Consider the following 51,715-nt stretch of genomic DNA (forward strand, 5'->3'; position numbering starts at 1 on the left):
CCTCTCTCCCCCGTTCCCCCCCCTCTCTCACCCGTCCCCCCCCCTCTCTCCCCCGTTCCCCCCCCCTCTCTCCCACCGTTCCCCCCCCTCTCTCCCCCGTTCCCCCCCCTCTCTCCCCCGTTCCCCCCCCCCTCTCTCACCCGTCCCCCCCCCTCTCTCCCCCGTCCCCCCCTCTCTCCCCCGTTCCCCCCCCTCTCTCACCCGTCCCCCCCCCCTCCTCTCCCCCGTTCCCCCCCCTCTCTCCCCCGTTCCCCCCCCTCTCTCCCCCGTTCCCCCCCCTCTCTCCCCCGTTCCCCCCCCCCTCTCTCCCCCGTCCCCCCCTCTCTCCCCCGTCCCCCCCTCTCTCCCCCGTCCCCCCCCCTCTCTCCCCCGTCCTCCCCTCTCCCCCGTCCCCCCCTCTCTCCCCCGTCCCCCCCCACTCGCCCCCGTCCCCCCCTCTCTCCCCCCCCTCCCCCGTCCCTCCCCCCCCCTCTCCCCCGTCCCTCCCCCCACTCTCCCCCGTCCCTCCCCCCCCCCTCTCCCCCGTCCCCCCCCCTCTCTCCCCCGTCCGCCCCCCCTCTCCCCCGTCTCCCCGCCCCCCCCTCTCTCCCCCGTCCGCCCCCCTCTCTGCCCCGTCCCCCCCCTCTCTCCCCCGTCCCCCCCTCTCTCCCCCGTCCCCCCCTCTCTCCCCCGTCCCCCCCTCTCTCCCCCGTCCCCCCCCTCTCTCCCCCGTCCCCCCCCTCTCTCCCCGTCCCCCCCCTCTCTCCCCCGTCCCCCCCCTCTCTCCCCCGTCCCCCCCTCTCTCCCCCGTCCCCCCCTCTCTCCCCCGTCCCCCCCTCTCTCCCCGTCCCCCCCTCTCTCCCCCGTCCCCCCCTCTCTCCCCCGTCCCCCCCTCTCTCCCCCGTCCCCCCCTCTCTCCCCCGTCCCCCCCTCTCCCCCGTCCCCCCCTCTCTCCCCCCCTCTCCCCGTCCCCCTCTCTCCCGTCCCCCTCTCTCCCCCGTCCCCTCTCTCCCCGTCCCCTCTCTCCCCCGTCCCCCTCTCTCCCCCGTCCCCCCTCTCTCCCCGTCCCCCCTCTCCCCGTCCCCCCTCTCTCCCCCGTCCCCCCCTCTCTCCCCCGTCCCCCTCTCTCCCCCGTCCCCCCTCTCTCCCCGTCCCCCCTCTCTCCCCCGTCCCCCCCTCTCTCCCCCGTCCACCCCCCTCTCTCCCCCGTCCACCCCCTCTCTCCCCCGTCCACCCCCTCTCTCCCCCGTCCACCCCCTCTCTCCCCCGTCCCCCCCCTCTCTCCCCCGTCCCCCCCCTCTCTCCCCCGTCCCCCCCCTCTCTCCCCGTCCGCCCCCCTCTCCCCCGTCCCCCCCCTCTCCCCCGTCCCCCCCCTCTCTCCCCCGTCCGCCCCCTTCTCTCCCCGTCCCCCCCCCTCTCTCCCCCGTCCCCCCTCTCTCCCCGTCCCCCCCCTCTCTCCCCCGTTCCCCCCCTCCCCCCCGTCCGCCCCCTCTCTCCCCCGTTCCCCCCCTCCCCCCGTCCGCCCCCCTCTCTCCCCCGTTCCCCCCTCTCCCCCGTTCCCCCCCTCTCCCCCGTCCCCGCCCTCTCTCCCCCGTCCCCCCCCTTCTCTCCCCCGTCCCCCCCCTCTCTCCCCCGTCCCCCCCCTCTCTCCCCGTCCCCCACTCTCTCCCGTCCCCCCCTCTCCCCCGTCCCCCCCCCTCTCCCCCCCCCCCCTCTCCCCCCCCTCTCCCCCGTCCCCCCCCTCTCCCCCGTCCCCCCCCTCTCCCCCGTCCCCCCCCCTCTCTCCCCCGTCCCCCCCCTCTCTCCCCCGTCCCCCCCCTCTCTCCCCCGTCCCCCCCCTCTCCCCCGTCCCCCCCCTCTCTCCCCCGTCCCCCCCCTCTCTCCCCCGTCCCCCCCCTCTCTCCCCCGTCCCCCCCCTCTCTCCCCCGTCCCCCCCCTCTCTCCCCCGTCCCCCCCTCTCTCCCCCGTCCCCCCCCTCTCTCCCCCCGTCCCCCCCCTCTCTCCCCCGTCCCCCCCCTCTCTCCCCCCGTCCCCCCCCTCTCTCCCCCCGTCCCCCCCCTCTCTCCCCCGTTCCCCCCCCCCTCTCTCACCCGTCCCCCCCCTCTCTCACCCGTCCCCCCCCTCTCTCACCCGTCCCCCCCCTCTCTCACCCGTCCCCCCCCTCTCTCCCCCGTCCCCCCCCTCTCTCCCCCGTTCCCCCCCCTCTCTCCCCCGTTCCCCCCCCTCCCCCGTTCCCCCCCCCTCCCCCGTTCCCCCCCCTCCCCCGTTCCCCCCCTCTCTCCCCCCGTCCCCCCCCTCTCTCCCCCCCGTCCCCCCCCCTCTCTCCCCCGTCCCCCCCCTCTCTCCCCCGTCCCCCCCTCTCTCCCCCGTCCCCCCCCTCTCTTCCCCGTCCCCCCCCTCTCTTCCCCGTCCCCCCCCTCTCTTCCCCGTCCCCCCCCTCTCCCCCGTCCCCCCCCTCTCTCCCCCCGTCCCCCCCTCTCTCCCCCGTTCCCCCCCCTCTCACCCGTCCCCCCCCCTCTCTCCCCCGTTCCCCCCCCCTCTCTCCCCCGTTCCCCCCCCTCTCTCCCCCGTTCCCCCCCCTCTCTCCCCCGTTCCCCCCCCCTCTCTCACCCGTCCCCCCCCTCTCTCCCCCGTCCCCCCCCTCTCTCCCCCGTCCGCCCCCTCTCTCCCCCGTCCCCCCCCCTCTCTCCCCGTCCCCCCCCCTCTCTCCCCGTCCCCCCCCCTCTCTCCCCGTCCCCCCCCTCTCTCCCCCGTCCCCCCCTCTCTCCCCCGTCCCCCCCTCTCTCCCCCGTCCGCCACCCTCTCCCCCGTCCCCCCCCCCTCTCTCCCCCGTCCCCCCCTCTCTCCCCCGTCCCCCCCACCTGTCTCCTCTCCCCCTCCCCGAGACCTCTGCGCTCCTCCAATTCTGCCCTCTTGTCCATCCCCCGATTTCCATCGCTCCACCATTGGTGGCCGTGCCTTCAGCTCCCTGGGCCCCGAGCTCTGGAATTCCCTCCCTAAACCTCTCCGCCTCTCTCTCCTCCTTTAAGACGCTCCTTAAAACCGACCTCTTTGACCAAGCTTTTGGTCACCTGTCCTAATATCTCCTGATGTGGCTCGGGGTCAAATCTTGTTCACTCCTGTGAAGCGCCGCGGGATGTGGGACGTTTTACAGCGTTAAAGGCACTGGATAACTGCAAGTTGTGCTAAGGGTTCTGGAACCGAGGGGGTAAATGGAGTTCCGGCATCATTGAATGGCAGACCTGGCTCGAGGGGCTGAATGGCCTCCTCCTCCTCTTCCTGTTTGCAGCCCCCAGCCCCGGGGGCACCTAAACGCTGACCCGCAGAGAGTCTGTGCGGAGCGGGAACTGAGTCTCAGACCCCCTGTTGGGTGCGTGTGACATCGGGCAGCGAATTACTGGCATGTGTGCAGCACGACTCCGCTGAGAGTCACCTCTACACCAGGAGTTCACACTGTGTCGCTTGTCAAATCAGTGGCGGCTCCAGCACGCCCTCCCCTCCCCTCCCCTCCCCGCCCTGCCCTCCAGAGCCTGGGTTGAATTGCAGTGTAAACGGAAAGAAAGAACTTGGATTTCTCCAGGAGCCTTTCACCACCTCAGGGCGTCCCAAAGCACTTCACAGCCAATGAAGTACTTTTCTTGAAATGTAGTCACTGTTGCAGGAAAATGTGGCAGCCCATTTGCGCACAGCAAGCTCCCACAAACAGCTGTGTGGGAATGAGCAGATATTCTGGGTTTTTTTTGATGTTGGTTGAGGGAGGAATATTGGCCCAGGACAAGGGAGAACTCTCCTGCTCTTCTTCCAATAGTGGCCATGGGCTCTTTTACATCTGCCTTGGAGAGCGGACGGGGCCTCAGTTTAATGTCTCATCCGAAAGACAGTACCTCCAACAGTGCGGCGCTCCAACAGTGCGGCGCTCCCTCAGTACTGCCCCTCCGACAGTGCGCCCTCCCTCAGTACTGCCCCTCCGACAGTGCGGCGCTCCCTCAGTACTGCCCCTCCGACAGTGCGGCGCTCCTTCAGTACTGCCCCTCCGACAGTGCGGCACTCCCTCAGTACTGCCCCTCCGACAGTGCGGCGCTCCCTCAGTACTGCCCCTCCGACAGTGCGGCGCTCCCTCAGTACCGCCCCTCCGACAGTGCGGCGCTCCCTCAGTACTGCCCCTCCGACAGTGCGGCGCTCCCTCAGTACTGCCCCTCGGACGGTGCGGCACTCCCTCAGTACTGCCCCTCGGACGGTGCGGCTCTCCCTCAGTACTGCCCCTCGGACGGTGCGGCTCTCCCTCAGTACTGCCCCTCGGACGGTGCGGCTCTCCCTCAGTACTGCCCCTCGGACGGTGCGGCACTCCCTCAGTACTGCCCCTCCGACAGTGCGGCGCTCCCTCAGTACTGCCCCTCCGACAGTGCCCCTCCGACAGTGCAGCGCTCCCTCAGCACCGCCCCTCGGACGGTGCGGCGCTCCCTCTGTGCTGCACTGAGAGTGTCGGGCTGGATTATAACTGGAACCCACGACTTTCTGACTGAGGCACGGCTGACTCACTTGTCATGTTTTCGAGTCCAGGCTGGCTGTGCGGTGCGGGCCGGGGTTGGGCGGGACCCGCTGCGACCGGCGATTCCATTCACCAGGAGGGCAGAGCCAGTTCCGGAGCTGCTCCTTCCCGGGCACGGTGCCCAGCAGCCTGTACAGGCAGCGTTCCCCTGCAGCCTCCCGGTAATAGAATAACATTCCTGCAGTCGGGAGAGCCAGGCTTCACCAGCACGTTGCTGCGAGCTGACTGACTCCAAAAGGAATTGCATTTCTATAGCGCCTTTCACACCCTCGAGGGCGTCCCGAGGCGCTCTATGAAGTGCGGTCACGGTTGAGGTTCCAGTCACGTGGCCGCACAGCAGTCTGGAGGTCCCACACAGGCCGCTCGCCGGCTGTTAAACGGGAGAAACTGCGCCTGCGCAAAAATTTGAATGGGCCACACGGCAACATAAAGGGATCGCGCACGAGCCCAAAAGTTCGAAGGAACTTTGGTCACTCTTGTAATGCAGGAACCACAGCTGCCACTTTGGGCACAGCGAGATCCCACCAACAGCACTGTGATAATGACCAGGCAATCTTCACTTTTCAAATCTGCACATCGGAAAACAAAATCTATGACTTTTCTAACGAGGATCTGCAATTCAGTTTTTTTTTAATTTGTTCCTGGGATGTGGGCGTCGCTGGCAAGGCCCGGCATTTATTGCCCATCCCTAATTGCCCTCGAGAAGGTGGTGGTGAGCCGCCTTCTTGAACCGCTGCAGTCCGTGTGGTGAAGGTGCTCCCACAGTGCTGTCAGGGAGGGAGTTCCAGGATTTTGACCCAGTGACAATGAAGGATCGGCCGATATATTTCCAAGTTAGGATGGTGTGTGACTTGGAGGGGAACTTGGAGGCGGTGGTGTTCCCATGCGCCTGCTGCCCTCGTCCTTCTAGGTGGAAGAGGTTGCAGGTTTGGGAGGTGCTGCCGAAGAAGCCTTGGCGAGTTGCTGCAGTGCATCTTGTAGATGGTGCACACTGCAGCCACGGTGCGCCGGTGGTGGAGGGAGTGGATGTTTAAGGTGGTGGATGGGGTGCCAATCAAGCAGGCTGCTTTGTCCTGGATGGTGTCGAGCTTCTTGAGTGTTGTTGGAGCTGCATTCATCCAGGCAAGTGGAGAGTATTCCATCACACTCCTGACTTGTAGATGGTGGAAAGACTTTGAACGTTTCATAAGTAAGGAAAGAACTTATCTTTCTCCAGCGCCTTTCACCACCTCAGGACGTCCCGAAGTGCTTTACAGCCAATGAAGTACTTTTTTGAAGTGTGGCCAGTGTTGTAGGGTACGAGCCTCGGACCCTGTCCTGTCCTCCTGGAGTTAAGACCTTGCAGCAAAGGCAGACTCTGCTCCCGGCCCTCCTGTGGTGCAGCGCAGCCTGCAGTGTGTGGTACTGGGCCATACAGACCAGGAGGCCCCAGCTTCTAGCCCTCCGTCCCTGCTGAAAGTTGGCTGTGTTCAGCTGGGATGAACCGGGTTTGGCGGGGAGAGGCGGGCAGTGTGTCGCTCAACCATTGGTGGCCGTGCCTTCTGTTGCCTAGGCCCTAAGCTCTGGAATTCCCTGCCTAAACCTCTCTGCCTCGCTACCTCTCTTTCCTCCTTTAAGACGCTTCTTAAAACCTACCTCTTTGACCAAGCTTTTGGTCACCTGCCCTAATTTCTCCTTGTGTGATTCGGTGTCAAATATTTTGTCTTATAACACTCCTGTGCAGCACCTTGGGACGCTTTACTACGTTAAAGGCGCTATATAAATACAAGTTGTGTGTGCGTGTAGATATTTCACAAGGGCTTCAATCACTGGTCAGGCCCGAGCTGGAGTACTGTGTCCAATTCTGGACACTGCACTTTAGGAAGGGTGTCAAGGCCTTGGAGAGGGTGCGGAGGAGATTTACGAGAATGGTGCCAGGGATGTCGGACTTCAGTTATGTGGAGAGACTGGAGAAGCTTGGATTGTTCTCCTTAGAGTAGAGCAGGTTAAGGGGAGATTGTATAGAGGTGATCAAAATCATGTGGGGTTTGACAGAGCAGATAGAGAGAAACTGTTTCCAGTGGCAGGAGGGTCGGTAACCAGGGGACACCTGCGGCTGATCCGTATCTTAACTCCATCTACCCGCCTTGGTTCCGTAATGCTCTTAATACCCTTGGGGAAAATTCGGTTGCTTTGTGCCTCCTGTTAGCGTGGGCGCTAACGGGTCGCAAAGCCACTAGCACCCGGGCGTGGCGATATTTGCGCCGCTCGCGAAATTGACCAGACATTTTGCGGGTGTGCTAAACACTACCGCCACGATGTCCTGCGCCGGCAGATCGTGACGCCAGTCGAGCGTGCAACGCCCCGGACCGGATATTGAGTGGCGCCCCCTGCCTTACTGCCTGCCGCTAGCAGTGACAGGTTGAGGGGAGCGTATTACAGTCAGGAAGGGACTGGGGGAGCGCTATTTAAAGGTGACCGCTTCCTGCCTTTTTTTGTTGGTGACATTTTTGCACCACGCATTCTGAGAGAGAGAGAGAGACTTCTGGAGAGATTCAACGCTGTGTTGAGGAGTTTTGGGGACTGAGCAGCACTTTGCAGGTTGGTTTTGATTTGACCTTCCTTGTATCGATTTAGAAGAGACTGTGGGGGCTGCACTCTGAGCTCTTTCCCTGGGCCTCTCCATTGTTCTTTCCAGCAGATTTGATGTACAGGTCTCTCCAGGCCGAGACTCAAGGCTGCAATGAGCAGGGTGTGGATGGAGAGCAAGATCGACCCTCCCCTTTAAGAACTGGCCGGCGCCAGTGTGTCTGTGTTCCATTGCTGACTGACATCACATGAGCTTCTCCAGCGCTCTGAGGTAGCGCCTCGCTCCTCAGCGTTAGCGCCTTGAGACAGGTGTGTAGCGCCTGATTTAGCGCTCCAATCACCTCCAGGGGCGAGAGAAGCCAAGTTTGCAGTCGGAGGCGATAATTAGCGCCAGGCGCTAAACTTTGCGCCCGGCCAATAATTGCGCCCCAAACAGGGCGATACAGAATTTCTCCCCCTCATACCCTTACCCAACAAAAATCTCTAGCAACCTCAGTTTTGAAATCTCCAATTGACCCCCAGCCTTAACAGCTTTTTGGGGGAGAGAGTTCCAGATTTCCACCACCCTTTGTGTGAAGAAGTGCTTCCTGACATCACCCCTGAACGGCCTGGCTCTAATTTTAAGGTTCTGCCCCCTTGTTCTGGACCCCACCCCCCACCAGAGGAAATAGTTTCTCTCGATCCACCCGATCAACTCCTTTAATCATCTTCAACACCTCGATCAGATCACCCCTTAATCTTCTAAACTCGAGGGAACACAAGCCCAGTCTGTGCAACCTGTCCTTGGAATTTAACCCTTTTTGCCCCCGGGTATCGTTCTGGTGAATCTACGCTGCCCCCCCTCCAAGGCCGAGATATCCTCCCTGAGGTGCGGGGCCCAGGACTGAACCCGGTCACTCCAGGTGGGGTCTGACCAGTAGCTGTAACATAACTTCCCCCCCTTTGTATCCCAGCCCCTCGAGATAAAGGCCAACGTTCCATTAGCCTTTTAAATTATTTGTTGTCCGCTGGTTTTTAGCGATTTCTGTACGTGGACCCCTAAATCTCCATGCTCCGCCACAGTTCCCAGCTTCTCTCCACTGTGAAAATACTCTGATCTGTCTTTCTTTGGTCCAAAGTGGATGAGCTCCCACTTCCCCACACTTCTGCCACAGTTTCGCTCACTCAATCGATCGATGTCCCGTTGCAACTTTCTGCTCCCGTCGACACTAGTTAGCCAGCACGGGCTCGACGGGCCGAATGGCCTCCTTCTGTGCTGTAACCATGCTATGATTCTATTGACGGTGTCGCCTAACTTCGTGTCGTCAGCAAACTTGGATGTACGGCTCTCTATTCCTTCATCAAAGTCATAAATACAGTGTCAAGCTGAGGCCCCAGTCCAGATCCCAGGTGGACACCACTGGTCACATCCTGCCAATTGGAGTGCATCCATTATCCCTACTCTCTGCCTCCTACCTCCGAACCAATTCCCTACCCACCTCAATAGGTTGCCTCCAATTCCATTCACACTCATTTTTGTTAACAGCCTCTCGTGTGGCACCTTGTCGAATGCCTTCTGGAAGTCCATCTAAATAACATCCATTGACACTCCCTTCTCTACCACGTTAGTGACCTCCTCAAAAAATTCAACTAGGTTCGTTAGACATGACTTGCCCTTTACAAATCCATGCTGGCTCACTCTGATCAGCTCCTATTTGTCAAAGTGCTCAGTCACTCTATCCCTAATAACAGATTCTGGTAACTTCCCCACAATTGGCGCTAGACAAATAGGCCTGTAATTTCCAAACCCGTGACCTCTACCACCTAGAAGGTCAAGGGCAGCAGGCGCGCGGGAACACCGCCACCTCCCAAGTTTCCCTCCAAGTCGCACACACCATCCTGACTTGGAAATATATCGGCCGTTCCTTCATCGTGGCTGGGTCAAAATCCTGCAACTCCCTCCCTAACAGCACTGTGGGAGCACCTTCACCACACGGACTGCAGCGGTTCAAGAAGGCGGCTCACCACCACCTTCAATTCAATTTTATTTGCCATATGTAACCAGTACTAGTACAAGTACAGTGGAATGCTTACTCCCCGTCGGGACACGTCAGCTATTCTTACAGCGCCGCGTTCAGAAAGTCAGTTCAATGGCTTCCAGCGGCAGTGGGAGCACGATGTCCCTCAGCCGCTCCGTCCTCCTCATCTCCGCGGCCTCCTCCTCACTGTTGCCGGCTCCACGTGTGGTGGCCTGCTTCTCCCGCTCACGATCCGACCTCTGGCCGCCATGCCCGGCTCCCCTCCTCCCAGTCGGACTGCGAGCTTCCCGCCATGGAGCTGCCGGCCGACGTGCTGCAGCGGGTTGTCGTTGCTGCTGCTCGCCGCGCTGCGCTGCCTCCGCCCGACTCGCCGAACACATCGTCGGGATGTGAATGCTCCGGTCGCCGCGGCCTCCTCCTCACCGTCGCCGGCTCCACGGTCCGACGGCCCGGGGCCTGCTTCTCCCACTCGCGGTCCGGCCTCTGGCCGCCATACTCGGCTGCCGTCCTCCCAGTCGGAATGCCTTCCCACCGAGGAGCTGCCGGCCGACGTGCTCCAGCTGGTCGTCGTGGCTGCTGCTGCTCGCTGCGCTGCGCTGCCTCCGCCCAACTCGCCGAACACTTCGCTCCGGTTGCGGGAGCGAGCGGCGAGAGCGGGCCGCCCAAAGCAGGGAGAGCGTGCTAGCACTGGACCGTCTCGGCCGCCATCTTGACTCTCTTCTCGAGGGTGATCAGGGATGGGCAATAAATGCCAGCGATGCCCAGATCCCATGCACGAATAAAAAGAAAATTCCTAGGTTTTCTCTCCAACTCTTCTTAAATAACAGAGTGACATTGTTTTCTGATCCAAGGGGACAATTCCTGAATCGAGAGAGTTTAGGAAGATCATAACTAGAGTATCTACAAATTCCACACGTACTTCATTTAATACACTGGGGTGGAATCCATCGGGATTTGTCGCTCTTTCTCTCACCATTTTTTGACTTATATTGAATCTAGTTAGTTCCTCCCCTTGATTTATTTTTACTTTTCCTTGTATCTCCAGTATTTGAGTCATCGAGTTATACAGTACAGAAAGAGGCCCTTCAATTCAATTCAATTTTTCAATTTCAATTTTATTGGTCACATAACTAAATACAAGAAGTGTAATCTAGTCAGTGAAATGCTTTTTTCTTGACGAGCCGAGCGCACCAAGCAGCAAGAACACTTAACTGCCTGGTGCGCACGGAGCTCGCAAGGACGGCAGCCATCTTCATCGGCGCCATCACAAAAAAACACATACCGACATATACACGCATACATACTTTAATTAAATATAAATAAAGCAGACATAAAAAAGACAGCACATAAAATGAACAAGCAATAATGTAAAAAAAAAAGTAATTTCTACAGTAATTACATTGATATTTCTACCCAGGCTTCTAGAATAATGGCCCTGAAATTAGGATCGGGGGCTTGCCGCGCGTGCAAGCCCCCGATCTGCACTCACCCGGCGCGCTGACATCTGAAGCCCGGGCCTGCTTGCATTTCCTGTCACAGGCCCGGTTCAGCTGTCGGCGCGCAGTGCTTACCTGATCCAGCGGCGTCGTCAGTGCGATGTGCCGGCTGGGATCAGGTGAGCACTGTACAACCAATCGGGAGGGGAAGGTTCATTCATGAGTTTGAGAGTAACAACTGTCAAACTCATGAAAACTACGGGGGCCCAAAACACTATTTAAACTTTAAATAAAAATTTAAAAAACATCCCAATAATTAAATTAAGTATAAATAAGTTTAAAAAAATAATTTAAACAATTTTTTTTTTTGAAAAAAATAATTTTTTAATAAAAAGGGTCTAAAACTAAACTTACCTTATTGTAGATTCTTTAAAATAATAAGCCTGTGGGGGAAAAAAATTCTAAATTGCACTAAAACACCACTTACCTGTAAAAATAAATACTTACGTGTGCTTTTTACAAGCGTAAAGACCGGAGGCCTTTAGACATGCGCAAATCCCCCAAAACAGGAAATCCAAGACGCACGCGCTGCCCCCTACAGCGCACGCGCTAGCCTCTTCACCGCTTGGGTTAGAGGAGAGGAAATGCCGGTTTTCAGCGCATGCGCTGTGCATGCTGAAAACCGGCATTTCCTCTGGCCAGACGCGTGAGTACCCCTTCCGTACTCACGCGTTTGGGGAGGAATTACTGCCCCAATCTCTGGCTACAGGGTGGCCGCACCGGGAGAGCATTGTGAGGAACTCACAACTTATAATTAAATAAATTTAATTAATTAATTAATAAAGTTAAATAAATAAAGTGCCCCCTCAGTCTTTCGCGATGTTTCCATCTTGGTCTCTCTCGATGTTTCCCCTCTCTCTCTCTCTCTCTCTCTCTCTCTCTCTCTCTCTCTCTCGATGTTTCCTCTGTCTTTCTCGATGTTTCCTCTCAGTTTTTCTCGATGTTTCCCCTCGGTTTCCTCCACACACCTGGCCTGCACATTACCCCTGGCTGTCCAACTTGGCGTCCTGGTAACCGGGTTCCGCTCCAGCTCTCGTCCTTCAAACTGTCTCTCCAGCTCTCGTCCTTCAAACTGTCTCTCCAGCTCTTGTCCTTCGGCCCATCGTGTCCGCGCCGGCCATCAAGCCCTGTCTATTCTAGTCCCATTTTCCAGCACTTGGTTCATAGACTTGTATGCTATGGCGTTTCAAGTGCTCATCTAAATGCTTCTTGAATGTTGTGAGTGTTCCTGCCTCTACCACCCTTTCAGGCAGTGAGTTCCAGATTCCAACCACCCTCTGGGTGAAAAAGTTTTTCCTCAAATCCCCTCTAAACCTTCCTGCCCCTTACCTTGAAACTATGCCCCCTGGTTATTGACCCCTCTACTAAGGGGAAAAGTTCCTTTCTATCTACCCTATCTATGCCCCTCATAATTTTGAACACCTCAATCAGGTCCCCCCTCAGCCTTCTCTGCTCTAAGGAAAACAACCCCAGCCTGTCCAGTCTCTCTTCATAGCTGAAGCGCTCCAGCCCAGGCAACATCCTGGTGAATCTCCTCTGCACCCTCTCCAATGCAATCACATCCTTCCTATAGTGTGGCGACCAGAACTGCACACAGTATTCCAGCTGTGGCCTAACTAGCATTTTGTACAGCTCCATCATAACCTCCCTGCTCTTATATTCTATGCCTCGGCTAATGAAGGCAAGTATCCCATATGCCTTTTTAACCACCTTATCTACCTGTCCTGCTGCCTTCAGGGATCTAAGTACATGTACACCAAGGTCCCTCTGATCCTCTGTCCTTCGTAGGGTCCTGCTATTCATTGTGTATTCCCTTGCCTTGTTAGTCCTCTCAAAATGCATCACCTCGCACTTTTCAGGGTTTAATTCCATTTGCCACTGTTCTGCCCATCTGACTAACCCGTCTATATCGTCCTGTAGCCTGAGGCTTCCCTCCTCGCTATTTACCACTCCACCAATTTTCGTGTCATCTGCAAACTTACTGATCATACCTCCTACATTCATATCTAAATCATTAATGTACACTACAAACAGCAAGGGACCCAGCACCGATCCCTGCGGTACCCCACTGGACACAGGCTTCCAGTCACAAAAACAGCCTTCGACCATCACCCTCTGCCTCCTGCCACTAAGCCAATTTTCGATCCAATGTGCCAAATTGCCCTGGATCCTGTGGGCTCTTACCTTCTTGACCAGTCTCCCATGCGGGACTTTGTCAGAAGCCTTACTGAAGTCCATGTAGACTACATCAACTGCACTACCCTCAACCACACACCTAGTCACCCCCTCGAAAAATTCAATCAAATTGGTTAGACATGATCTCCCCCTGACAAAGCCATGCTGACTATCCTTGATTAATCCTTGCCTCTCCAAGTGGAGACTAATTCTGTCCCTCAGAATTTGTTCCAATAATCTCCCTACCACTGATGTTAGGCTCACTGGCCTGTAATTCCCTGGTTTATCCCTACTACCCTTCTTGAATAATGGTACTACGTTAGCTGTCCTCCAGTCCTCTGGCACCTCTGCCTCACTCTCTGACAGATAACCGGTTTTAAGCAGCGTCTTCAAGGAGGAGAGAGAAGTAGAGTGGCGGAGAGGTTTAGGGAGGGAATTCCAGAGCTCGAGGCCCCGGCAGCTGAAGGCATGGCCGCCAATGGTGGAGCGATGAAAATCGGGGGATGCACAAACGGCCAGATTTGGAGGAGCGCAGAGATCTCAGATGGTTGCAGAGAAGGGGGAAGGGCAAGGCCGTGGTGGGATTTGAAAACACTGTGCATTTCGCAAGTCTGCCATTCCCTTCGAGAACTGCCTGGACTTGCCCAGCATGAGCGACGGCCTGAGATTAACTCTGGGTGTTCCGCTCCATCTTGTTTGTCTCCTTGTGCCTCCCTCTTCACCAGGCAGCCAGCGTGAGGATAGCCTGGGAAGAGCCGAGGCTTCGACCCCCCGGCTGTGTTATTCACAGGTCAGAGGTCTGGCCGCTGACTGCAGGTTTCCGGTTTATCCTCGTTTGTCTGAAGGGAGTGTTTTCTGAGGAATCTCGTGCACTGGAATTATGGAAATGTGTGTGCTTCAGGTCACACGCGCTCACCTGCCCCACCACTGCAGTTGTCTCTAGGAGTCTGCTTTTCCAACTAATAATTCCAAATCGTCAGTGCTCCCTCTTAAAACCTGGCCGTCCCTGGTGGATAGTTCTACTGTTAACAACAGAACCGCAGTTAATCGACAGCCCTCTGGCCGTATTCGGGACGAGACGTTAAACCGAGGCCCTGTCTTTCCCCTCAGGTGGATGTAAAAGATCCCACGGCCACTATTTCGAAGAGGAGCAGGGGCGTTCTCCCCGGTGTCCTGGGGCCAATAATTATCCCTCAACCAACATCATTGTTTGTGGGAGCTTGCTGTGGGCAAATTGAGTCCTGAGGTCGTGACAGGCACGATAGAAATGCAAGCGTTCTCTTTTTATATGGTGCTTTATTCTGCAGTCAAACTCCCTCAGTACTGTCCCTCCGACAGTGCGGCGCTCCCTCAGTACTGCCCCTCCTACAGTGCGGCGCTCCCTCAGTACTGTCCCTCCGACAGTGCGGCGCTCCCTCAGTACTGCCCCTCCAACAGTGCGGCGCTCCCTCAGTACTGTCCCTCCGACAGTGCGGCGCTCCCTCAGTACTGCCCCTCTGACAGTGCGGCGCTCCCTCAGTACTGCCCCTGTGACAGTGCGGCGCTCCCTCAGTACTGCCCCTCCGACAGTGCGGCGCTCCCTCAGTACTGCCCCTCCGACAGTGCGGCGCTCCCTCAGTACTGCCCCTCTGACAGTGCGGCGCTCCCTCAGTACTGTCCCTCCGACAGTGCGGCGCTCCCTCAGTACCGCCCCTCCGACAGTGCGGCGCTCCCTCAGTGCCGCCCCTCTGACAGTGCGGCGCTCCCTCAGTACTGCCCCTCCGACAGTGCGGCGCTCCCTCAGTACTGCCCCTGCGACAGTGCGGCGCTCCCTCAGTACTGCCCCTGCGACAGTGCGGCGCTCCCTCAGTACTGCCCCTCCGACAGTGCGACGCTCCCTCAGTACTGCCCTTCCGACAGTGTGACGCTCCCTCAGTACTGCCCCTCCGACAGTGCGACGCTCCCTCAGTACTGCCCCTCCGACAGTGCGACGCTCCCTCAGTACTGCCCCTCCGACAGTGCGACGCTCCCTCAGTACTGCCCTTCCGACAGTGCGACGCTCCCTCAGTACTGCCCCTCCGACAGTGCGACGCTCCCTCAGTACTGCCCCTCCGACAGTGCGGCGCTCCCTCAGTACTGCCCCTCCGACAGTGCGGCGCTCCCTCAGTACTGCCCCTCCGACAGTGCGGCGCTCCCTCAGTACTGCCCCTCCGACAGTGCGGCGCTCCCTCAGTACTGCCCCTCCGACAGTGCGGCGCTCCCTCAGTACTGCCCCTCCGACAGTGCGGCACTCCCTCAGTACTGCCCCTGCGACAGTGCGGCGCTCCCTCAGTACTGCCCCTGCGACAGTGCGGCGCTCCCTCAGTACTGCCCCTCCGACAGTGCGACGCTCCCTCAGTACTGCCCTTCCGACAGTGTGACGCTCCCTCAGTACTGCCCCTCCGACAGTGCGACGCTCCCTCAGTACTGCCCCTCCGACAGTGTGACGCTCCCTCAGTACTGCCCTTCCGACAGTGCGGCGCTCCCTCAGTACTGCCCCTCTGACAGTGCGGCGCTCCCTCAGTACTACCCCTCTGACAGTGTGGCGCTCCCTCAGTACTGCCCTTCCGACAGTGCGGCGCTCCCTCAGTACTGCCCTTCCGACAGTGTGACGCTCCCTCAGTACTGCCCCTCCGACAGTGCGACGCTCCCTCAGTACTCCCTCCCGACAGTGCGACGCTCCCTCAGTACTGCCCCTCCGACAGTGCGACGCTCCCTCAGTACTGCCCTTCCGACAGTGCGACGCTCCCTCAGTACTGCCCCTCCGACAGTGCGACGCTCCCTCAGTACTGCCCCTCCGACAGTGCGGCGCTCCCTCAGTACTGCCCCTCCGACAGTGCGGCGCTCCCTCAGTACTGCCCCTCCGACAGTGCGGCGCTCCCTCAGTACTGCCCCTCCGACAGTGCGGCGCTCCCTCAGTACTGCCCCTCCGACAGTGCGGCGCTCCCTCAGTACTGCCCCTCCGACAGTGCGGCGCTCCCTCAGTACTGCCCCTCCGACAGTGCGGCGCTCCCTCAGTACTGCCCCTCCGACAATGCGGCGCTCCCTCAGTACTGCCCCTCCGACAGTGCGGCGCTCCCTCAGTACTGCCCCTCCGACAGTGCGGCGCTCCCTCAGTACTGCCCCTCCGACAGTGCGGCGCTCCCTCAGTACTGCCCCTCCGACAGTGCGGCGCTCCCTCAGTACTGCCCCTCCGACAGTGCGGCGCTCCCTCAGTACTGCCCCTCGCACAGTGCGGCGCTCCCTCAGTACTGCCCCTCCGACAGTGCGGCGCTCCCTCAGTACTGCCCCTCTGACAGTGCGACGCTCCCTCAGTACTGCCTCTCCGACAGTGCGGCGCTCCCTCAGTACTGCCCCTCCGACAGTGCGGCGCTCCCTCAGTACTGCCCCTCCGACAGTGCGGCGCTCCCTCAGTACTGCCCCTCCGACAGTGCGGCGCTCCCTCAGTACTGCCCCTCCGACAGTGCGGCACTCCCTCAGTACTGCCCCTCCGACAGTGCGGCGCTCCCTCAGTACTGCCCCTCCGACAGTGCGGCGCTCCCTCAGTACTGCGCTGGGAGCGTCAGTCTAGATTTTTGTGCTCAACTCTCTGGAGTGGGGCTCAAACCCAAAAGCTACTAACTCAGGCGAGAATGCTACTAACTGAGCTCTGGCAGACACCTGACTGGGATTGTTGCTCTGTTATGTTTGAAGGTGTGCACCGCCGCTCTCCGTACTCTAGCACTTTTGAACAAAATATTCAGTATGTGCTTCGATCGCTGTGCCAGTTTATTTCGGGATTTGCTCTCTCAATCAGTTTCCCCCAGTGACTCAGTCAGTTAAGGCAGGCTGTTACCAAGTGACTCAGACCCAGACTGTCCCATGACTGCTCTGTGCTGAGTTTGCTGATCTCTACCATTTTTAGCTGCTGGATTGTTATTGGCCTCAGCACCCTTCCCCCCCCCCCCCCCCCACCACCGAAGCTATGGAAAGGTAAAATCAGCCAGGATTCTTACCCCAGATTAATAGCCTGCGATCTAGTTGGAAAGCAAGGGTGCGGAGGTCGTGCGGGGACAGAATCGGGTTTGGTTGTGCTGCACCACACGGTTGAATAGGCTGCCGCCGCTGTGTGTCCAGAAATGTGTGTAAAAGCGGCCCCTTGGGTGAGGACTTGCAGGCACCTGTGGAAACTGTGCCCCGGCAGGAGGAAGTGTTGTGCGGGTTGTGTGGCGAGGGAGGCACTTACCCACTCGGGAGAGAGGAGTGCCGCGCAGATTGCCATCGAGGGGGCGTGACCCCCCCCCCCCCCCCACCCCCTTCAAGGGAAGGTCCCACTTCTTGACCTTCACAACCTGCTGTCCAAGTACTTTGTGTGTAAAAAATCTTATTAACCAGTCTTTAGAGGGGATTAGGAGGTCAGCCCCGAGAACCTGCTCAAAATATTCCAGGGCCACCAGGATTAAAGTTTCTATGGAAACTCTTACCCCACCACAGCCTGTGGGGCAGGAATATGCTGGAGTTCTCTACTCCTATCAGCACTGTGTGAAGTGCTCATAATAAGCAATATGGAGCCTGAGCGTGACACAGGTAGATGATTGTAGAGTCTCTCTCTTTCTCTGTCTCCCCCTCCCTCCCTCCTTCTCCCCTCCCTCCCTCTCTGTCTCTCCTTCCTTCTTTCCCCGACCCACCCGCCCCTTCATCTGTCCCCCTCTCTCGCTCTCCCTCTCTTCCCCCTCCTCCCAGCAGCGTTTTGCAGTGTTGTCACAGAGGTGCGGCTGAGGGAGTCGAGGGGCTGGAGCTGGGGGCTCGGCACTGAATGGCCTCCTCCTGTTCCTGTGTAAGGGGCCCGAGGGGCTGAACGGCCTCGTACTGTTCCTGTGTAAGGGGCCCGAGGGGCTGAACGGCCTCCTCCTGTTCCTGTGTAAGGGGCCCGAGGGGCTGAACGGCCTGTTCCTGTGTAACGGGCCCGAGGGGCTGAATGGCCTCCTCCTGTTCCTGTGTAACGGGCCCGAGGGGCTGAATGGCCTCCTCCTGTTCCTGTGTAAGGGGCCCGAGGGGCTGAACAGCCTCCTCCTGTTCCTGTGTAAGGGGCCCGAGGGGCTGAATGGCCTGTTCCTGTGTAACGGGCCCGAGGGGCTGAATGGCCTCCTCCTGTTCCTGTGTAAGGGGCCCGAGGGGCTGAACAGCCTGTTCCTGTGTAACGGGCCCGAGGGGCTGAATGGCCTCCTCCTGTTCCTGTGTAAGGGGCCCGAGGGGCTGAACGGCCTGTTCCTGTGTAACGGGCCCGAGGGGCTGAATGGCCTCCTCCTGTTCCTGTGTAAGGGGCCCGAGGGGCTGAACGGCCTGTTCCTGTGTAACGGGCCCGAGGGGCTGAATGGCCTCCTCCTGTTCCTGTGTAAGGGGCCCGAGGGGCTGAACGGCGTGTTCCTGTGTAACGGGCCCGAGGGGCTGAATGGCCTCCTCCTGTTCCTGTGTAAGGGGCCCGAGGGGCTTAATGGCCTCGTACTGTTCCTGTGTAACGGGCCCGAGGGGCTGAACGGCCTCCTCCTGTTCCTGTGTAAGGGGCCCGAGGGGCTGAACGGCCTCGTACTGTTCCTGTGTAACGGGCCCGAGGGACTTAATGGCCTCTTACTGTTCCTGTGTCACAGGCCCGAGGGGCTGAACGGCCTCGTACTGTTCCTGTGTCACAGGCCCGAGGGGCTGAACGGCCTCGTACTGTTCCTGTGTCACAGGCCCGAGGGGCTGAACGGCCTCCTCCTGTTCCTGTGTAAGGGGCCCGAGGGGCTGAACAGCCTCCTCCTGTTCCTGTGTAAGGGGCCCGAGGGGCTGAATGGCCTGTTCCTGTGTAACGGGCCCGAGGGGCTGAATGGCCTCCTCCTGTTCCTGTGTAAGGGGCCCGAGGGGCTGAACAGCCTGTTCCTGTGTAACGGGCCCGAGGGGCTGAATGGCCTCCTCCTGTTCCTGTGTAAGGGGCCCGAGGGGCTGAACGGCCTGTTCCTGTGTAACGGGCCCGAGGGGCTGAATGGCCTCCTCCTGTTCCTGTGTAAGGGGCCCGAGGGGCTGAACGGCCTGTTCCTGTGTAACGGGCCCGAGGGGCTGAATGGCCTCCTCCTGTTCCTGTGTAAGGGGCCCGAGGGGCTGAACGGCCTCGTACTGTTCCTGTGTAACGGGCCCGAGGGACTTAATGGCCTCTTACTGTTCCTGTGTCACAGGCCCGAGGGGCTGAACGGCCTCGTACTGTTCCTGTGTCACAGGCCCGAGGGGCTGAACGGCCTCGTACTGTTCCTGTGTCACAGGCCCGAGGGGCTGAACGGCCTCGTACTGTTCCTGTGTCACAGGCCCGAGGGGCTGAACGGCCTCGTACTGTTCCTGTGTCACAGGCCCGAGGGGCTGAACGGCCTCGTACTGTTCCTGTGTCACAGGCCCGAGGGGCTGAACGGCCTCGTACTGTTCCTGTGACCCTGTCGCCCTCAGGAACAATTTACAAGTGTGTCCCGTGCGCAAATTTTCCGGTGGAGAAGAGGGAGAGAAAGCGACATTTAAAAAAAAAAGTAGCCCTTATATTCGCAAAGCACACTTCCTTCATTTGACGCCACCTGCATCCTGTTCCTTGAATACAAAACGGCAAAAGAACAAAATAATAAAAGAGCGGAATTGTTTTTCCCAGCGGCTGCGACTCGCTAAGGGCGCAGCGGGACGGACCCGAAGCGCTCCGGGTGGGAGGGATTCCTTTTTTTGGCTTTTGCTGCGGTTTCTTTCCGCCTGTGTTACTCTCAGCACCATATTAGGTAAAATTGTGGATCGCCAGTCTCCAGGGGAATTCTTTTGCACAATTTTTTTCTGTGTGTGTGCAGTCACTTCCAAAGAGGAAGGCGGATCTGGGAGGCCTGTTTGTGTCGGCAACGAGAGAAGATGTTGGTTTAAGTTTCTTGATTCCTTTATCCTGTGTAGATAAAAAGGCGGGGTGGGGGAATAGGAAGGTGAAGAGGGGCTTTCGCTCGCGGGTAATTGACGCCTGCATTCTCAAACTTCCAAATTTGGTTTTGTGCAGGATTCAAACCGACTGTTCCTGGCCTTGAGATTTAACTCAATCTGTTTTCCTCACTCATTTTCTCACTTTCTCTCTCACACTTACGCTGTCTTGTTCATTCATTCTTTCTCCCCTATTCGTGCACTATTTATCTCCTTTTGCTCTTCTTTCACTCTCCCTTCATTTCTCTCTCTCTTTCGCTCCCTCCCACTCTGTCTTGCTGCCCCTATATCTCTCTCTCGCTCTATCTCTCGCTCTCTCTGTCTTGCTTTCCCTCTCTCACATTCTCTCACTTGCTCTCTGTCTCTTGCTTGCTTTCTCGTTCCCTCTCTTCCCTCCCCCTGTCTTTCTGCCCCTCTAATGCTCTCTCTCTCTCTCTCTCTCTCTCCCTCTCTCCCTCCCCCTCTCCCTCCCCCTCTCTCTCCCTCTCCCTCTCTCGCACTCTCTCTGTTACTGGAGTAAAGGAAGGTTGCCGGGAGTTGAATGTTGGTCAGTTCTGCAGTTTGTAAAGCAGAGATTTTGTGCCGTCTCGTCGGGTAAGTTGCACGCGGGAGTTAATGGTGGCTCTTTGTTTTTGTGACCCAGTAGGATTTGCTGTCGTCCGGCCTGACCTGGCTTCCCCCAAAGAGTAGCAGCAGCCGCCTTGCAGAGAGCCTTCCCGCACCAGCGGCAGCCGCCCTCTCCGCCTCCATCTCCGCGCCCGCCAGCCACTGGCACCAGCAGAAATTCGCCCCCCGCCACCGCGCTCCAACCTAAGTACGACTCGTACGAGCAAAATGGCAGCCTGAGCGCGGGAGGGCCACCGCGATACACGGCGTCGCATTAAGGTACCCGGTGTGGCGCGCACCGCGGGCGGCTCCAACCAGCGGGGGGGACCCAGGCAGCGGTGGGGGTCACCATTGGCTTCGCCACCCCCTGGGCTAGGGGAAGGACCAATGTTCGGGGGGACAGAGGGTCGTTGGATGAGGATGGGAGCAGTCTGAGTTTTTTTTAATACTTTCACTCGATGTGGGAGTCGCTGGCAAAGCCGGCATTTATTGCCCATCCCTAATTGCCCTTGAGAAGGTGGTGGTGAGCCTCCTTCTTGAACCGCTGCAGTCCGTGTGGTGAAGGTACTCCCACAGTGCTGTTAGGGAGGGAGTTCCAGGATTTTGACCCAGCGATGATGAAGGATCGGTGATATATTTCCAAGTCAGGATGGTGTGTGACCTGGAGGGGAACTTGGAGGTGGTGGTGTTCCCATGCGCCTGCTGCCCTTGTCCTTCTAGGTGGAAGAGGTCGCGGGTTTGGGAGGTGCTGCCGAAGAAGCCTTGGCGAGTTGCTGCAGTGCATCTTGTAGATGGTACACACTGCAGCCACAGTGCGCCGGTGGTGGAGGGAGTGAATGTTTAAGGTGGTGGATGGGGTGCCGATCAAGCGGGCTGCTTTGTCCTGGATGGTGTCGAGCTTCTTGAGTGCTGTTGGAGCTGCACTCATCCAGACAAGTGGAGAGTATTCCATCACACTCCTGACTTGTGCCTTGTAGACGGTGGAAAGGCTTTGGGGAGTCAGGAGGTGAGACACTCGCCGCAGAATACCCAGCCTCTGACCTGCTCTTGTTGCCACAGTATTTATGTGGCTGGTCCAGTTAAGTTTCTGGTTAATGGTGACCCCCCAGGATGTTGATGGTGGAGGATTCGGCGATGGTAATGCCGTTGAATGTCAAGGGGCGGTGGTTAGAAGCTCGCTTGTTGGAGATAGTCATTGCCTGGCACTTGTGTGGCACAAATGTTACCTGCCACTTATCAGCCCAAGCCTGAACGTCATCCAGGTCTTGCTGCATGCGGGCATGGACTGCTTCATTATCTGAGGAGTTGTGAATGGGGCTGGCACGTGAAGAGTGGGCACATGGGGGAGGTCTTGGAGGGTGGCTGGTGTCCGAGGGACAGTGCAGTTTAACATCGCTAAAACTCGCACCTGCAGCGGGGAGGGGGGGTACCTCGCACCCTAAATGGGAACAGATGGAGCAGTCAACAAGGAACTGGATGGATTCCTGGTTCAGTGAGGAGTAGCAGAAGGGTATCGGGCCCTGTCTTGTGATCTGGATTCTAGTCCTTGCTACCTTTCTTTAACGTGATTTCCACGATAGAAAAGAGAGACTTGCGTCCCAAAGAGCTTTACAGCCAATGAAGTACTTTTCTTTGAAGTGTAGTCACTTGTGGTAATGTAGGAAACGCGGCAGCCAATTTGCGCACAGCAAGCTCCCACAAACAGCAACGAGGTAATGACCAAATACTCTGGTTTTTGTTTTAGTGATGTTAGTTGAGGGATAAATATTGGCCGGGATACCGGGGCGAACTCCCCTGCTCTTCTTCGAAATGGTGGCCGTGGGATCTTTTACGCCCCCCTCAATTGTTGATCGCTGTGTGTGTGACTGAACAACTGTGCTGGCACTAGTCCCAAATTCTCCTCTTTCCCAGTCTTGACCCCCCCCCCCCGTTCCCTTGTCCCGGTTTAGTTTGAAGTGATATTTGGTTTCTCCCCACTGAAAGTTCCTCCCCTATTCCCTCTGCTCTCCTGAAGGCGTCGACTCCTGAGGTACTCGCCTCGCCCGAATGGCCGTTTTTGAGATGGGTCTCGACAGGCCATTGAACTCATTTACCTGTCAGAGTCACTGGATCGTGATCGGGGGCTGACGTATCGATCGATTTTTGGACTCTTCGGGAACCACGGGATAACAGAACGGGAACGGGCGGGGATCTTCTTGACTGGCGGAGCAGGCTCGAGGGGCCGTATGGCCGACTCCTGCTCCTATTTCTTAGGTACTTGCCCCCTCCTGAACCCCGGGAAGCTAAAGGTCAGCGCCCTAACTACTACCCAGGCTGAGGTCAGGCAGGCCAGCAGTGGAACTCGGGACCCTGTGGGCTTCAGTAGCGCGCACTGCCTTTGCACGGTAGTTTCTGGGCTCAGTACTGCGAGGGTTAATCTCCACGGCACGCCTGGAGAATGCCTCTCCTGCTGAAGGAATGTCTTTTCCTTACAAGGACATAGAAACTTTGAAGGAATTATAATGACTGCCACACACTCTGAGGGCCCATAGAACTGGCGATCTGCTCCAGCCCAGCCTCCCTGCTCACCCGTCCCATAAAGAGAGGCTGGTGTCTGAAGATGCGATGAATTCCTGTTGGGACCCGTGTTAAGACCCCAGCTTCCTGCTCCAAAGAGCACCAGGGGAGAGCGTCCTATTCAAACAGAGAGTTGATGCCCTCCAGGTCAGGTGGAATTGGGGTGGTGAATGTTTACAGGTGATTCGAAAATAAGAGTCCATAAATCGACCGCGACCTCAGCCCCCGATCTCGATCCAGTGACTCCCGACAGGTAACTGAGTTATGGAAATAGGGCCGTGGCTCAGTGGGCAGCGCACTCGCCTGGGTCAGCAGGTGGTGGGTTCGAGTCCCCGTCCAGAGACTCGAGCACAGAGTCCAGGCAGACGCTCGCAGTGCAGTACTGAGGGAGCGCCGCACTGTCGGAGGGGCAGTACTGAGCGAGCGCCGCACTGTCGGAGGGGCAGTACTGAGGGAGCGCCGCACTGTCGGAGGGGCAGTACTGAGGGAGCGCCGCACTGTCGGAGGGGCAGTACTGAGGGAGCGCCGCACTGTCGGAGGGGCAGTACTGAGGGAGCGCCGCACTGTCGGAGGGGGCAGTACTGAGCGAGCGCCGCACTGTCGGAGGGGCAGTACTGAGGGAGCGCCGCACTGTCGGAGGGACAGTACTGAGCGAGCGCCGCACTGTCGGAGGGGCAGTACTGAGGGAGCGCCGCACTGTCGGAGGGGCAGTACTGAGGGAGCGCCGCACTGTCGGAGGTGCCGTCTTTGAGATGAGACATTAAGCCGAGGCACCGTCTGCTCTCGGGTGGGCGTAAAAGATCCCGAGGGCACTATTTCGAAGAAGAGCAGGGGAGCAACACCCCCCTGTGCCCTGGCCAATATTTATCCCTCAACCATCATCACTAAAATAGTCCTTACGTGGGAGCTTGCTGTGCGCAAATCGGCTGCCGCGTTTCCTACATTACAACAGTGACTACACTTCAAAAAGTACTTCATTGGCTGTAAAGCGCTTTGGGACGTCCTGAGGTACTAATGTCCTTTGGAAGTTGAGTCGAGCCTGTAAAGTTAAACACGCACGCCACCAATGCTCGCCATAAGGTGCGTGGCCGTGCACAGATCGCGAGGTTCCGCGCAGGCCGCTCAGCAGTGCTGCCGCTGGAAGAGATCCGGAGCATGCGCAGCAAATTTCAAGGGCCCCCGTAGGGGGATTAAAACATTGAGAGGGGACATTGCACACTGCATACACCCCGCAGGTGCTTTTAAAAGAAATTCTTCCATTCCTGGGATGTGGGCGTCGCTGGTAAGGTCCAGCATTTATTGCCCATCCCTAATCGCCCTCGAGAAGGTGGTGGTGAGCCACCTTCTTGAACCGCTGCAGTCCGTGTGGTGAAGGTGCTCCCACAGTGCTGTTAGGGAGGGAGTTCCAGGATTTTGACCCAGCGACGATGAAGGATCGGCCGATATATTTCCAAGTCAGGATGGTGTGTGACTTGGAGGGGAACTTGGAGGTGGTGGTGTTCCCATGCGCCTGCTGCCCTTGTCCTTCTAGGTGGAAGAGGCCGCGGGTTTGGGAGGTGCTGCCGAAGAAGCCTTGGCGAGTTGCTGCAGTGCATCTTGTAGATGGTACACACTGCAGCCATGGTGCGCCGGTGGTGGAGGGAGTGAATGTTTAAGGTGGTGGATGGGGTGCCAATCAAGCGAACTGCTTTGTCCTGGATGGTGTCGAGCTTCTTGAGTGTTGTTGGAGCTGCACTCATCCAGGCAAGTGGAGAGTATTCCATCACACTCCTGACTTGTGCCTTGTAGATGGTGGGGAGTCGGGAGGTGAGTCACTCTCTGCAGAATACCCAGCCTCTGACCTGCTCTTGTAGCCGCAATGCTCTTGTAACAACACTGCTTGTGTTTTCCCAGTGGGACTGATTTCGCAGTGCTGTGCCGAGGATCCCAGAACGCTGCAGCCCCTGTTGGCCATGTCCGGAGAGCATCGCTACCCGCTGGGGCCAGGCGGCAGGGAGGAGAGGACCCCGGTATCCTGGAGCCACGCCCAGCCTCAAGTGGCCCACGAGATGCAGGTGAGGATTCCACGATGTGGTGGGGACGAGTCCAGGCGGTTCGGCGTCTTATCCCCAGGCCGAATCCACAGTGGGGCTGTTGGACTGTGGGGTGCTGTGTAGTGTGTGTAGTTGCTCAGTCGCTGGCTGTGCCAAGTGAAGGTGACAGGGACGGCCATTTCACAATCAAAAATATTCCGTTACTGGATTTCTCAATTTAACGTTAAAAATCACTCGTGTTTATAATTGGCAATAAAAACGGACTTTAAAAAACCTGGTAAATCTCTGCTGGACCCTGTTGCATGTGAACGGATTATTCTGGAAGAGGTTTTTGAACAGGAGGAGGCCATTCAGCCCTTTGAGCCTGTTCCACCATTCAGTTAGAGCATGGCTGATCTGTATCTTAACTCCATCTACCCGCCTCAGTTCCGTAATACCCTTACCCAACAAACATCTATCAATCTCACTTTTGACATTTTCAATTGACCCCTAGCCTCGACAGCTTTTTGGGGGAGAGAGTTCCAGATTTCCACCCCCCTTTGTGTGAAGAAGTGCTTCCTGACATCACCCCTGAACGGCCTGGCTCTAATTTTAAGGTTCTGCCCCCTTGTTCTGGACTCCCCCCACCAGAGGAAATAGTTTCTCTTGATCCACCCGATCAACTCCTTTAATCATCTTAAGGGAATCAAGGAATATGGGGATAGTACGGGCACGTGGAGTTGAGGTAGAAGATCAGCCATGATCTTATTGAATGGCGGAGCAGGCTCGAAGGGGCCGAATGGCCGACTCCTGCTCCTAATTCTTTTCTTATTCAGCACTTCGATTAGATCACCCTCTTAACCTTCGACACTTTTTTTAATAATCTTTTTAAAAGATTTTGATTGAGGAGATTTCTCATAACGGACCCGTGAACCAAACAGTAGGAGGGTGAGGGCAGAGATTACAGACCTCTGCTCGTCCTTTTCCTTCTCTGGTAGTCAGAGCTCAATTGAGTTAGCGCCACACTGTCGGAGGGGCAGTACTGAGGGAGCACCGCACTGTCAGAGGTGCAGTACTGAGGGAGCGCCACACTGCCAGAGGGGCAGTACTGGGGGAGCGCCACATTGTCGGAGGGGCAGTACTGGGGGAGCGCCACACTGCCAGAGGGGCAGTACTGAGGGAGCGCCACACTGTCGGAGGGGCAGTACTGGGGGAGCGCCACACTGCCGGAGGGACAGTACTGAGGGAGCACCGCACTGTCAGAGGTGCAGTACTGAGGGAGCGCCACACTGCCAGAGGGGCAGTACTGGGGGAGCGCCGCACTGCCGGAGGGGCAGTGCTGAGGGAGCGCCACACTGCCAGAGGGGCAGTACTGAGGGAGCACCGCACTGTCAGAGGTGCAGTACTGGGGGAGCGCCACACTGCCGGAGGGGCAGTACTGGGGGAGCGCCGCACTGCCGGAGGGGCAGTACTGAGGGAGCGCCACACTGCCAGAGGGGCAGTACTGAGGGAGCGCCACACTGCCAGAAGGGCAGTACTGAGGGAGCGCCACACTGCCGGAGGGGCAGTACTGAGGGAGCGCCGCACTGTCGGAGGGGCAGTACTGAGGGAGCGCCGCACTGCCGGAGGGGCAGTACTGAGGGAGCGCTGCACTGCCGGAGGGGCAGTACTGAGGGAGCGCCGCACTGTCGGGAGGGGCAGTACTGAGGGAGTGCCGCACTGTCGGAGGGGCAGTACTGAGGGAGCGCCGCACTGTCGGAGGGGCAGTACTGAGGGAGCGCCGCACTGTCGGAGGGGCGGTACTGAGGGAGCGCCGCACTGTCGGAGGGGCGGTACTGAGGGAGCGCCGCACTGTCGGAGGGGCGGTACTGAGGGAGCGCCGCACTGTCGGAGGGGCGGTACTGAGGGAGCGCCGCACTGTCGGAGGGGCGGTACTGAGGGAGTGCTTCTTGTTTTGCAGGCGAGACCACTGGAGAAGCCCATGAATCGTCCCTCGAGCATCGACGCTGAGATCGACTCTCTGACCAGCATGCTGGCCGACATGGAGAATAACTCGCCATTCCATCCCCGGCCCAGACAGGTGAGACGCAGGTGCCGCTAGCACGCACCCGGCCGGTCACAGCGTCGGGTCAGGTCGATGGGGTCCCAGAGTCACACTGTAACATTTTATGATTCTATCATAGGGATGTAATAATTATTTTTTGGCCATTTTTCTCTGGTCTCCAGCTGTATAATGTGTTTTTTTTTCTTTTGCAGAACTATGACAGTGGCATAGTTCCAGGCATGGCCTCCTATCATTCCCAGCCTCTGCCCCAGCCGGCCACCATCGCACCCAAACAATTGCCCGCCTACAAACCGATGGCTCAGCCCTCTGTTACCATGGCGACAAAGGCACCTGGGCAGCCTGAGGCCTTCTCCACCTCGAGGCCAGTTGCCTATGGCAACGCCTCGCACCCTCCGGCCTACAGCAGCGCGACCCATCCTGGGGCCTACTCCACCTCGTCGCCTCAGCCTGGGGCCTACTCCACCTCGTCGCCTCAGCCGGCCTACTCCACCTCGTCGCCTCAGCCTGGGGCCTACTCCACCTCGTCGCCTCAGCCTGGGGCCTACTCCACCTCGTCGCCTCAGCCTGCGGCCTACACCTCTGCCTCCATTCCAAGGCCTTACCCTCAGCCCGTGGCAGCCTCCTACACCACAGCTTCGACGTCCACCGGCCCCGCCTTCAACGTGCAGGTCAAAGTGGCCCAGCCGGTGCCGAATTACACGCAGCCAGGCCGCCAGGCCGAGCAAGCCTACGGGCCTCCGCCTCCGCGACAGGCCTACCTCCACCAGCACCCCGAGCCGGCCTACCGGGCCAACCAAGCCAGGTACCCTGAGCCGTCGTATGCCTCGGCCCCAGAGCCCGCTCAGACGCCTCCGAACTGGTACCCGCCTGCGCACTTCGCGGGAGGTGCCGCTAGCCTCCCGGACCCCCCCTACAGCCCCGAGGGAATGTACGGCGCCCGCAGGCCGGAGCTTGCATTCTACGGTGGCGGGTCCAAGCCGCCGGGCCAGTACCCGCAGTTTGCCGGCAAGAAGGGCGGCTACAGCGAAGAGCTGCCCCCTCCACCACCACCCCCGCCAACTACCACCAGCCACCTCCCAAAGGTAAGAACAACTTGCATTTATATAGCGCCTTTAATGTCATAAAACGCCCCAAGGTGCTTCAAGGCTACCCCTGTCCTAATATCTTCTTACATGGCTCGGTATCAAGTTTTGTTTAATAATCGCTCCTGTGAAGCGCATTGAGACGTTTTACTACGTTAAATATGTTGTATACAAACAAGTTGTGGTTGTTGATATGATGAGAAGGTGGGGTCGAGGGTGGCGGTGGGTCGAGGGTGGCGGTGGGTCGAGGGTGGCGGTGGGGGGGTGGGGTCGAGGGTGGCGGGGGGTCGAGGGTGGCGGTGGGGTCGAGGGTGGCGGTGGGGTCGAGGGTGGTGGTGGGTCAAGGCTGACGGTGGGGTCGAGGGTGGTGGTGAGGTCGAGGGTGGCGGTGGCGTCTGGGGAGGTGGGGTCGAGGGTGGCGGTGGGGAGGTGGGGTCGAGGGTGGGGAGGTGGGGTCGAGGCTGGCGGTGGGGTCGAGGCTGGCGGTGGGGTCGAGGCTGGCGGTGGGGTCGAGGGAGGCGGTGGGGTCGAGGGAGGCGGTGAGGTCGAGGGTGGCGGTGGGGTCGAGGGAGGCGGTGAGGTCGAGGGTGGAGGTGGGTCGAGGGTGGCGGTGGGGAGGTGGGGTCGAGGCTGGCGGTTGGGTCGAGGGTGGCGGTGGGTCAAGGCTGATGGTGGGGTCGAGGGTGGCGGTGGGTCGAGGGTGGCGGTGGGGAGGTGGGGTCGAGGGTGGCGGTGGGTCGAGGGAGGCGGTGGGGTCGAGGCTGGCGGTGGGGTCGAGGGAGGCGGTGGGGTCGAGGGAGGCGGTGAGGTCGAGGGTGGCGGTGGGGTCGAGGGAGGCGGTGAGGTCGAGGGTGGCGGTGGGGAGGTGGGTCGAGGGTGGCGGTGGGGAGGTGGGGTCGAGGCTGGCGGTGGGGTCGAGGGTGGCGGTGGGTCGAGGGTGGCGGTGGGTCAAGGCTGACGGTGGGGTCGAGGGTGGCGGTGGGTCGAGGGTGGCGGTGGGTCGAGGGTGGCGGTGGGTCGAGGGTGGGGTCGAGGGTGGCGGTGGGTCGAGGGAGGCGGTGGGGTCGAGGGTGGCGGTGGGTCGAGGCTGGCGGTGGGGAGGTGGGATCGAGGGTGGCGGTGGGGTCGAGGGTGGCGGTGGGTCGAGGCTGGCGGTGGGTCGAGGCTGGCGGTGGGGAGGTTGGGTCGAGGGTGGCGGTGGGGTCGAGGGTGGCGGTGGGTCGAGGCTGGCGGTGGGGAGGTTGGGTCGAGGGTGGCGGTGGGGTCGAGTGTGGCGGTGGGTCGAGGCTGGCGGTGGGGAGGTGGGGTCGAGGGTGGCGGTGAGGTCGAGGGTGGCGGTGGGGTCGAGGGTGGCGGTGGGAAAGCGGGGTCGAGGGTGGCGGCGGGGCTGAGGGTGGCGGTGGGTAGCTGGGGCAGGTCTGTTAAATTGGGGAGGCTGATCCAAAACTGCCACTTCGTGTTCTTAAAGTTTCTCTTCGTGTTCTCAGGCCTCTTACGGGCCACCTGGAGGGAGTCAGACCCTAGCCAGCAGACCGGAGGAAGAACTCGATCGAATCACCAAGAAACTGGTCCATGACATGAACAACCCACCGACTGAGGAGTATTTTGGTGAGTGTCCCGGGGGGAATGTAGGACTCAACGTGAGGAATGTTAGTGCATGTTAGATACAGAGTAAAGCTCCCTCTACACTGTCCCATCAAACACTCCCAGGGCAGGTACAGCACAGGTTAGATACAGAGTAAAGCTCCCTCTACACTGTCCCATCAAACACTCCCAGGGCAGGTACAGCACGGGATAGATACAGAGTAAAGCTCCCTCTACACCGTCCCATCAAACACTCCCAGGGCAGGTACAGCACGGGTTAGATACAGAGTAAAGCTCCCTCTACACTGTCCCATCAAACACTCCCAGGGCAGGTACAGCATGGGTTAGATACAGAGTAAAGCTCCCTCTACACCGTCCCATCAAACACTCCCAGGGCAGGTACAGCACGGGATAGATACAGAGTAAAGCTCCCTCTACACCGTCCCATCAAACACTCCCAGGGCAGGTACAGCATGGGTTAGATACAGAGTAAAGCTCCCTCTACACCGTCCCATCAAACACTCCCAGGGCAGGTGCAGCACGGGTTAGATACAGAGTAAAGCTCCCTCTACACTGTCCCCATCAAACACGCCCAGGGCAGGTACAGCACGGGTTAGATACAGAGTAAAGCTCCCTCTACACTGTCCCATCAAACACTCCCAGGGCAGGTACAGCACGGGTTAGATACAGAGTAAAGCTCCCTCTACACTGTCCCATCACACACTCCCGGGGCAGGTACAGCACGGGTTAGATACAGAGTAAAGCTTCCTCTACACTGTCCCATCAAACACTCCCGGGGCAGGTACAGCACGGGTTAGATACAGAGTAAAGCTCCCTCTACACTGTCCCATCAAACACTCCCAGGGCAGGTACAGCACGGGTTAGATACAGAGTAAAGCTCACTCTACGCTGTCCCATCAAACACTCCCAGGGTAGGTACAGCACGGGTTAGATACAGAGTAAAGCTCCCTCTACACTGTCCCATCAAACACTCTCAGGGCAGGTACAGCACGGGTTAGATACAGAGTAACGCTCCCTCTACACTGTCCCATCAAACACTCTCAGGGCAGGTACAGCACGGGTTAGATACAGAGTAAAGCTCCCTCTACACTGTCCCATCAAACACTCCCAGGGTAGGTACAGCACGGGTTAGATACAGAGTAAAGCTCCCTCTACACTGTCCCATCAAACACTCTCAGGGCAGGTACAGCACGGGTTAGATACAGAGTAACGCTCCCTCTACACTGTCCCATCAAACACTCCCAGGGCAGGAACAGCACGGGTTAGATACAGAGTAAAGCTCCCTCTCCCTCCCTGGTGCAAGGGTCAAGGATGTCTCGGAGCGGGTGCAGAGCATTCTGAAGGGGGAGGGGGATCAGCCAGTTGTCGTGGTACATGTAGGTACCAACGATGTAGGTAAAAAGAGGGAGGAGGTCCTACAAGCTGAATTTAGGGAGTTAGGAGCTAAATTGAAAAGTAGGACCTCAAAGGTAGTAATCTCTGGATTGCTACCAGTGCCACGAGCTAATAAGTTTAGAGAGAGTAAGATAGATAAGCTAAATACGTGGCTTGAGCAGTGGTGCAAGGGAGAGGGATTTAAATTCTTGAGGCATTGGAACCAGTTCTTGGGGAGGAGTGACCTGTACCAAGGGGACGGTCTACACCTGAGCTGTGAGGGAGCCGATGTCCTCGGGGTAATATTTTCTAGGGCGGTTCGGGAGGATTTAAACTAATTTGGCAGGGGGATGGGAACCTAGATAGTGGAAAAGAGGGAAGTCATATGAAGTCAGAAATAGATGGTAGAAAGGTGAGAAGCAATAAGCAAAGGAGAGAAACACAAAGGGCCAAACTAATTCATAATGAGAGTGTGAAAAAAGCAAGCCTGAAGGCTTTGTATCTTAATGCTAGAAGCATTAGGAACAAGGTGGATGAATTAGTTGTGGAAATAGAGGTAAACAAGTATGATTTGATTGGGATTACAGAAACGTGGCTGCAGGGTGGGCAAGGCTGGGAACTTAACATCCAGGGATATACAATATTTAGGAAGGATCGGCAAAAAGGTAGGGGAGGTGGGGTAGCATTGCTGGTAAAGGAGGGGATTAATGCAATGGAAAGGAAGGATATTAACTCGGATGAAACGGAATCTGTATGGGTAGAAATGAGAAATAGCAAGGGGAGGAAAACGTTAGTGGGTGTGATATATAGGCCTCCAAATAGTAATATGGAGGTGAGGGAAGGCATAAAAAGGGAAATTAGAGAAGTGTGCGATAAGAGCACAGCTGTCATCATGGGTGACTTTAATTTACATATTGATTGGACTACCCAAATTAGTAAAAATTCTGAGGAGGAGGAATTCCTGGAATGTTTTCGGGACGGTTATCTGGACCAATATGTCGAGGAGCCGACTCGAGATCAGGCCATTTTAGACTGGGTATTGTGCAATGAGAAGGGACTTATCAACAATCTTCTTGTACGAGGCCCCTTGGGTCAGAGCGATCATAATATGATCGAGCTCTCAGTCGAGATGGAGAGTGAGGAAATTGAATCAGAGACTAAGGTCCAGAACTTAAATAAAGGGAATTACGAGGGTATGAGACGGGAATTGGGTAAGATTGATTGGGTGGTGTTTCTGGGGGGATTGACAGTGGATAGACAATGGCAAGCATTCAAAGATAGAATGGAAGAATTCCAGAACATGTTTATACCGGTTTGGCATAAAAATAAACCTAAAAAGGTGGCTCAACCGTGGATAACGAGGGAAATTAGGGACAGCATAAAATCAAAAAAAAGGGCATATCAACTGGCAAAAAAAAGCACCAGACCGGAAGATTGGGGGCAGTACAGGATACAGCAAAAGAGGACAAAGGGATTAATCAGGAAGGGGAAAATAGAATACGAAAGTAAACTTGCAGCAAACATAAAGACAGACTGCAAAAGCTTTTATCGGTATATCAGGAGGAAAAGACTGGTAAAATCCCAAGTCGGTCCCTTGCAGTCCGATTCGGGAGAATATATAATGGAGAATAAGGAAATGGCAGACCAATTAAACTCATACTTTGGTTCTGTATTCACAAAGGAGGACACAAATAACCTCCCAGGAATATCGGCAAACATAGGGACTAATGAGAGGGAGGAGCTGACAGAAATTAGTATCTCTAGGGATATGGTGTTGGGTAAGTTGAGGGGACTGAAGGCCGACAAATCCCCGGGGCCTGATAAACTACATCCTAGGGTACTTAAGGAGGTGGCCCTGGAGATAGCAGATGCTCTAAGGATCATCTTCCGGAACTCCATTGACTCGGGAACAGTACCCGTGGATTGGAGGGTAGCTAATGTTACCCCAATATTTAAAAAGGGGGGTAGAGAGAAAGCAGGGAATTATAGACCAGTAAGCCTTACATCGGTTGTGGGCAAAATGCTAGAGTCCATTATTAAGGATAAAATAGCGGAGCACTTGACAAATGGGGAAAGGATCGGACAGAGTCAACATGGATTTACAAAGGGTAAATCGTGTTTGACTAATCTGCTGGAATTTTTTGAGGAAGTAACTGGTAAAATAGATGGGGGAGAGCCAGTGGATGTGGTGTACCTTGACTTCCAGAAAGCCTTCGATAAGGTTCCACACAAAAGATTATCATGCAAAATTAAGGCTCATGGGATTGGGGGCAAAGTATTAACGTGGATAGAGAACTGGCTGGCGGATAGAAAACAGAGAGTTGGAATAAACGGCTCGTTTTCGGAGTGGCAGGCAGTGACCAGCGGGGTGCCGCAAGGATCTGTCCTGGGACCCCAGCTGTTCACAATATATATAAATGATCTGGATCAGGGAATTGGATGCAATATTTCCAAATTCGCTGACGACACTAAACTAGGAGGAGGGGTGGGCTCTGATGAGGATGTCAGGAGGCTACAGTGCGATTTGGACAGGTTGGGGGAATGGGCGGATACGTGGCAGATGCACTATAATGTGGATAAATGCGAGGTTATCCACTTTGGGGGTAAAAACAGGAGGGTAGATTATTATCTAAATGGCAATAGATTGGGAGATGGGGAAGTGCAGAGGGACCTGGGTGTTCTTGTGCACCAGTCACTGAAGGAGAGCATGCAGGTGCAACAGGCGATTAAGAAGGCAAATGGTATGTTGGCCTTCATATCAAGGGGGTTCGAGTATAGGAATAGGGATACCTTACTACAGCTGTACAAGGTGCTGGTGAGACCGCATCTGGAGTATTGTGTACAGTTTTGGTCGCCCCATCTGCGGAAGGATGTTCTTGCCATGGAAAGAGTGCAGCGGCGATTCACCAGGCTGATACCTGGAATGGCGGGAATGACCTACGAGGAGAGATTGAATAGTTTGGGCTTGTACTCACTGGAGTTTAGAAGATTGAGAGGGGATCTCATCGAAACATATAAAATTATGGCAGGCCTGGACAGGCTGAATTCAGAGAGAATGTTTCCAATGGCAGGGGAGCACAGAACCAGGGGCCACAGTCTAAAAATAGCGGGCAAATCATTTAAAACAGAGATGAGGAAGAATTTCTTCACTCAAAGAGTGGTGAGCCTGTGGAATTCCCTGCCACAGAGGGCTGTGAAGGCTAATTCAATAAATATTTTCAAGAGAGAATTGGATATATTTCTGAAGGCTAAGGGGATTAAGGGTTACGGAGAAAAGGCGGGGACGGGGTACTGAACTGGTAAGATCAGCTAAGATCTCAGATGAAGATCAGCCATGATCTCATTGAATGGCGGAGCAGGCTCGAAGGGCTGAATGGCCTACTCCTGTTCCTATCTCTATGTTTCTATGTTACACTGTCCCATCAAACACTCCCAGGGCAGGTACAGCACGGGTTAGATACAGGGTAAAGCTCCCTCTACACTGTCCCATCAAACACTCCCAGGGCAGGTACAGCACGGGTTAGATACAGAGTAAAGCTCCCTCTACACTGTCCCATCAAACACTCCCAGGGCAGGTACAGCACGGGTTAGATACAGAGTAAAGCTCCCTCTACACTGTCCCCATCAAACACTCCCAGGGTAGGTACAGCACGGGTTAGATACAGAGTAAAGCTCCCTCTACACTGTCCCATCAAACACTCCCAGGGCAGGTACAGGACGGGTTACATACAGAGTAAAGCTCCCTCTACACTGTCCCATCAAACACTCCCAGGGCAGGTACAGCACGGGTTAGATACAGAGTAACGCTCCCTCTACACTGTCCCATCAAACACTCCCAGGGCAGGAACAGCACGGGTTAGATACAGAGTAAAGCTCCCTCTACACTGTCCCATCAAACACTCCCAGGGCAGGTACAGCACGGGTTAGATACAGGGTAAAGCTCCCTCTACACTGTCCCATCAAACACTCCCAGGGCAGGTACAGCACGGGTTAGATACAGAGTAAAGCTCCCTCTACACTGTCCCATCAAACACTCCCAGGGCAGGTACAGCACGGGTTAGATACAGAGTAAAGCTCCCTCTACACTGTCCCCATCAAACACTCCCAGGGTAGGTACAGCACGGGTTAGATACAGAGTAAAGCTCCCTCTACACTGTCCCATCAAACACTCCCAGGGCAGGTACAGGACGGGTTACATACAGAGTAAAGCTCCCTCTACACTGTCCCATCAAACACTCCCAGGGCAGGTACAGCACGGGTTAGATACAGAGTAAAGCCCCCTCTACACTGTCCCATTAAACACTCCCAAGGCAGGTACAGCACGGGTTAGATACAGAGTAAAGCTCCCTCTACACTGTCCCATCAAACACTCCCAGGGCAGGTACAGCACGGGTTAGATACAGTTAAATGGGGAGAGACTGTTTCCACTGGCAGGAGGGTCGGTAACCAGAGGACACAGATTTAAGATAATCGGCAAAAGAACCAGAGGGGAGATGAGGAGAATGTTTTTACGCAGCGAGTTGTTGTGATCTGGAACGCGCTGCCTGAAAGGGCGGTGGAAGGAGATTCAATAGTAACTTTCAAAAGGCGAATTGGAGATATATTTGAAAAGGAAAAATCTGCTGGAATTGTGGGGATAAAGAGCGTGGGGAGTGGGACTAACCGGATAGCATGATGGGCCGAACGGCATCCTTCTGTGCTGCCAGAGTCACTGTGCCACTGTGACTGAGATAAGCTGACCGGACAAGGAGGGTCAGATATTGACCTTCCACCTTCGACCTCGGTGGTGGGTGGGGGGAGATGAGGAGCTACGGCCACCCGTTGTGTTTGGATGTTGAGCGTGGCCGTCACCATGTGGGCGAGCGGCCGGTCACTGGTTCTGTATTCTGCGGTCGCTGGCGGGCTCTTGTCCCTTGTTGACGACGTGCGACTCCCGTTGCCAGGGCGCTGCGCTCGGTGCGGGGAGAACGTGGTGGGCGACGGGACGGGCTGCATCGCCATGGACCAGGTGTTTCACGTCGAGTGCTTCACCTGCATGACCTGCCGCTGCCGCCTGAGGGGCCAGCCCTTCTACGCCATCGACAAGAAATCCTACTGCGAGTCGTGTTACATCGTAAGTACCTCCTACCACGCGGTCAGTTACGGTGCATGTACCACCTACCATACAAGAGCAGGGGTGTTTGAACTGCGTAAAACACTAAAATAACAAAACACAAAACGCTGGAAGCATTCAGCTGGCTGGGCAGCACCCATGGAGAGAGAAACGAGTTAACGTTTCAGGTCTGGGACCCTTCATCAGAACTGGAAAAGGTTCGAGATGGAACAGGATTTAAGCAGATGCAGAGACGGTGGCTGGGGGTGTGGGAGGGGAGGAAGGACCCGAAGGAACATACTGTGCTTATGTAAGAGGCAGGAAAGATAAAATGTTGCAAATGGGAATGGCAAAATCATACAGCAGGAACAATGGGGGCAAGGGTTATAGTTTGAAATTGTTGAACTCAATGTTGAGGCCAGAAGGCTGTAAAGTGCATAAATCACTAGTTAGGCCACAGCTGGAGTAAGTGGGGAATATCTGCCAGGAGCCAGCGCAAACGGTTTTTACAGGTCTATTAAGAGAAAGGGAGGGTGGTTAACAGTAATACGGGACACTCCTTTATTAGCCGAGGCATAGAATATAAGAGCAGGGAGGGGAGATTATGCTTGAACTGTATAAAACACTAGTTAGGCCACAGCTAGAATACTGGGTGCAGTTCTGGTCACCACATTACAGGAAGGATGTGATTGCACGACAGAGGGTGCGGAGGAGATTTACCAGGATGTTGCCGGGACTGGGGAATTTTAGCTATGAGGAAAGATTGGAGAGGCTGGGGTTGTTTTCTTTGGAACAGAGGAGGCTGAGGTGAGACTTGATTGAGGTGTATAAAATGATGAGGGGCCTGGATAGAGTGGATAGGAAGGACCTATTTCCCTCAGCAGGGAGGTCAGTAACCAGGGGGCAGAGATTTAAAGTCATTGGTCGGAGGTTTAGAGGGGAGTTGAGGAGAACTTTCTTCACCCAGAGGGTGGTGGGGGTCTGGAACTCACTGCCTGAAAGGGTGGTCGAGGCAGGAACCCTCATCACATTTAAAAGTACTTGGATCTGCGCTTGAAGCGCCGTAACCGACAGGGCTACGGACCGAGAGCTGGGAAGTGGGATTGGGCTGGAGAGCTCTTTGTCGGCCGGCACAGACACAATGGTGCACACGCCCTGCCCCAGTGATTGTCCCGCCCAGCCATCTTCCGTCGCTGCTCGGTAGGGCTTGATCGAAGTTTGAGCTGAGCCAGCGAGAGGTGCCGTATGGGTTAATCCCTGCGTCTTCAGTGCTGCACGGTGTTGAGGAAGGATTGGGCGCCCCCAGTGTCAGTCCTGCTCTTTCCGACCGCCTTACCTCGAGCACGGCGACGCATATCGCAGTGACGTGTGCTATTTTAACACGGGCATTAAGTGCTGGTGAATCGACCGTGCTCATCCACACCTATCCCTCAGCCCACGAGCGCTGCCTGCCTTCGAACCCTGGGCCATTGCTGCCCTCTGGAGGCCGCTCCTATTACTGCCGCTCTGCTCACTTCAGCAGCGAGCAGGATGCTCAGTAACAGAATGTCCCAAAGACATTCGCGTCCACTCCAAGAACTGAACCAATATTTTCATTGGAAGAGGGGGCAAGAATGAGATCATTTGTGGGCGATTGGCTTCGTAACCTGAAATCTTTTTCAGTCTCCCCCCCCCGCCCCCCCCCCCCCAACTCCTTGCCCCCAGGGTCTGTCATGGTGTCTCGTAAGCGGTCACGCTCCACAGATATCAGAAGCCCCGCTCGCTAACACTCTCTCTCCGCCTAAAGCTCCCTCAGTACTGCCCCTCCGACAGTGCGGCTCTCCCTCAGTACTGCCCCTCCGACAGTGTGGCGCTCCCTCAGTACTGCCCCTCCGACAGTGCGGCGTTCCCTCAGTACTGCCCCTCTGACAGTGCGGCGCTCCCTCAGTACTGCCCCTCCGACAGTGCGGCGCTCCCTCAGTACTGCCCCTCCGACAGTGCGGCGCTCCCTCAGTACTGCCCCTCCGACAGTGCGGCTCTCCCTCAGTACTGCCCCTCCGACAGTGCGGCCCTCCCTCAGTACTGCCCCTCCGACAGTGCGGCGCTCCCTCAGTACTGCCCCTCTGACAGTGCGGCGCTCCCTCAGTACTGCCCCTCCGACAGTGCGGCGCTCCCTCAGTACTGCCCCTCCGACAGTGCGGCGCTCCCTCAGTACTGCCCCTCCGACAGTGCGGCGCTCCCTCAGCACTGCACTGGAGTGTCAGCCTGGATTTTTGTGCTCAAGTCTCTGGAGTGGGACCTGAACCAACAACCTTCAGACTCCGAGACGAGAGAGCACTACACACTGAGCCACAGTCGACACTAGGACGCAGAGATTTCAGGCTGGCTTGGTGCGAGGGCGGTTGTTCTGATTGTTTTCTGTCTTGCCTTGTTCAGAACACCCTGGAGCAATGCTCGGTCTGCTCCAAGCCCATCATGGACAGGATCCTGCGGGCCATGGGCAGAGCCTATCACCCACAGTGCTTCACCTGCGTCGTGTGCCACCGGTGCCTGGATGGGATCCCCTTCACTGTGGACGCGACCAGCCAGATCCACTGCATCGAGGATTTCCATATGTAAGTACAGCACGGGTTAGATACAGAGTAAAGCTCCCTCTACACTGTCCCATCAAACACGCCCAGGGCAGGTACAGCACGGGTTAGATACAGAGTAAAGCTCCCTCTACACTGTCCCATCACACACTCCCAGGACAGGTACAGCACGGGTTAGATACAGAGTGAAGCTCCCTCTACACTGTCCCATCAAACACTCCCAGGGCAGGTACAGCACGGGTTAGATACAGAGTAAAGCTCCCTCTACACTGTCCCATCAAACACTCCCAGGGCAGGTACAGCACGGGTTAGATACAGAGTAAAGGTCCCTCTACACTGTCCCATCACACACTCCCAGGACAGGTACAGCACGGGTTAGATACAGAGTAAAGCTTCCACTACACTGTCCCATCACACACTCCCAGGGCAGGTACAGCACGGGTTAGATACAGAGTAAAGCTCCCTCTACACTGTCCCATCACACACTCCCAGGACAGGTACAGCACGGGTTAGATACAGATTAAAGCTCCCTCTACACTGTCCCCATCAAACACTCCCAGGACAGGTACAGCACGGGTTAGATACAGAGTAAAGCTCCCTCTACACTGTCCCATCAAACACTCCCAGGGCAGGTACAGCACGGGTTAGATACAGAGTAAAGCTCCCTCTACACTGTCCCCATCAAACACTCCCAGGGCAGGTACAGCATGGGTTAGATACAGAGTAAAGCTTCCTCTACACTGTCCCATCAAACACTCCCAGGGCAGGTACAGCACGGGTTAGATACAGAGTAAATCTCCCTCTACACTGTCCCCATCACACACTCCCAGGGCAGGTACAGCACGGGTTAGATACAGAGTAAAGCTCCCTCTACACTGTCCCATCACACACTCCCAGGACAGGTACAGCACGGGTTAGATACAGATTAAAGCTCCCTCTACACTGTCCCCATCAAACACTCCCAGGACAGGTACAGCACGGGTTAGATACAGAGTAAAGCTCCCTCTACACTGTCCCATCAAACACTCCCAGGGCAGGTACAGCACGGGTTAGATACAGAGTAAAGCTCCCTCTACACTGTCCCCATCAAACACTCCCAGGGCAGGTACAGCATGGGTTAGATACAGAGTAAAGCTTCCTCTACACTGTCCCATCAAACACTCCCAGGGCAGGTACAGCACGGGTTAGATACAGAGTAAATCTCCCTCTACACTGTCCCCATCAAACACTCCCAGGGCAGGTACAGCACGGGTTAGATACAGAGTAAAGCTCCCTCTACACTGTCCCATCAAACACTCCCAGGGCAGGTACAGCACGGGTTAGATACAGAGTAAAGCTCCCTCTACACTGTCCCATCAAACACTCCCAGGGCAGGTTCAGGGTGCCTCTGAGTCTGGAGGCCCAATTTCCAACCTGCTTAAAGTTTTTTGAATGATACAGCACAGAAAGAGGCCATTCGGCCCATCGTGCCTGTGCCGGCTCTTTGAACGAGTTCTCCAATTAGTCCCACTCCCCCCCTGCTCTTTCCCCACAGCCCTGTGAATTTTTCCCCTTCCAGTATTTATCCAATTCCCTTTTGAAAGTCACTATTGAATCTGCTTCCACCGCCCTTTCAGGCAGCGCGTTCCAGATCACAACAACTCGCTGCGTAAAAACATTCTCCTCATCTCCCCTCTGGTTCTTTTGCCGATTATCTTCAATCTGTGTCCTCTGGTTACCGACCCTCCTGCCACTGGAAACAGTCTCTCCTTATTTACTCCATCGAAACCCCTCATGATTTTGAATGCCTCCATTAAATCTCCCCTTAACCTTCTCTGCTCTAAGGAGAACAACCCCAGCTTCTCCCGTCTCTGCACATAACTCCAGCTGAAGAACGTAATACTTGTATCGAGTCTACAGCACATTCAGACAAATGGTCCGTGCCGTCGTTTCTGCTCCACACGAGCCTCCTCCCACCCCTCTTCATCTCACCCCATCTCCATATCCTTCTATTCCTTTCCCCTCATGTTTATCTAGCTTCCCTTTAAAAGCATCTGTGCTGTTCGCCTCAACCACCCCCTGTGGTAGCGAGTTCCACATTCTCACCACTCTCTGGGGAAAGAAAGCTTTGCATTTCGACAGCGTCTTTCACGACCTCAGGACATCCTAAAGCGCTTCAAGCCTTTTTGAAGTGTGGTCACTGTTGTAATGTAGGAAACGCAGCCGCCAATTTGCACACAGCAAGCTCCCACAAACAGCAATGTGATAATTGCATCAATTCTACAGTGTGGACACAGGCCATTTAGCCCAGCTGTTCTATGCCAGTGCTTCTGCTCCACACAAGCCTCTTCCCACCCATCTCCGTCAGATGAGCAGATAACCTGTTTTTTTTAGTGAATACAGTACTGCCCCTCCGACAGTGCGGCGCTCCCTCAGTACTGCCCCCCCCCCCCCCCCCGACAGTGCGGCGCTCCCTCAGTACTGCCCCCCCCCCCCCCCCCCCCGACAGTGCGGCGCTCCCTCAGTACTGCCCCTCCGACAGTGCGGCGCTCCCTCAGTACTGCCACTCCGACAGTGCGGCGCTCCCTCAGTACTGCCACTCCGACAGTGCGGCGCTCCCTCAGTACTGCCCCTCCGACAGTGCGGCGCTCCCTCAGTACTGCCACTCCGACAGTGCGGCTCTCCCTCAGTACTGCCCCTCCGACAGTGCGGCGCTCCCTCAGTACTGCCCCTCCGACCGTGCGGCGCTCCCTCAGTACTGCCCCTCTGATAGTGCGGCGCTCCCTCAGTACTGCCCCTCTGATAGTGCGGCGCTCCCTCAGTACTGCCCCTCCAACAGTGCGGCGCTCCCTCAGTACTGCCCCTCCAACAGTGCGGCACTCCCTCAGCACTGCCCCTCCGACCGTGCGGCGCTCCCTCAGTACTGCCACTCCGACAGTGCGGCTATCCCTCAGTACTGCCCCTCCGACAGTGCGGCTCTCCCTCAGTACTGCCACTCCAACAGCGTGGCTCTCCCTCAGTACTGCACTGGGAGTGCCAACATAGATTTTTGTACTCAAGTCTCTGGAGTGGGACTTGAACCCACGACCTTCTGACTCTGAGGCGAGAGCGTTAGTTTCTCTCAAAGTTCCTGTTGGATTTATTCGTGACTATCTTATATTTACGGGCTCTGGTTTTGCTCTTCGACACAAGCAGACACACTTTCTCTCTGTCTACCCTCTCGAGCCCCTCCGTGCTCCAGCTGAGTGCTTTTGCCATTTGTCTTTTAACAGGAAGTTTGCTCCCCGCTGCTCTGTCTGTGCCAAGCCCATCATGCCGGAGGCGGGACAGGAGGAGACGGTGCGGATTGTGGCCCTCGATCGCAGCTTCCACGTCAACTGTTACAAGTGTGAGGTAAGGACGTGCTGCGGTCCTCGGGGGCGCAGACTGGGCTTGTGTTCCCTCGAGTTTAGAAGATTAAGGGATGATCTGACCGAGGTGTTTAAGATGATTAAAGGAGTTGATCGGGTCGATAGAGAGAAACTATTTCACATGGAAACATAGAAGATAGGAGCAGGAGTCGGCCATTCGGCCCCTCGAGCCTGCTCCGCCATTCAATGAGATCATGGCTGATCATCCAAACTCAGTACCCTGTCCCTGCCTTCTCCCCATATCCCTTGATCCCTTTAGCCTTAAGAAATATATCTAACTCCTTGAATATATTTAATGAATTGGCCTCTACTGCCTTCTGTGGTAGAGAATTCCACAGGTTCACCACTCTCTGGGTGAAGAAATTCCTCCTCATCTCTGTCCTAAATGGCTTACCCCTTATCCTTAGACTGTGACCCCTGGTTCTGGACTCCCCCGCCATCGGGAACATCCTTCCTGCATCTAGTCTGTCTAGTCCTGTTAGAATTTTATAAGTTTCAATGAGATCCCCTCTCATTCTTCTAAACTCCAGCGAGTATAAGCCCAATCGACCCAATCTCTCCTCATACGTCATTCCTGCCATCCCAGGTATCAGTCTGGTGAATCTTCGCTGCACTCCCTCCATGGCAAGAACATCCTTCCTCAGGTAAGGCGACCAAAACTGCACACAGTACTCAAGGTGTGGTCTCACCAAGGCCCTGTACAACTGCAGCAAGACATCCTTGCTCCTGTACTCGAATCCTCTCGCTACGAAGGCCAACATACCATTTCCTCTGGTGTGGGGGGAGTCCAGAACAAGGGGGCAGAACCTTAAAATTAGAGCCAGGCCGTTCAGGGGTGATGTCAGGAAGCACTTCTTCACACAAAGGGTGGTGGAAATCTGGAACTCTCTCCCCCAAACAGTTGTTGCGGCCGGGGGTCAATTGGAAATATCAAAACTGAAAATGCTTGATTTTCATTCGGTAAGGGGTATTAAGGGTTATGGAACCAAGGCGGGTAAATGGAGTTAAGATACAGATCAGCCCTGATCTCATTGAATGGCGGAGCAGGCTCGAGGGGCTGAATGGCCTCCTCCTGTTCCTGTGTCTGTTCCGTTCTCTCCATCCAGGATTTCTCCCCCTGAATTTCCCAGGGGCATGGCCGCGCTCCAGCACACCTGACCCGGTCTTTACGTGTGAGCGTGGTGGTGGGGGTGGGGTGGTAGAGTGCAAGCGGCTATTGAACTAGGTGAGGCATCGCCGCAGAGTCCGATCCCGTCCCAGCCCAACATCCGCAGGCATCCACTTGCCAGCTGCTGTGACTGGTTAGGAGTCGGGTTGCGGGGTGGGGGGGGAGACACTGGCTGATTCCCCGCACCTCCCCCTTTACCGAGCCCCGAGGAAAACCAAGGCCAACTGATGCCCCGCTGAGGTGAGAACGGGGATTAAACCCTGGGGTTCCAAGGTCCCGCAGGGTTCAGTGCATTCAGCCAGCGGAGTGCGAGGCGCAACCAGGCCGAATAGCAATTTTTTCCTTTTGGGTGTCAGCTGTGGGCTTAGTGGGTAGGACTCTCAACGCTGAGTCAGAAGGTTGTGGGTTCGAGTCCCACTCCAGAAACTTGAGCGCAAAAATCCAGGCTCACACTCCAGTGCAGTACTGAGGGAGCGCCGCACTGTCGGAGGGGCGTTTTGAGGGAGCGCTGCACTGTTGGAGGAGCGTTTTGAGGGAGCGCCGCACTGTTGGAGGAGCGTTTTGAGGGAGCGCCGCACTGTTGGAGGGGCAGTACTGAGGGAGCGCTGCACTGTCGGAGGGGCAGTACTGAGGGAGCGCTGCACTGTCGGAGGGGCAGTACTGAGGGAGCGCCGCACTGTTGGAGGGGCAGTACTGAGGGAGCGCCGCACTGTCGGAGGGGCAGTACTGAGGGAGCGCTGCACTGTCGGAGGGGCAGTACTGAGGGAGCGCTGCACTGTCGGGCAGTACTGAGGGAGCGCCGCACTGTCGGAGGGGCAGTACTGAGGGAGCGCTGCACTGTCGGAGGAGCGTTTTGAGGGAGCGCCGCACTGTCGGAGGGGCAGTACTGAGGGAGCGCCGCACTGTCGGAGGGGCAGTACTGAGGGAGCGCCGCACTGTCGGAGGGGCAGTACTGAGGGAGCGCCGCACTGTCGGAGGGGCAGTACTGAGGGAGCGCCGCACTGTCGGAGGGGCAGTACTGAGGGAGTGCCGCACTGTCGGAGGGGCCGTACTGAGGGAGCGCCGCACTGTCGGAGGGGCAGTACTGAGGGCGCGCCGCACTGTCGGAGGGGCAGTACTGAGGGAGCGCAGCACTGTCGGAGGGGCAGTACTGAGGGAGCGTCGTACTGTCGGAGGTTGTGTCTTTTGGATGAGACGTTAAACCGATGTGCCGTCGGTAGTGGGGAAAATGCTAGCGTCCATTATAAAAGATGTAGTAGAGCACTTGAAAAACAGTGACAGGATCGGACAAAGTCAATATGGATTTACAAAAGGTAAATCGTGCTTGACTAATCTACTGGAATTTTTTGAGGATGTAACTGGTAAAATAGATAAGGGAGGACCAGTGGATGTGGTGTATTTGGACTTTCAGAAGGCTTTCGATAAGGTCCCGCATAAGAGATTAGCGTGTAAAGTTAAGTCACATGGGATTGGGGGCAAGGTATTGACTTGGATAGGGAACTGGTTGGCAGACAGAAAGCAAAGAGTTGGAATAAACGGGACTTTTTCTGAGTGGCAGGGACCCCAGCTATTCACAATATATATTAATGATCTAGACAAGGGAACTAGATGTAATATCTCCAAGTTTGCAGACGACACAAAGCTGGGTGGGCGTGTGTGCTGGTTATCCAGTTTGGTGGCAAAAACAGGAAGGCAGATTATTATCTGAATGGCAATAGATTGGGAGAAGGGGGAAGTGCAACGAGACCTGGTTGTCCTTGTGCACCAGTCGCTGAAGGTAAACATGCAGGTGCAGCAGGCGGTTAAGAAGGCAAATGGTATGTTGGCCTTCGTAGCGCGAGGGTTTGAGTACAGGAACAAGGATGTCTTGCTGCAGTTGTACAGGGCCTTGGTGAGACCACACCTTGAGTATTGTGTGCAGTTTTGGTTGCCTTATCTGAGGAAGGATGTTCTTGCCATGGAAGGAGTTCAGCGAAGATTCACCAGACTGATACCTGGGATGGCAGGAATGACGTATGAGGAGAGATTGGGTCGATTGGGCTTATACTTGCTGGAGTTTAGAAGAATGAGAGGGAATCTCATTGAAACTTATAAAATTCTGACAGGACTGGACAGACTAGATGCAGAAAGGATGTTCCCGATGGTCGGGGAGTCCAGAACCAGGGGTCACAGTCTAAGGATAAGGGGTAAGCCATTTAGGACAGAGATGAGGAGGAATTTCTTCACCCAGAGAGTGGTGAACCTGTGGAATTCTCTACCACAGAAGACAGTTGAGACCAATTCATTAAATATATTCAAGAAGGAGTTGGATATATTTCTTAAGGCTAAAGGGATCAAGGGATATGGGGAGAAGGCAGGGACAGGGTACTGAATTTGGATGATCAACCATGATCTCATTGAATGGCGGAGCAGGCTCGAGGGGCCGAATGGCCGACTCCTGCTCCTATCTTCTGTGTTTCTATGTCCCCTCGGGTGGACGAAAAAGATCCCACAGCCACAACTTGGAAGAAGAGCAGGGGAGTTCTCCCCGGTGTCCTGGGGTCAGTATCTATCCCTCAAACACCCTAAAACAGATTATGTGCTCGTTATCACATTGCTGCTTGTGGGAGATTGCTGTGCGCAAATTGGCTGCCGCGTTTCCCACATTACAACAGTGACTTCAAAAAGTACTTCATTGGCTGTAAAGCGCTTTGAGACGTCCTGAGGTGGTGAAAGGCGCTGGAGAAATGCAAGTTCTGTGTTTAAAATGTCCGTCAGCCGTTTGTCCCTTTGACTGATTCTGTGCCCTTTGACCCCCCACAGGACTGCGGTTTCGTCCTGTCATCGGAGGGCGAGGGGTGCGGCTGCTACCCGTTGGACGGGCACATCCTCTGCAAGAACTGTAGCGCTCGACGCATTCAGGATCTCTCGGCGAAAATCACCACCGACTGCTGACCAACCCTCTCCCCGACCCCCACCAGCCCGCGGCCGGAATCGCGTACCGAGAGAGGGAGTGGGGAGGGGGAAACCGGCGGACGCGAAGACGTGATTGGAGGAGGAGGAGGAGACGGCGGCGGTGTGTGCGCTGTACCCAGAGATGCCGTAGCTCCGTGCGGAGGAGGGCGTATCGCGGTTCCGTCATGTGTCCGGGCGCAGTGCGGAGCGCTGGGTAATGCACGGGATTCGGGCTCAGCCCCCAGAATCTCCAACTCCTTTTTTTTCTAAAATAAGCTGAGGTTACGTAGAGATTAATTATCCCACGTGACACGGTGACAGGTTATTAACCCGTCCCCTCCCCTCTCTCCCCCTCTCTCTCGGAGATTCAGTCTGCCCGGGATGCGTGGGGCATGTTGGCCATTTGTTCTATCTCTTCTCTCTTGCTCAGCTGGTTCCCGGCTCCGCATTCTGAGACGCTGGAGGCAGATTGAGACATCGTGGGGAGAGAGGGGAGAGAGGGGAGGGCGCGGGCAATGGAGAATGTGTCACTTGGTGTTTGAACACTGCCAGTGAAGTTCCCAAACCATGAAACTCATTTTTTCCCCATCTTCCATCCCTCCCTCTCTCTCTCTCCCCCTCCCTCCCTCTCTCCCCCTCCCTCCGTTCTCGCTCCCCCTCCCTCCGTTCTCGCTCCCCCTCCCTCCGTTCTCGCTCCCCCTCCCTCCGTTCTCGCTCCCCCTCCCTCCGTTCTCGCTCCCCCTCCCTCCGTTCTCGCTCCCCCTCCCTCCGTTCTCGCTCCCCCTCCCTCCGTTCTCGCTCCCCCTCCCTCCGTTCTCGCTCCCCCTCCCTCCGTTCTCGCTCCCCCTCCCTCCGTTCTCGCTCCCCCTCCCTCCGTTCTCGCTCCCCCTCCCTCCGTTCTCGCTCCCCCTCCCTCCGTTCTCGCTCCCCCTCCCTCCGTTCTCGCTCCCCCTCCCTCCGTTCTCGCTCCCCCTCCCTCCGTTCTCGCTCCCCCTCCCTCCGTTCTCGCTCCCCCTCCCTCCGTTCTCGCTCCCCCTCCCTCCGTTCTCGCTCCCCCTCCCTCCGTTCTCGCTCCCCCTCCCTCCGTTCTCGCTCCCCCTCCCTCCGTTCTCGCTCCCCCTCCCTCCGTTCTCGCTCCCCCTCCCTCCGTTCTCGCTCCCCCTCCCTCCGTTCTCGCTCCCCCTCCCTCCGTTCTCGCTCCCCCTCCCTCCGTTCTCGCTCCCCCTCCCTCCGTTCTCGCTCCCCCTCCCTCCGTTCTCGCTCCCCCTCCCTCCGTTCTCGCTCCCCCTCCCTCCGTTCTCGCTCCCCCTCCCTCCGTTCTCGCTCCCCCTCCCTCCGTTCTCGCTCCCCCTCCCTCCGTTCTCGCTCCCCCTCCCTCCGTTCTCGCTCCCCCTCCCTCCGTTCTCGCTCCCCCTCCCTCCGTTCTCGCTCCCCCTCCCTCCGTTCTCGCTCCCCCTCCCTCCGTTCTCGCTCCCCCTCCCTCCGTTCTCGCTCCCCCTCCCTCCGTTCTCGCTCCCCCTCCCTCCGTTCTCGCTCCCCCTCCCTCCGTTCTCGCTCCCCCTCCCTCCGTTCTCGCTCCCCCTCCCTCCGTTCTCGCTCCCCCTCCCTCCGTTCTCGCTCCCCCTCCCTCCGTTCTCGCTCCCCCTCCCTCCGTTCTCGCTCCCCCTCCCTCCGTTCTCGCTCCCCCTCCCTCCGTTCTCGCTCCCCCTCCCTCCGTTCTCGCTCCCCCTCCCTCCGTTCTCGCTCCCCCTCCCTCCGTTCTCGCTCCCCCTCCCTCCGTTCTCTCGCTCCCCCTCCCTCCGTTCTCTCGCTCCCCCTCCCTCCGTTCTCTCGCTCCCCCTCCCTCCGTTCTCTCGCTCCCCCTCCCTCCGTTCTCTCGCTCCCCCTCCCTCCGTTCTCTCGCTCCCCCTCCCTCCGTTCTCGCTCCCCCTCCCTCCGTTCTCGCTCCCCCTCCCTCCGTTCTCGCTCCCCCTCCCTCCGTTCTCGCTCCCCCTCCCTCCGTTCTCGCTCCCCCTCCCTCCGTTCTCGCTCCCCCTCCCTCCGTTCTCGCTCCCCCTCCCTCCGTTCTCGCTCCCCCTCCCTCCGTTCTCGCTCCCCCTCCCTCCGTTCTCGCTCCCCCTCCCTCCGTTCTCGCTCCCCCTCCCTCTGTTCTCGCTCCCCCTCCCCCTCTCCGGTTTCTCTCGCTCTCTCCCTCCCTCTCTCCGGTCTCTCTCTCTCTCCCCCTCCCTCTCTCCGGTCTCTCTCTCTCTCCCCCTCCCTCTCTCCGGTCTCTCTCTCTCCCCCTCCCTCTCTCCGTTCTCTCTCTCTCCCCCTCTCTCCGGTCTCTCTCTCTCCCCCTCCCTCTCCCCGGTCTCTCTCTCTCCCCCTCCCTCTCTCCGGTCTCTTTCTCTCCCCCTCCCTCTCTCCGGTCTCTCTCTCCGTTCTCTCTCTCTCCCCCTCCCTCTCTCCGGGGTCTCCCTCTCCCCCTCCCTCTCTCCGGGGTCTCTCTCTCTCCCCCTCCCTCTCTCCGGTCCCTCCCTCTCTCCGGTCTCTCTCTCTCCCTCCCTCTCTCCGGTCTCTCTCTCTCCCTCCCTCTCTCCGGTCTCTCTCCCCCTCCCTCTCTCCGTTCTCTCCCTCTCTCCCCCTCCCTCTCTCCCCCTCCCTCTCTCCGTTCTCTCTCTCTCCCCCTCCCTCTCTCCGTTCTCTCTCTCTCCCCCTCCCTCTCTCCGGTCTCTCTCTCTCCCCCTCCCTCTCTCCGTTCTCTCTCTCTCCCCCTCCCTCTCTCCGGTCTCTCTCTCCGTTCTCCCTCTCTCCCCCTCCCTCTCTCCCCCCTCCCTCTCTCCAGTCTCTCTCTCTCCCCCTCCCTCTCTCCGGTCTCTCTCTCTCCCCCTCCCTCTCTCTCCGTTCTCCCTCTCTCCGGTCTCCCTCTCTCCCCCTCCCTCTCTCCGGTCTCCCTCTCTCCCCCTCCCTCTCTCCGGTCTCTCTCTCTCCCCCTCCCTCTCTCCGTTCTCTCTCTCTCCCCCTCCCTCTCTCCGGTCTCTCTCTCCGTTCTCCCTCTCTCCCCCTCCCTCTCTCTCTCCCCCTCCCTCTCTCCAGTCTCTCTCTCTCCCCCTCCCTCTCTCCGGTCTCTCTCTCTCCCCCTCCCTCTCTCCGTTCTCTCTCTCTCCCCCTCCCTCTCTCCGGTCTCTCTCTCTCCCCCTCCCTCTCTCTCCGTTCTCCCTCTCTCCGGTCTCCCTCTCTCCGGTCTCTCTCCTTCACTCTCACCCTCCTACTTCATGAATGGAACAGCCCTGTTGCCCCCAGTCGGGATGTGTAAAGGACACAAACAAAAGCACGGCTGGGTCTGACAGGACGTGCTGGGAGGGGCCCTGAAGTGCCTGAGTGCCGATTGTGGCCTGTTCTATCTCCGACTCCTATTGTAAGGGGTAGGTGACACCTGCACCAGAACAACCCAATAAAAATAAACACATTGCATCATTGCTATCCGTCTTATTCAATCCCAGAAAGGGTGGCGGCCACCCACAGACCTACGGCTGCTGTCTTTCTAGCGGTCACTCCTCCCTCGTCCCACACCTCTCGAAACAGGCTGGCTGGTGAGACGGTGCCTGTGAGCCCCTCTGCTCCAGGAAGTAGCTCAGTGCCTCGTGTGAACTACTTCCGTGCGCGTGTGTGTGTGTGAGGATCTGTGTCCGAGCCCTGACCCCTGTCTGGCTTTATACTGCCCATACCGTGCAGTGCCCCAATTCTCACCGTTACTTGGGCCTGTGATCGGGGCCTGGCTTTCTCATTCCAACTTTGTGTGTGTGCCTCTCATTCTCCAGCTGGTTCAGGTGCAGGAGCTCCTGCCTCTCTGGGGCTGTGAGGTGGGCAGAGGATTGCGTCCAGCGGGAAACCCAGAATATTTCAGTCTGCTGGTTGTTACTGGGATGCAACGACCAGGTTATAATTCAGGGGCACACACGCCTACTGGGTAAAGGTGCTGCGGGTTGGCCTCCGCCCTGAGCTATGGGGTGGGTGGGCTTCCTGCTGCCGATTGCCGTCCAGCACTGGAAGAACACCCGTGCCAATATCGGGTGGGCGCAGGATCGGGGCTGGGTGGCGAGGCCCTCCCCAGTCGAATAGCCCACCAGCCACTTGGGGGTCCGATGCCAGAGGCCGAATGAAACCCCGACAGCCGGCCGATTGAGGAGGGAAGGGCGATATTGGGAGGGAGAGGGGAATTGGGGAGGGGCAACGAGTCCAAAGGTGGCAACCCGGAGCGGCGGGATATCCTGCCTCACCATCGAGTTCCTTATCTCGGCCGCAGGCTGCCCTATAAAGGCATGGAGTGGGCAGCCATGTTCTTAATGTCCTCCCCTCTTGTCTCTTCCTCAGTATCTCACCAAGTGCCCATTTCCCACGTGTGAGCCGAGACAACCAGGCAGCAGTCTATTCGACCATGGGGGTCACCATAGCCCAATCAGAGCTTTGTAACAGGGGCCTGCCAGAGCAGGGAACCCTGCCTGATTTTTTTCCCCTCTGCCAAGCTCAAGAACCCCACCCCTGGACTTGGATCAGCTAACCCCACACAGGCCAGGAGCGTAACCTGGGCCCCCCCTTGCTGTCTGCAGCTCAGTCTTCAGCCCCTTGCCCACGGGCACTGTAGGAAGGAGAACAGAGGGGGGGAGCTCTTCCCCGCTAACCTGGGCCGACATTTATCCCTGCTGCTGATTGCTGCCCAGCACTGGAAAAACACCCGTCGCAGGATCGGGGCTGGGTGGCGAGGTCCTCCCCAGTCGAATAGCCCGTCGATCTGGCCATTTATCCCCTTGCTGTTTTGTGGGATCTTGCTGTGTGTAAACGGGCTGCTGCGTTTCCTACATTACAGCAGTGACTACACTTCAAAAAAAAGTACTTTATTGGCTGTGGGACGTCCGAGAGGTCGCGGAAGGTTCATTATTTTTTGTGAATCACTTCCCAGCCTGTGATGGCCATCGGTGAGAGCAGAACACGTACATTTTACTTGGCATCTTTCGAATCAGGTCTCTGATGCCTGCAGCTTGCATTTCTTGAACAGAAATGATTCCAACGTTAATTTCTTTTTAAATATTAGACGTCAGTACCTGAGAGTGATTGAAACTCGCAATAAAAAAACTAAAACATTCATTGCTTTGCACGTCAGTGAACGGAGTTAACAAATTACCGGAGGGAAGCGTTTGCCTTTATTTGTGTGGGAAGTAAGTTGGATTTGGAAGCTGCCTGTGATGTTTGTCAGCGCTGGGGGGAGATGTGGAGCCGTCGCTGGTGAAATCCCTGTGCAGAGGTTTGTGGCCGTTACTGGTTTAACCGTCTGTGATCTGCACTCGCACTACCTCTGAACATCAAACGATTAGATCACTGCCAGCTGGAAGCACTGTGGGGAATGAGGGCTGAGTATCTGGCTGCTCCTGGTCACTGTCCAGTGACCCCTGGGTTAGAGAGGGTTCCTGCTCCTGATCACTGTCCAGTGACCCCTGGGTTAGAGAGGGTTCCTGCTCCTGATCACTGTCC

General features: G+C 57.1%; 1 protein-coding gene across 7 annotated transcripts; it reads left to right on the plus strand.

Moving 5' to 3' along the window:
- The first annotated feature begins 19,632 nt into the window (after positions 1 to 19,632).
- On the plus strand, positions 19,633 to 46,929 carry LOC147091085 (thyroid receptor-interacting protein 6-like). 7 transcript variants are annotated; one of them, XM_085977543.1, is made up of 10 exons: positions 19,643 to 19,696; positions 20,398 to 20,639; positions 24,810 to 24,970; positions 26,889 to 27,008; positions 27,185 to 28,075; positions 29,563 to 29,683; positions 35,998 to 36,167; positions 38,562 to 38,740; positions 41,968 to 42,088; positions 46,076 to 46,929. In XM_085977543.1, the coding sequence occupies exons 3-10, from the start codon at positions 24,869 to 24,871 to the stop codon at positions 46,205 to 46,207; spliced, it is 1,836 nt and encodes a 611-aa protein (XP_085833669.1). In that variant the 5' UTR covers positions 19,643 to 19,696; positions 20,398 to 20,639; positions 24,810 to 24,868; the 3' UTR covers positions 46,208 to 46,929. The 7 variants fall into 7 exon arrangements, with proteins under 7 accessions (XP_085833673.1, XP_085833675.1, XP_085833669.1 ...); XM_085977544.1 differs by having other exon boundaries at positions 19,644 to 19,696; positions 20,401 to 20,639; XM_085977547.1 differs by lacking the exon at positions 20,398 to 20,639 and having other exon boundaries at positions 19,633 to 19,696.
- Positions 46,930 to 51,715: the final 4,786 nt, after the last annotated feature.

This window comes from Somniosus microcephalus, unplaced genomic scaffold (assembly GCF_052327205.1).
Source record: "Somniosus microcephalus isolate GS21.2 unplaced genomic scaffold, FLI_Smic_1.0 unresolved_chr4, whole genome shotgun sequence".
Lineage (NCBI taxonomy): Eukaryota > Metazoa > Chordata > Chondrichthyes > Squaliformes > Somniosidae > Somniosus > Somniosus microcephalus.

Bases quoted from the DNA above. Each gene is read 5' to 3' on its own strand.
- LOC147091085 (XM_085977547.1), top strand. From the start codon at position 24,869: ATGTCCGGAGAGCATCGCTACCCGCTGGGGCCAGGCGGCAGGGAGGAG. The intron at 24,971-26,888 runs GTGAGGATTCCA...CTTGTTTTGCAG, and splicing joins AAGTGGCCCACGAGATGCAG to GCGAGACCACTGGAGAAGCC. The intron at 28,076-29,562 runs GTAAGAACAACT...TCGTGTTCTCAG, and splicing joins CCACCAGCCACCTCCCAAAG to GCCTCTTACGGGCCACCTGG.